At 31.6% G+C, this 72,089-nt stretch overlaps 5 protein-coding genes and 1 long non-coding RNA gene across 8 annotated transcripts; 2 read left to right on the forward strand and 4 right to left on the reverse strand.

The window, feature by feature from the left end:
• Nucleotides 1-10,941: 10,941 nt before the first annotated feature.
• Nucleotides 10,942-11,976, reverse strand: LOC126845863 (golgin subfamily A member 6-like protein 22). Its single transcript, XM_050584853.1, has 2 exons — nt 11,875-11,976; nt 10,942-11,793 (listed from the first exon to the last, which is right to left on the reverse strand). Exons 1-2 carry the CDS (start codon nt 11,941-11,943, stop codon nt 10,942-10,944), a joined length of 921 nt encoding a protein of 306 aa, XP_050440810.1. The 5' UTR covers nt 11,944-11,976.
• Nucleotides 11,977-17,290: 5,314 nt separating this feature from the next.
• Nucleotides 17,291-23,623, forward strand: LOC126845864 (uncharacterized). Its single transcript, XM_050584854.1, has 7 exons — nt 17,291-17,359; nt 19,225-19,314; nt 19,634-19,696; nt 21,208-21,278; nt 21,726-21,918; nt 22,874-22,920; nt 23,526-23,623. Exons 1-7 carry the CDS (start codon nt 17,291-17,293, stop codon nt 23,560-23,562), a joined length of 570 nt encoding a protein of 189 aa, XP_050440811.1. The 3' UTR covers nt 23,563-23,623.
• Nucleotides 23,624-25,531: 1,908 nt separating this feature from the next.
• Nucleotides 25,532-27,353, reverse strand: LOC126845770 (uncharacterized). Its single transcript, XR_007686823.1, has 3 exons — nt 26,610-27,353; nt 26,355-26,543; nt 25,532-26,288 (listed from the first exon to the last, which is right to left on the reverse strand). It is a non-coding gene; the product is annotated as an uncharacterized LOC126845770 (long non-coding RNA).
• A 4,209-nt stretch (nt 27,354-31,562) lies between these two features.
• LOC126845715 (thioredoxin-2) lies at nt 31,563-35,054 on the forward strand. Its single transcript, XM_050584559.1, has 4 exons — nt 31,563-31,771; nt 34,109-34,213; nt 34,612-34,737; nt 34,813-35,054. The coding sequence occupies exons 1-4, from the start codon at nt 31,748-31,750 to the stop codon at nt 34,873-34,875; spliced, it is 318 nt and encodes a 105-aa protein (XP_050440516.1). The 5' UTR covers nt 31,563-31,747; the 3' UTR covers nt 34,876-35,054.
• Nucleotides 35,055-35,620: 566 nt separating this feature from the next.
• On the reverse strand, nt 35,621-37,761 carry LOC126845714 (2-(3-amino-3-carboxypropyl)histidine synthase subunit 2). The gene is made up of 7 exons (XM_050584557.1): nt 37,457-37,761; nt 37,261-37,373; nt 36,953-37,173; nt 36,687-36,881; nt 36,333-36,592; nt 36,144-36,264; nt 35,621-36,086 (listed from the first exon to the last, which is right to left on the reverse strand). The coding sequence occupies exons 1-7, from the start codon at nt 37,517-37,519 to the stop codon at nt 35,836-35,838; spliced, it is 1,224 nt and encodes a 407-aa protein (XP_050440514.1). The 5' UTR covers nt 37,520-37,761; the 3' UTR covers nt 35,621-35,835.
• Nucleotides 37,762-38,482: 721 nt separating this feature from the next.
• LOC126845707 (DNA-directed RNA polymerase III subunit RPC5) lies at nt 38,483-41,660 on the reverse strand. 3 transcript variants are annotated; one of them, XM_050584548.1, is made up of 10 exons: nt 41,575-41,647; nt 41,449-41,507; nt 41,286-41,387; nt 41,067-41,206; nt 40,763-40,956; nt 40,526-40,692; nt 40,146-40,341; nt 39,846-40,063; nt 39,600-39,763; nt 38,483-38,974 (listed from the first exon to the last, which is right to left on the reverse strand). In XM_050584548.1, exons 2-10 carry the CDS (start codon nt 41,485-41,487, stop codon nt 38,872-38,874), a joined length of 1,323 nt encoding a protein of 440 aa, XP_050440505.1. In that variant the 5' UTR covers nt 41,488-41,507; nt 41,575-41,647; the 3' UTR covers nt 38,483-38,871. The 3 variants fall into 3 exon arrangements, with proteins under 3 accessions (XP_050440505.1, XP_050440504.1, XP_050440506.1); XM_050584547.1 differs by having other exon boundaries at nt 41,449-41,660; XM_050584549.1 differs by having other exon boundaries at nt 40,526-40,689; nt 41,449-41,657.
• Between the last annotated feature and the right edge of the window lie 30,429 nt (nt 41,661-72,089).

Here is a 72,089-nt window from a genome sequence, read left to right on the forward strand (position 1 = left end):
ACCGCAAAACGTCGCCCGACAAAACGTCGCCGGACAAAAAATCGACAAAACGTCGCCGGATAAAAAATCGACAAAACGCCGCCGGACTAAACGCTGCCCGTAAAAAGACCGCCTCCCAGTAATGCCAACACTAACAATATGTGTATATAATATACGATTATTAATGGTGCTAGTTGTGCTGCCAGCATGACATATTATTAAGGAGTAAATAGTAATCATCCATCTCATTTGACCATATTAATTTTTAAATATTTATTATTATGGTTAAATGACATTTTATAATTGAATTTTGAAAGAAAGAGCTTTTTGAAAATTAATGTGTAGCAAAAAAAAAAAAAAAATAGAAAACACTGATCAAATACTTGTACCTCTTTTAATGTTTATTACAAATCAATGGTTATACAAATTTATAGTGACTTGGAAAATGAAACCAAAACTAATGCAATAAAATTAAACTTTTTTTCTTTTTTGAAGCCACACCACTTTTACAACGAACGAACCAATTTAGGTATACCTAATATAAAAACAATCTAATGTATTTTTCATAGACAATTTTTAATTAAAATAAACTGAAGAACTAAATTAATCCGTGCTCGCGACTTCCATCAGACTTTGTTTATTAAGAAAAAAAATACTTAAAAGTATACAAAAAACGGCAGGTCTTATGTGAATAATAACAACTATTAAAGTCTTATAAATAAAGTCTTCATCTGTTGTCTTTGCAGAACCACAAAGAATATGGACCGAAAGGTTAATAACAATTAAACGACGGCTATTATATTCCAATTCTCCATTGAAAAAAGAATATACGTTGAGATGCAGTGGCGCTAAAATCGTTTTAAGACGAAAACATCACATCTAAGTCACGTGTGTTGTCCGAAACGTTAAAGGATGATCGAATTAACCCCTTAGATAATTCCCTTTAGGGATACTATAGTCCCCTAAAAAACAAAATATTTATAAAATTGAAAATTTATAATAAGAGCTAAAACAAATTACGATTATATTCCAAATGTTTACTTATTAATACTTATTTTGACTTAATCTACCACAAACCAGGCAAATTTTACTACACTCGATAAAAAAATGCAATCATTTAAATAAAAATCGCGTTTGATTTAATACAATCATCATTTGGTATTGGCCCTATACATTTTTTCATTACTATCAACAAGTTTTAATAAACTGACACATTATTTATACACTTGATAAAACATTTAACATGTTAATTAATATTACATACCTACACTTTATAGTAATATACCTACTACTAATTTGTTTGCAAATCACTAATGCAATCATGTGAGATATTCCATATACCGATTACCGAGTACAATTAAATAGTACCTAACCAGTTGTACTGTAAGTATAAATGGCACTACTATACAACATATAAATAAGCATAATACAGGGTGATCCAACTAACGTAAGACACTCATTTTCCCTGAAAATATAAATATTTTGAAAACAATTTTTTTCCTAAACCCTTAGGTACATATTTTACTACATTTTTTAATATTTTAAAACATTTTATCGCCAATCCTTATAAGCCAAAAAAGGGGATTTTTGGTTTTTTTAAATGGCAACATATGTTTTTAATTACATAAGTTTGTAGACAAAAAATTTAAAAATGTGTTAGCGTTAATTTTTTTTATTTTTATTAAACTGTTCATTAGTTATGACTATGTTAAGATACTACATTTCCTCTTAATAATAATCATATTTCTTCGGTTTGTCCAAAACCGGTAGCACATCAAATTCATATTTATGTTCGCATTGTCCAATTGGCGATAACATTCTAACAACTAGGAATTCACTATAAAATATTTTGAAATAGACAAAGGTTCTTATCTACAGATTACTTAGATTATAGGTTATTTATTATATCTGATTATGGTACAGAGTACGGTAACATGTCAAATTATTTGTACGCAATGTAATAAAACTACTCGTCTTTGTAGTAACGATTGAAAATAATATGAAATACAGTCAAAAACTCAAATCTTTATAAAGTCATAACAAATGAACAAATAAATGAAAATTCAAAACTCAAACGCTAACATAATTTTTAATTTTTTGTCTACTAACTTATGTAATTAAAAACATATGTTGCCATTAAAAAAAACAAAAATCCCCCATTTTGGCTTATAAGGATTCGTGATAAAAATTTTCAAAATATTGAAAAATGTAGTAAAATATGTACCTAAAAGTTTAGGAAAAAAATTGTTTTCAAAATATTTATATTTTCAGAGAAAATGAGTGTCTTACGTTAGTTGGATCACCCTGTATAAAAACTTCTATGAAACTTTTGTGTGTATATTTTTTTTAAATTGCTCAATTTTACTGCCTTACCTTATAAAACAAAAATACTACACTTTACTATTATTGTCTTTGTTGTTTATTTACACGAATAAATAGGTAGCAAAGATGAGTATCAGTGATCCCTGGATTCAGAGTGACGGACAATCTCAATAAAGACTTTAGCCTAGTTACACTTAGCCTAAGTAATAGCATCATATTTTGATTTACAAATCGATCAAGTAGTGCAGGTATGTGTATAAATAAACACGGTTACTATATTTAACCCTTTTTTTTAATGACTTAAGTGGTACACTCTGAACTATGCAAAATATAACACCTAAATTATTCCATTTGAACGGCGCAATTTGTAGTGTTAATTACATATTCGAGATCATCTCGTCGATGATCTTTTCAATGGCAAAAACATATTGATAAATGAACCCCTTTCAGACAAGTTGGTTAATAGATGTAGTATTATACCTTGCCTGTCAAAGTGATTTTAAAACGCCTACAATAGAAAAGATAAAGGACAATATTACTTGTGAACAACTAGGCGTTGTTGTTATATTTCGGTGAGTATTGTGCAAACGATGAATCACCAACATTGTCCGATAGATTTTTTTTTCGCAAGCAATCCAAATGTGTGTTTAAAATATTGTCATAGCACGTCAAGTTTTTGAGAAAATAAATTTTTAAATCGACAAAAACCCCTAAAAACCCGCTATTTCAAAAATGAAAATTGTTCTCATCAAATTAAACCGCTATAAAAAAAAAAAAACATGAGATAATAAACACCCCATAAAACTTATAGCATGGATCCTTGACGGCTTACAACCCTGAAGTTACTAAAAAAATAAATATAAAATAAAATACATTGACAAAAGTAAATATTTTTTGGTTTTTTGAGTTGAGCCTTCTGTCTATTAGCGTTATCCAGGAGACAACACATGGAGTTTGACTGATTAGTCTCCCAAAACATGTGTGTGCTTGTGTACACTGTTTATAAATGGTCAAAAAAATGTTTTTCAATTTTAATAATTTTTAAAAATAATTAAAATAGTGTCAAAATTTAATAGTTGCTGGTAAAAATTAAAATTAAACCGATTTCACATAGTCAAATCTGCTAATTTTTTTTGTTGATGTTTGATAATCTGCTCCCGTAAAAAATGGTTCTTTTTCCAATGTTTTTTTTACATGGTTTTGTTGCATTGCTTCGTATTTTTATGTAGGTATCTGACTGTATGCCCAGAAGAGTGCCAACAAGAATAAAAATATTCGGATGTCCTGGGTGAAACAATGCATTTAATTTTGCATGAAAACTTTCACAACTGTTAGTTGTCCGATTAGTGTTTGCTGACAAATCACACCAAATTTTTAAGGGGAAACTGTCCAACTTCATTGTCAATGTAATTATCTAAAATGTAATCTGTGAAACTGTCAATTCAAATCACATCACATGGTTCACCATCAAATCTTCCGTGAAACATTCAACTATGTCATTTTCGTTTGAAAATGGAAACCCGAAAAAGTACTTGAGATATCTACTTTTCTCCGAATTAGACTTATGTTCTTTAGACAGACCCAACTTCTGAATTTTTCGCCACCAGCTTTATTTTACCAACACCATTTTTCGGGACTCAATTCAATATAGTCCGTCCAAATTCCCTACTAATAATAGCAAAGGACACTATGCTTACGATCTTATCTACGTAATAAAATCAAACATATTAAGATAATAAACAGGACTCAATTCAAATAACTAAAAGTAGGATGGACTCAATTTGATGTTATCCGTTTAGACGATCGTTTTTTCTCAAAAAAAAAATTGTTTTCCAAAAATTAAAATAAGTATTTTTTTAAGGTAAATAACGGCTATCACAGTGTGTCCGTTCTACAAATAATTTTCAATAATATACGGTAATTTTGCGTTCCCATAGGCGGCGGCACGTGACGGGACGCCCGGCTGGGACAACGGAACGGGGCAGGCGGTCGGCGCGACCAGGCCGCGGCGCGCGCGGAAAGCTCACCAGCCCGTCGCGGCGGCAATATACTATTATCAAAAGATTTCATCGATTATTTAAAAAAAAAATGATCTATACTTATTCTCCTAAGATATCTAATAACGACCGAAAAATAACTTTCATTTTCAAATCACATAATTTATTTTTTTACACAGCATGACAATATTAGATAGGTTATAACAATACAAATTCATTTAATACATATTAATAAATTTTACATTTTAACAAAGTTTGAAGTACAACATCACACAGTCACAAGTACAACATAATTAAATGATTGAAAATAATTATATACAAAACATAAAAACACAAAATTATTTATATCTTAAAATATTATACAAGGTTAACATGTGTACAAGAAAAAGGATTACACAATGAATTTATATTCAAAGTGTAATCCTTTTTACGATATTTACATATTAATGTATATAAATATCACTACAAAATAAATACATGGTTATCAAATATTTTACGTTTACCACCACGCCGTAAACAAATATAAAGTTGGTGGTAGCTACCCATATGGAATTTATTTCGCCTTGCCGCCGCACTTTCCACTCAGTTTGTGGTTGCTTTTGGTCAAAGCGTCAACTTCGTTTTGTAGTGTTTGGACTTTATTCGTTAACATTTCCGCTTTTCTGTTATGAACTTTTTTTTCGGAGTCCATCTTTTTGCGAAGCTCAGTTTCGGCGGCGAAACGTTTTGCTTTCAGAACGAAAATCTATCAAAGAAAAGAAAAATTCAGGATGGAATCTCCTTCGTTCGTTCGAGCCCTACCGGAGCCGGTGTAAATTTCTACTTACCAATTTATCTTTCATAAAAATTTGCGCATCTTTTTGCTTCGACGTTTGTTGCATCTTAGCTAATTGTTCTCTTAGTTCAGCAATGGTAGCCGTGCAAGAGGCATGTGGGTCGACGGGTTTGTGCATTTTAAACGGCGGTGGAAGCGAATAATCCGGTCCACCGTCGTCGGATCTGCAAACATGAGAAAAACCAAATAATTTTTATAATAATTTTCAGAGTTAATCATCAACCGACCTTCCACGTTTTCCAGACAACGCTGGCTTCGCTTCAGCGAGGTGTCCCTCGAAGGACTTGAAGTCACTCATTTTTATTATAGGTAAAAATGAAAAAACAAAGGATACACAATTTATATATTATGCGAATAAATTATGATATGTGAAAACACAACCAAGACTAACGGAGTTGCTTAATATGTAACAAACCGTGGTTCCTAAGACACCGGCGCCTTGACGATCCGAATAATGACAATAATTCGATTACAATAATTATCAATATATACAAAATATACATCTAATCGTAGGTCTTTGGATATTTCACACAAACTATTTAAATGTTGTACTGTTTTATTTAAATTAAAGCTGTTATCAATAGTTGAACGTGAAAATAAATCAATATGAAATGTATCGACTAATTCCATACCTCTAATCATAGGAGAATTTCGAATAGTACATATTAAAAAGTATTTTGTTGTCTAAATATTATACATGGCGTTGCATCTGGGCCAGGACACATCATGTTTTAAAATTTAAGCGGTTTAGATTTTCTAAAAAAAACTATTTTAACAGCATTGGACCAAAGCGATTATAAACTAAATATTATGGGAGATTATAATATCACCTAATAAAAACAAATTTTAAATTTACATGAGTGCACGAGATTGCCAATGACATAAAAATGATTATTATATACAGCAGAAACATTTTATTTAGTCCATAACCTCTCAGTTCAGCAACACTTTATTTAGTCCATAACCTCTCAGTTCAGCAACACTGCTCTTTTATTTGTATTATGACTTGACACTTGGCCAGTTTATTTATTACTTTATTCATTGAAATATCGATTAAAGAATAAAATTAGCAAAATTTAATTAAAAAACTTACCTCCATCAACACCTGAAAGGTGACAAGTAATTTTTTGAATATATAAAAACTTCTATGAAACTTTTGTGTGTATATTTTTTTTAAATTGCTCAATTTTATTGCCTTACCTTATAAAACAAAAATACTACACTTTACTGTTATTGTCTTTGTTGTTTATTTACACGAATAAATAGGTAGCAAAGATGAGTATCAGTGATCCCTGGATCCAGAGTGACGGACAATCTCAATAAAGACTTTAGCCTAGTTACACTTAGCCTAAGTAACAGCATCATATTTTGATTTACAAATCGATCAAGTAGTGCAGGTATGTGTATAAATAAACACGGTTACTATATTTAACCCTTTTTTTTAATGACTTAAGTGGTACACTCTGAACTGTGCAAAATATAACACCTAAATTATTCCATTTGAACAGCGCAATTTGTAGTGTTAATTACATATTCGAGATCATCGCGTCGATGATCTTTTCAATGGCAAAACCATATTGATAAATGAACCCCTTTCAGACAAGTTGGTTAATAGATGTAGTATTATACCTTGCCTGTCAAAGTGATTTTAAAACGCCTACAATAGAAAAGATAAAGGACAATATTACTTGTGAATAACTAAGCGTTGTTGTTATATTTGGGTGAGTTTTGTGCAAACGATGAAACACCAACATTGTCCGATAATTTTTTTTTTCGCAATCCAAATGTGTGTTTAAAATATTGCCATAGCACGTCAAGTTTTGAGAAAATAAATTTAAAAATCGACAAAAACCCTTAAAAACCCGCCATTTCAAAAATGAAAATTGTTCTCATCAAATTGAACCACTATAAAAAAAAACATGAGATAATAAACACCCCATAAGACTTATAGCATGGATCTTTGACGGCTTACAACCCTGAAGTTACTAAAAAAAAATATAAAATAAAATACATTGACCAAAAGTATATATTTTTTGGTTTTTTGAGTTGAGCCTTCAGTCTATTAGCGTTATCCAGGAGACAACACATGGAGTTTGACTGATTAGTCTCCCAAAACATGTGTGTGCTTGTGTACACTGTTTATAAATGGTCAAAAAAATTTTTTTCAATTTTAATAATTTTTAAAAATAATTAAAATAATGTCAAAATTAAAAATAGTTGCTGGTAAAAATTAAAATTAAACCGATTTCACATAGTCAAATCTGCTAATTTTTTTTGTTGATGTTTGATAATCTGCTCCCGTAAAAAATGGTTCTTTTTCCAATGTTTTTTTTACATGGTTTTGTTGCATTGCTTCGTATTTTTATGTAGGTATCTGACTGTATGCCCAGAAGAGTGCCAACAAGAATAAAAATATTCGGATGTCCTGGGTGAAACAATGCATTTAATTTTGCATGAAAACTTTCACAACTGTTAGTTGTCCGATTAGTGTTTGCTGACAAATCACACCAAATTTTTAAGGGGAAACTGTCCAACTTCATTGTCAATGTAATCATCTAAAATTTAATCTGTGAAACTGTCAATTCAAATCACATCACATGGTTCACCATCAAATCTCCCGTGAAACATTCAACTATGTCATTTTCGTTTGAAAATGGCAATCCAAAAAAGTACTTGAGTTATCTACTTTTCTCCGAATTAGACTTATATTCCTTAGACAGACCCAACTTCTGAATTTTTCGACACCAGCTTTACTTTACCAACACCATTTTTCAGGACTCAATTCAATATAGTCCGTCCAAATTCCCTACTATAATAGCAAAGGAGACTACGCTTACGATCTTATCTACGTAATAAAATCAAACATATTAAGATAATAAACTGGACTCAATTCAAATAACTAAAAGTAGGATGGATTCAATTCGATGTTATCCGTTTAGACGATCGTTTGCTCTCAAAAAAAAAATTGTTTTTCAAAAATAAAAATTTAGTTTTTTTTAAGGTAAATAACGGCTATCACAGTGTGTCCGTTTTACAAATAATTGTCAATAATATACGGTCATTTTGCGTTCCCATAGGCGGTGGCACGTGGCGGGACGCCCGGCTGGGACAACGCGACGGGGCAGGCGGTCGGCGCGCGCGGAAAGCTCGCCAGCCCGTCGCGGCGGCAATATACTATTATCAAAAGATTTCATCGATTATTTAAAAAAAAAATGATCTGCCGCCGTTACATACAGTTAAAGGATTATTTTTAATCAAATTAAATAATTTGTGCAAAAATCGTTGAGGGCTCGGTCGATTTTTTTTTTTTTTAGATACCAATCGAGTAATGATAATTGTATAGAAATTATAATTTAAAAAAAAATACCCTTTAAAGCGCTCTGTTTTTTTTTTTTTTGGTAGGTGGGCGCACTTTTGTTTAACACAACCGTCGAACCGTTTGATTTATTATCGTTGGACTGTTTGAATTTTGAATTTCAATACTTTTGGAAATTCAGCATAAAAAAATTTCCACGTGCTAAAAAAAAAAAATATATATATATTTCAATTAATCGCTTCTGTCTAAAAGCGGGTTTGATATATATTTTTAATGATTGATATACAAAAAAAAAAAAAAAAATACTGATAAAATGTTCCAAAGCTTATTGAAAAAACAATAATTGTATCAAAATGATATACAGGGTGATCGATTTAACGACAGACAAACGTTTTCTTGAAAACGACTTAAGCTGTTGGTGCTCTTGAGCCGGATAACTGCTGAAACTCAATTATTTAAAAATAATCTTCTACCTTTTGGAATACTAACAATATTCCTTACCCAAATTGTTGACTGGCCGATTATCAGTTTTACAAAGTACCTAATTATTGTCCAGCGCAATATATACATGTAGTTAGTTAGATGTGTTGCATTTTCTGTCATTTTCAACGAAACAAAAACGTTGGAAAAATCATTAAGTATTGCTTAATCATTGAGTAATTATTTTATTAAAAATGAATATATTTTTAGGATACCTGTTGATTTTAATTTGAATAATGTGCACAGTTTTACATTTTTATTTTGGTGTTTTTTCTTGGTTTTTTTAATGGGAAGGGGTAAAATTTTTAAAATGTTCACTTAATGTAATACCTTTCAGGTAGGATTTTTGAACCGTAGACTCGCAGACTTTCTAATTGCATTGGTCGGTAGACAAACGATGACTAGCCTGGATATTCCCTCGGGAACTGCTATATCGGTTTAATGAGGGTTCAAGAGACACTGGGCAAAGTTCCAACAAGGGATAAAATATTGAAAATTGCCATTCCACGGCCGTCGACATTAACCGGAAAGGCCGGGATTTTGACCCAAAGCCAAACATTTATTCTTCTCAAAGCAGAAAACGAACGTTTACAAGTTACAAAAATGGAAATTGATAAATAACATTGAATAATAAAATAATCGACTCTGCAAAAACCTTATGGTTTTTTTGTGTTAAACATTTTTATAAGCAGATGTGTTAATACATAAACAGTACGACCCTCTAAGCTTCCCCTCCTTAATTGCACCTATGTTTATATCTAATAATTAATACATTAATACAATATATAATATCTACCTACACATTAACTATGATATTAATTAATCTTATTATCTATCATGTTATGTAAACTGAAATCTTCAATAATAAATAGTCATATTCGACCGTCGAGCTAACATTTTACCTCCTATTAATTGCTATGCAGTAATAATTAGGCATATTTTTTTTTTTGTACAATAATACTCATAAATTATAATGTACGGTAGGCCCCGTGCAAGAACTTCTCAATAATAACAAGTATATACAGTTATACATGGTTTATTTAACACATTTTTACATTGGTATTTTTAGAATATTTTTACATTTTTATAAGCTGTACATTGAATAAATAAAAAACACAATCTTAACGAAATTCTTGTGGCCGTTTTTTTTCTTCAAATATGTCATCGTTGAAACGTCCGCCGCCGCTGGGGCGGATTTCCACGAGTCTGCCGCATAGATCCGGCTGAACGAGCGGTGGCACGGGCCGGGTTGACTGCGAGGTCATCGGTGATGTCTGGCAGCATACACCCGCAACTCCGGGAACTTCCGCCGTGGCGTCCGCCGAAACCACACGTAGTCTACGACCGTATGGCTGAAAAAAAAATCGTTTATCATCAGTTACGCACTCTATTGTCGAGACCATTGATAACCAGTTTTTTCTCATCAACCACGAGGACGCGGACGACGTTTGGTTCCAGCATGACGGCGCCACGACGGACGTTCCGCACGAACGGCTCGAGGGCACGTGTTTATCTCTCGCAGAGGTCACGTTAATCGGCCCAGCCAGACGTTTTCCGGAGATGCGCAGGTCTATGTCGCCGCAATCGCCGGATGCCCTCAAAGTCGACACGACCCAAGCCATCGTGCTCAAGCTCAGCCGGATCCGTGCGGGGGCAGAGTCGTTGAAAATCCACCTGTCGCATCCCCGTGCCACCGTGCGAAGCCGCGGCCGACGTTTGAACCATGTCATATTTCATAAGCAACTGGCCTTTCAAACAGATCAAGAATTTCGTTAAAATCGTCACAAACATATTAATACTATGGATAACTTAAAGCTTGACATCGTCGACGCCCAAAAGCAGTGTGCTCGTCCGAGTGCGAGCAACCGAGTGCGAACAACCGGTTGTCAATTGGTTGGTCTATGATTACATAACTCAACGCTCACTGAAATCATCAAGGGGTAGTAGTTAGATTAATTGCGAGGCGTGTGTTATAGTCCCTAAAAAAAAAAAAACTGCTATTATTTGTATTTTCACTTACCGCCTTTATTGGCCATCTGCACGTTCCTAGGGCGGCGGCGGGGACCATTTTCGAGCTGGTACAATGCCGTTTGGGTGCAATTTAAGCGATGCGTTTTTTTCCCTAATTTGAACTTTAAATCGTTTAGCTCGTCTGTCTTTATCTCCATCTCGCCCAAGTGTGCCGATTCTCTTTTTTTCATTTCTTTCTGCAGTACTTGGTATTTGTTTACTATGTCGTTGTACTTTGACTCAAGATTCTCTTTTTCTTCCTGCAGTTTTTCCAATTTGTTTAATATTTCGTCGTAGTTGGATTGTAGCTTTTCATTTGCTCCCTGCAGCTTTTGCCATATCGATTCTAACATTTTTTTTTCTCCCTGCAGCTTTTGAAATATCGATTCTAGCAATTCTTTTTCGCCCCGCAGCTTTTGAATTTGGTTTAGTATGTCTGCGTTATTTGATTCTAGCTTATCATTTTCTCCCTGCAGCTTTTGACACATCGATTCTAGCTTTTCTTTTTCCGCTTGTAGCTTTTGACACATCGATTCTAGCTTTTCTTTTTCCGCCAGTAGCATTTGAATTTGGTTTACTACGTCGTCATAACTTGATTCTAGATTTTCTTTTTTTGCCTGCAGGTTTTGACGTATCGATTCGAGCTTTTCGTTTTCATGCTGCAGCATTCGCATTTTGTTTACTACATCATTGTAACTTGACTGTAGCTTATCTTTTTCTTCATGCAGCTTTCTCATTGCGTCATTGCTATTTGAAAGCACTCGCGCCCATTCGTTGTTTAAGTTGTCGATTTCTCTTGCGTGCTCACGACGCAATCTCTCATACTCCGCGGCGTACTTTGCGGCGCATTTCCTCTGTTTATAGTTATAATTATTATTATTATTTAAGGAAGCACCGAGGCATTAGGGTAGGTTTACTGGACTGTCGATACTTACATTGTAATAGAGAAAACCAGCGCCGGTCACGACGCCGCCCGCTAATGCCGCCGCAATGTATTCATACATCCTTTAAAGACTTCGGTAAACTTGGAATGACTTGGAATGACTTGGAATGACTTGAAATGACTTGGATTGACTCGTAACAACAAAAAATACTTTCGCGTTGCGTGTCTGTTCGACGTCTGGTGAAACATTAGTTGTTTACTCGAGGTCGCTAACAAGTAATATTAATACTGAAATCGGCCAGCACAAAAGCCTAATAACTAAAAGCCTAACAACAGCTGTTATTACCTACACAGGTGCATATTGCTGTCGACCGAGTAATTAGTGCTGAACCGATGGATTTACGATTGGAAAAATAGACACATACCGTAGACACAAGCTGTAGCACATATTATATCAAACCCTTCGACTAGCATATACATGCATTTGTCGTCCCCTGAGATCTTTCCTTTGTCCGTGGCTCGACACCGTCGAGTGGGGCCAGTAAGACAACATTTTGTAGGCAACATTAAGCAACATCAGGCCGAGGCCCTGAGACCGGCGGAAGACGCGAAACTAGCAGGGTACGTCGTGGTTAAGCGCAGTAGTTTTAGTGGCAAATCGCGGCGCTAACAACCGCTGTTTCTTCGCGCGCCTGGCATCGTCGGACAGACCGTGATCTCGTGGATCTAACGAGGGATCGAGCGGCCTTCGATGCGCCCTAGCGGCTGAGAAATCCGGGAAAACTCCCATTTTCATTTGAAAATTAGTAATTTTCAGGCTTTGTTATTTTGCATAGCAACGGCCGCCGGCGGCCGGGTAAGTTTTTTGGTTTTGGCGGGTTTTCGGTCAAGGAGTGGATTTTTATGCCATTTTGACGTCGGCGACCTGTCTGAATCGCGCCAGAACCTTAATGTAAAGGGCTGGTGACCCTAAGACAAAGGGTAATGGCGAAAAATCGCGTTTATTGTTAGTGGGGCCGTAACATATGGGGTACAATCGACCATTACCGTACATGTTTTCTCAAAAAAAAAAAATGAAAAACCCTATCACCACTAAGTCTTACAACATAAAACCGTCGTAGTCTTTGCCCTTAAGTACTTGAAGGTTTTTTGGATTTTGAGCGACGATAGGTACGGGTTTTTTGTGACGTTTTTTTTTTAGGGCAAAGTCGTTTCGACGGCCAACTCATTTTTTTTTTTTTGACATCACCGAGAAACGCTGTCACGTCTTGTCACGGCTTTATATAATAGTACACAGTGCTTTGGTGTCGTTAAACGCCCTTTTACCGGTACGGGGTGCCGGTCGACGGGGAGTTTTTTTTGTTTTGTCGAGCTCACGAGTACTTAAAACCTATGTCCATATCTGTTATCTTTGCCGGTGTGTTAGGCTGATCGGATCACTGTAGTTATTCTTATAAAGAGAAAGAAAAAATTGTGTAATATAAATCCGCTGACGATAATAGATTTTTTTTTTGTCTAGAAGCCGATAGGTCAAGTTAAATTGATTTTTTTTGAGGCTTCAAATGTTTCTAACCGTTGAAATATAAATTAAAAAATTAAAAAAATACAAAATAGGTAGTTTTGTCTGACTCGATTCGAACCCGAAACCTCTTGATTATTAGTTCAAAGTGTTAACCGTTACGCCACTAAGACATACTTACTTTAATGGGTAATTGTTTGGGTATTTAACGTGGAACCGTTTAACTTCACTCAAAAAAAGTTGACATAAACAAATTTTAAAAAAATATTGAAGTCATTAATCGAGAGGAGTTTGCATACTTACACACGGACAGAAGAAATATATATATATATATATATATATATACTTAATGACGTCAGCACTGTGAACGACCCCTGCCATAAGACATGTCCATGTAAAAAAAAAAAAAATGCAGTCAGAACGATTGAACGTGGTAACTAATAAAACGAACCCCAATCAGAGGGTGGACAAGTAATATAACAAAAATAATTTGACAAAATTGAACTTTTTCTTATTTATTTTCAAGTAAATGCATAAATGTCGCGGGTACGCCGTCTTTAGGTCAGAGAATTCGGTCAAGGTGGCTTTAAACTAGAATATTATGAGATAGGACAAACTAACAAAATATAATATATTTAAAACACTGACAAGATAAGAGTGCACTCTATATTCGAGAGATTAAACAAACAATATAATGTATTCCGAATGCACGACTCGGTCATGATCTGCCCTTATCTAACTTTTGTAGACCTTTATTTTATGGTCTCGCCCCATTCCGGTTTAATATTTTCCGGATCGTTTCTTTTTTTTACGATGCTATCAATATACCTGTTTATCCCTCCTTCTCTCTCTCTCTCTCTCTCCAGCTCATTTGCTTCCACGTACAAAATGACAATATTTTAGGTATAATATTTTTAAAAAAAACTGAACTGAAAAATGTCCGTTATATGGGTTGGAATGCAGTATTGTCCAGTATTGATTCGTTGTCTAATTTGCTTTGGTCGTTCATACCAAACGATACCTATTCAAATAGATATATGAATTATGACTATATAATATGAAAACATTTTCGAATATTGATTTAGCAGGCACGTCGTCGACCCTAATTACTGTTGTAAAAAATTCCTAACCCGTGCTGCCCGACAAATCCCATTAGAGAACCCCAAAAGGATTTATTATCCGGTACACGGCTGGATGTAGACACTTTAGCTGCTTTTACTATTCCGAACACGACTCGAATAAATAGGATTTTTGTCTTTGGAAAAAGGCAAATTTGGATTTTCTTCAAATTGCGAATATAAATGTTATTTATTTTTATGTTTTACATCATTTATTATACTTCTCGTACAGATGATTGAATCACACATTTGTTTTGTATAATTGCACTATTTTAGAATTCAACCTGTAAAGTTGTAGGACTATTAATACACGTTAATGATTAATTACACTTATGACATATTACTGACATATTATGACTATTACATAGTAAAAAAAAATGTTGTTTTACTCGTTTACTAGTTTTTTAAATTCAAATGTTACAATTTTTATTTAAATCGCCAAAAGCCGCGAACAAAAAATAACCTATTTTGGTTGTGCTGGAATACACTTATTTGCTTATTTGCTCGGTTGGGTTTTAGTGAGTTCTGTGTATACAATCTGTCCAATTTCTCCAGCGCATGTGCGAGTGTGTGTTCCACTTCACTGAAAGTTTTCCCCTGCGCAGTTGTCGCTAAATCGTCGGCATTCAGGAAACGACGAGTAGTTCCCATAATGGTCTGGTCATTTGTATAGACATTAAAAAGTATTGGTTATGAAATGTATTAAAAAAAACATTTTTGGGTTTTTAAAAAGCTCGGAATTTTAACAGCTGATTAAAAGCTATCCGAATAGAATAAATAATAATAATGGCTTTTTAAATCATTGTTAGGTATTATTGGTTGTTATTTATTATTATATAACAGAATTCAGTTTTACGTTATTCTTATAACAGTATTCAGTTTTTCGTTATTCTTATAACAGTATTCAGTTTTTCGTTATTCGTCATCACGTCTCAGCAACATACTCGATTTTGTGAAACATGATGTCACTTAAATTGTATGCGGCCGGCGGATTTGTGGCGGGGTTCGGTTGTGCCTACCTGGTTGACTATTGCTGCTCTCGGTGGTTACAATCCGTACGTATGAATTTCAAAAATATTTCATTGTCATACTTAGGGAAACGGTCGCACACACAACTCCGCTTGTCCAGGGCCAGCTGACAATCTTTACGTGTTAAGGTAAGCGTCCATATGTCCGCATCGGACGGGTCGTATCAATCGGATGTGCAATTTTTCCAGTATTGGCTATAGCACACTAAAATCCGTCCGATGCGGACTTGTGGACGCGCACCTTTAAGGCCGGGTGCAAGAAAACGATTATCTATTGAGTTTTTGGGCATACGTAAACCGCGCCTCGTTTATAATTTGGTTTAAAAAACGTATGTGTAAACTGCGCCCGAGTTTTTATCAAGTGGAAAAAGGTTAGTACCTACATGTAAGCTGCGTCCAGCTTCTCGTCATCGGTATGAAATGCAAACAGCGTCCGAATCAATACAATCACGGGAATATTAACATTTTAGGGTTTCTACCACTTTTACCAAATTGCATAAATTGCCATGACGAGGTTTCTTGTCAGCATGTGGAATTAGCATTGATAATGAGGACGGCAGATATCCGAGTGTTTTAGCACTCGCTCGCTATTTGGCCTCGGATAAACATACATGGATGTCGCTTTCATTTAACACAATCGTACATTATTATTATAATGTATATATATATAAGTTTAATACAATATAATACAGGGTGGGCCACGGAAATAGGGACAAAAATAGATGGGTTTTTCTCAACATTGAATGGGAGTAGGCAGGTCTAGATAAGCTCATTCGATCCGTCAGATGTCATTTAGTTATCACTATAGCGCAGTGGAGTGTCGTTCACCGTGTGTTTGCGTACGACGCGTTTGTGAAAAACAATGAATCGATAGTTAAGGTGCAGCGTGCCCCCGCTGCCAACGAATAGGGTCAAAAATAGATAGACATAACTCAGTATATTTTAGATGTACAAACATTTTATTAATATTTTATGATATGTAAATGAGTGCCATTTCATTTTTTAAAAATTACATCAGACATATGACGGCCATCTTCTTTATAGCATGAAACAAGTCCGACGTTGAAATAAAGCCCGAATGCACGCCTTTTCACGCCTGTAAAAAACTAGATATTAGGCATTTAACAGGAGTCCCTTCTCACCCGACAACACACGAATCTCCCGCTCAACTCATGTTGGGTCATTCGACACAAACACTATTTGATTTATTAATACCAAACACCAACGAAGTAGTTATTAATAATCAAGTAACACAAATAAAAAACGGGGGTAAAAGAGACTTAAATTTAGATAAGGAGGATGGTGTGTTAGTTAAAGATTACAGAAAAACAGGTGAAAATTGGCAGAAGGGTACAATTACTGATAATATTAGTCATAATACTCATAAAGTAGTTTTAAATGATGGTTCTGACTAAGGCACAATGATAAGATATGACCACACGGCCAAAAAGAAAATGAGTTGTCTCCTGCTTTTAATTATTCAGACACGCCTAGTGTTGACCAAACAAACTCCATGCAACATATGGTGCAATTGTCTACCATACGCCAGTGCTACACCGGCACAACTTGTCATTCGTGTAATTTGGGTTTCATAACAAACATCAGCGAATATTATTATTTATATTAATCTAACTGTGTATAACAATGTCCATAATAAAAATAAGGAATAGGAGAGGAGAAATGTGACCGCCTTGGGGAACTCCAGAGGTAGTAGGAAAACGTGAGGATAGATGGTCGTTTACTTTAACTTGTTGACATCTGTTTGACAGGTAAGAGCTAAACCAGGATCGAAGAGGATCAGAGATGCCTATGGATTTAAGTTTAGAAATAAGGATTGAATGGTTAACAGAGTCGAACACCTTACTAAAATCAGTATATATATATATAACGTCTACTTGAAGGCCAATTTCCGTAGATTTTATTAAGTTAGATAGAAAACAAATCTAATTAGTGTCAGTCGACCTGCCAGATAAAAAACCATGTCGATTGGAGTCTAAGGTATTTTTAAATGTCTGTGCGAAAGTGGACATTATGAGTTTTTCTAAAAGCTTAGGAATTGGAACGATTTTTGCTTTTGGTCTGTAATTAGATACTATAGATTTGCCCCGGTTTTAAAATAATAGACACATTCTTTTAGGCCGACCGCGTCTACGCATGATACCTGTTGCTCCAATTGCGAAATATTAATATAACTTATATACTACTCTAATTAATACTAAATATTTCAGGGGTTCATAACAGTGTATCTGAGTATTTTATAAATTTTTTAATGATATCTAAGCCCGACGACGAAAGAGTGACACGTTTGCGAATTATTTAGTAGATTATTATAGTGTGAAGAAGTCAGTATCCACCTGAAATATGGCTCAAGCATCAGAAGAGCCATTTTTAACCATCAATGCATGCGAGTCATTCCATACCCATTTTAGTTCTAGTTTTTAAACAACTCATCCAAATATTTTTATGTTTTTAGAAAAATTAAAAGCAATTTTAATAGAAACATACCTACATTAAATTAAATAGTATAAATGAACCTTAACTTCACTCGATAAGAACTCGGGCGCAGTTAACATGTAACCTTTTTACACTTGATAAAAACTCGGTCGCAGTTTACATATTGTATGATTTTGTGTTTACCTGTGCCTTGGGCGCAGTTTACAATCGCCGATAAGAGATAAGTGAGATAATTATAGATAAGACCATATTATTAAAGATTTATTTTTCGGATCTAATTACAAAAAATGTATCTACTATTTGGTATAATAAAACAATAGTACAAATATTATGTTTAATTTTAAATAGGAATTCCAAAAAGTAAATATGAAGAGTTTATTACATTTTATTTTATTAGCAGAAGTAACAAAAAACTCTAAACGTATTTTATTATAGGTACTACCTATACTTACGACTTCAATATTTCTAATTAAATAACACATTATACTGATAGGAGTCGATTACTTGTATATTTTCCTCATAAACTTATGTATGCGAACAGGGATGTTCTTAGAATATAAGAACATTAATATTGATAGTTAATTTTCTTCTTTATACTTAGTCAGCCAAGGTAAACGGCCGTAAACCACGTCCAGAAAGTAATCATAATAATTACAACATACAATTTTACTTAAATTATTTCTATATATATTTTTTTTACATCCTAAACTTTTCTGGTACACTGATCAATATAATTACCGTGAAGTAATATAGGACTAGAAGTGGAATAACGGTACAATAGGAGCTACTTTGTTTTGTTATTTGATAGTTAGCAAACTAGGTATAGGTATAGGATTTGTATATTTTACCTTCTATGTACTTGTCTATTTTGCATGATTTTTCGAACCATAATTCATAAGGAGATTTGCTTACTTGACCCGAATCACCTGTGCGTTTTAACACAAACATTGCTAAGTTAACTGCCTCTGCCCACAATGATTTTGGAAAATTCTTGGAATAGATTTGTAATAGAAGAAAAACAAGGGGGAAGTGGCGGTGAATGGCTATTTTAAATATTTATAAATTATTCTCTTAATCGGGGCGTGTATGTGTGTATATTTACTACAAGAACTCACTTCCTGCCTCTAGACTTACTATTACACAGTGTTATAATATTGTATATAGTACATATCTTGTCGTGTTTTCTAAAAGGTTTGTTCGGTCGCTTCGCGACTTATTGAGCTTACAATTTTATTATATTTTTTCAACTAATTATACATGTGTTATTATTTATGTTAACCTAGGATGATAACCAAAACGCTAAGGCAACCTTACCAAACACACATTACGCTGAAGCTTCTGTAGAAAGTTTGGAACAGTCTTCTGAATATAAGGTAAGTCTCTTCTTCTTCTTGTTAGTAACATTGTTATTTTATGAATTAGCTGAAAATAATGTTATCATCTTTTAATAAACAAATGCAATGATACAGTGCCTATTTACATTTCCCCCTTTTTTTACAATCCATAAATGCTTATAAGCTAACTTCCTAACCTAACCTAACCTAACGATTGTACGCCCCAAAAGCTGTAGTAGTCTATTACAGTTGTAATAAAAAAAAAAAATATGCCAAAACTGGAGTAGAGAAATATTAAACCTCGAGTTGTTATTTACATATATTTAAATATTGTATTAATTAGCTTTTTTGCGTTTAGGGAGAAGAGAGACAATTAGACGAGGAGGTGAAAGAGTTCCCCCGTGCTCCAAGGCCGGATTTGGTAAGTCTAAAATACTAAAAAATTGACTATGGCCAAATTTTTTTTCCCCTTTTTTTACAATCCATAAATGCTTATAAGCTAATTTCCTAACGTAACCTAACCTTTTTTTTTTTTTCTTACATTATATCAAAGACTGGAGGGTAGCACAGATGTTAGTCATTTCACCCCCCCCCCCCCAGCCATCATCGTTAGGTGGAAGTTTATTTCACCGTGCTTTCTGTCGTGCCATGATTTAATACCGGTGATCAATCGGTGGGTCCACCGTCCATTGGGGGACGCGTTCCATCTTGTCTGCCAAGAGGAAAAAAGGGCCTCGCGAGCTCTTGATTTGACTACGCTCTGATCCAGTAGATTTTTTTGTTTAAACACCAGCTGGCGCTCCGTAGCTAAGAGGTTGCTAATAATTTCAATTTAATTTCCGTGAATTGCTGTTTTAGCACTTGTATAATAAACAATTTTATTGTTACATTATAATCAGAATGAGAGGCTCTATAAGCAAAACGCTGATAGCATAAAAATCTGATAATTTTTTTTGATATTTGTTTAAATCTTGAATTTGTTTTATTGAATTGAAATTATTGAATATTTTGCAATTTTTCTCGTTTTTGTTTGGTCTTAGAGCACTGATATTAAAATTTTTAAATTAAGCTATTTAATTTAATGTAAGTTTCTAACTGTATTTATTTTATTTTTTCTATAAACATAAAAAGTTCTGGGTGTATAGTATAAAAACTTGAATTACAGAATATTCAGATAAACTTTCTGGGCTTAGAAATGGTATACCATAGCATTGAACTATTCACCTTCTAATATCACTGTTCTTATCTTTGTAGTCAATTTTCAAGCCGTTTTGCTGGATATTTTTATTCCACGATAGTGTTAGATGAAAGCGACATCCGTGTAACTTTATCTAAAGGCGAAACAGTTTTACATGAAAATTGAATAGTTTTCTCGAAATCTATTACAACATCGGGCGGTGATATCGTAATATTGTTTTGAAAACCATATTCACAAATTGATTTTAGGCAAAAAGTGCAAGATATTGTACTTTTATTGGATAGTAAACATATAACGAGTGTTATATAATAGCCGTTGATAAAACCATGTATTGTAAACATTTGTGTGAAGTAATTAGGGTAGTATGAAAATGTACCGCCCATGTAAAACCATTTTGTTATTGCAAGAGTATTTAAATTAGAAACGCAACTGAAAACTACACATTTGAACTCCTTGTTGTTTATTAATACAAATAACTCTTATCTATTTGTTTGAACACCGCGTTCGTCAAGAACTAATTGAACTTATTCAATAGATTAAGGGAGTGGAGGTCATTATAGGTTGGCTTACTTGTCAATCTGTTTTTACATATTACGTACCATGATCCTATAAACTTCCAGTAAAATATTTAAAAAAAAAACAATTTGGTTTGTACAATTATAATAGAGTAATTAAAATAGTATACTATTTCACATTAAGTTTACACTAATTATTTAATTTTTTATATATTTCAGACTGCAAGGGACGCTTTGCCGTTAAATGACCGGTTGGCCACGGCCACTGAAGCGTCCGAGGAATTAGAGCAGTAAGTCTTTTTAGACATTTTGTCAGTGGTTTCATAATTTCAGGTTCTTTAAAAATAACTATTTATATAAAATTAAAAAAAATTCTTTAATGATAAACAATAATCAAAATCCACAAAAGCTTAAAAAATTTTCGTTTTTAAAAAATTATCAAATTTATTTTTATAAAAAATGTACATTTAAATACAATATATTAAGTATAAAAAACCAATGAGGGGGAACTGTTAGCCACATGACTACTTTCCCTCAATTTGAATTTATTTGGAAAATATACTTTTCAAAATAAGAAAATAAAATATGTTAGAACATAAGTACTTACTAACCTTATATAGCTTGAATATAGTTCTAAATGAAATTAGTATTAACTATTTGGTTTTGCATGCTTATCTATTTCCTAATAACCTGTGTTTGTACATCTTTTTAATGTTTTGAAATTTGTAAATTTAAAGGATTAAAAACATACTAATAGAAGAAAAGCAACATGTGATAGCCAAATGTCAACAATATTACGAAGAAATAAGGCTTTTAGCAGTAACTGAAAATAGCCCACTAACAAGGGCCAGAAATAAAAAATTAAGATTGTGTTTGTCCAAATGTCAAGATTTAAAAATTTTTATAGAAGATCTGGAAAGTGGTCCTGAGGTAAGTACGGCCCTGTATGCCGGCTACATTTACGCTCGGTTCGCTTGGCACGGGCCGTTTTGTCGGCTATTCGATGCACCTGTTTTTTTGCGCGAGAGGCGTCCAGCCGACACATAATCGACTTGCGGTCATTTTTTTTTCTATAAAAACTATAAAGTTATCTAGATAAGATAACGGACAATTGAGTAATATATCATCTAGATAAGATATTGAATTATTCATTTAACATTTATCTAGCTAAAAGATAAAAGATAAATACAATTTTATCTAGATGAAAAATAGATAAATTATATTTTAACCTTCATAAAATATGTTATACGAAAATGTATGAGTAAACATTTTATATAAATACTTATATACTTTTGTGATATACACTTAGCAGAGAATTAAATATTAAAATTTGATAACTGCTACAAATGAATTACTTTTAAAACCGCAAACAAATATTACACTTAACATATTTTTCCAAAGTTTATATAATAGTATATCTATCTAACACAAATAATAAAAATAATTTGACAGTTAACAGTAATTTTTGATCCGTCAACCGACAGTATTTTGTAATATTTGCCATCCAGTAGATAATTTTGATTTTTATCGATCGCATTTGTAGACTCTGCTGGTTGTGACCCCGCAGGATTGTTAATTTGGTATTGATCACCCTCGTGACATCTTGTGATTTTTTTTGGTTTATTTAAAATGTTTGAAAGCGTACGAAAAGCTTTAGTTACTGACAATTTTATACCCAACTTGTCTGCGATATTTTCTACTATTTCAATACTCTATTCAGAATAAGAGCGGTCCGGGTTGCACATTTTATGTACCATGATCCTATACACTTGCAGTAAAATATTTAAAAAAACAATTTGATTTGTACAATTATAATAGAGTAATTAAAATAGTATATTATTACACATTAAGTTTACACTATTATTTAATTTTTTATATATTTCAGACTGCAGAGGACGCTTTGCCGTCTACGGCAGAAATGGAATTAGAGCGGTAAGTTTTTTTAGACATTTTGTCAGCGGTTTCATAATTTATAATAAATTCATTATTGACAAACAATGTTCAAAACCTATGAAAGATTTTTCATTGAATTTCATTTGGTGGGTTACTGGATATAAATATAGTTGGGCAACTAAATTTGATATACAGGGTGATCCAACTAACGTAAGACACTCATTTTCTCGGAAAATATGAATATTTTGAAAAAACATTTTTTCCTATTCTTTTAGGTATAAGTTTTACTACATTTTTCAATGCTTCGAAAATTTTTATTTTCATCCCTTATACGATAAAAAGGGTCTAAGTTCACGTTTTCAAATGGCAACATATGTTTTTAATTCCATAAATTTGTAGGCAAAAAATTTAAAAATATGTTATCGTTTGAATTATTAATTTTTATCCATCTAGTCGTTAGCTATGACTTTGTAAAGATATTACATTTTCTCTTAAATATTGTTATATTTCTTTGGTTTTCCAAAGACCGGGAGCCAATAAAATACTTATTTATGATCGCATTGTCCGATAGATGAGTACACAGATAACCAAACACAATAAAATGTTTTGTGATATTTTGTTTGACCAGCGTTTCATATTTATAGATTACCGACTTTTCTAACACACCGTCATGACAGGTAGGTTGACAGACCTATATTGACAGCAGCTAACGAATGGCTATTTAACCATAACAATCAAAAACCGTGGTACAAGTAGGTTGATAACTGCTGCTATGATGATAATACAAAATATTATTATCATTAGTTATCATATTTTTCTACTATCTATGTTCTACATTCAACAAGTAACAGCACAGTACAACAGATCATTATTATGCTATTTGAAAATTATAATTTTTAGTTTTTATAGGTAGTAAACAATAGCTTTAAAATTTGGCTTACAATCTCATAAGTGCATACATTGAATAGACACGCGTCGAGAAGCGTTACTATTATTTGTTTAGTTATGTTCAATTTATTCAAAATATGTTCTGTGCTCAAATAATTGTTTTAAACAATTTACACTAAATAAGGAATTTTGGATTTAATTTGCTTACTATTTTAATTCTACAGTAAATATTTAAAATGTTGCTTATTTTACATTTATAACTAACTTTTTTTTATTATATAAACAACTTTATTAATAAAAAATAATGCAATAAAGTGGACTGTGTTTAAATGATTAAGTTGTCTAAAGACTAGATGTTTGTAAACAGTGTTTTAGGAACCTACAACAAAATCACAGTTAAGTTTGAAATTGTATTAATTATCAACTTAATTTAAGCCGGTAGTTCCAAACTGTGATTTAAAGTACTTTTACTTTTTTTTCTGTTTTCCCCATCCTGTTGGCAAAAAAGATTTGATTTTTCTGTAACGGTAAATTTTTCAACATAATTGATATTTCATTTTTTTTTAAGTCAAGTTATTTCTTATTAAGATCCCGTTAATAAAAATATGGATCAATAGTTTGTGACTCAATTACACAAAATCACACAGTGATACTTAAACTTCAGAAATAAAGTTAGGGTTTGTGTCACGCAAACATTAAATTATCAGAACTTGTCTTTTTTATTTTATTAATAACTATTAAATTAAATAGTTTATATGTTCTTATATTTTTATTAGTACTTACTAATTATTATTATAACTTATAAGGTGTATAATGTTATAATAATAGTGATTCTAAAGCCTTTATAATAAAATATGTCTGTTTCAAAAATTTCAAATTGAAAAGTTAATTCTTTTACAGTTGAATCTGCTATTTTGATTTTATGTATAGTCAGTATTTTCTTATTTTTATTATTTTCTTCACTATTTAATATCTAGAAAATTAAAAGCTTAATAGATTTTAGTTGTTTAAAAAGAAAACCATTATTTGATATTTCCTTGTTTACTATACAAATTAAAGTATTGACATTATTAATCTATTATAACGGGTACGTTTTACTAAGATTATGTAAAAGTGGCAATATTAAATCAAAAATAGCCTTAGCTAAATTGTAGTATCTAAATTTAACAATTATTCTGTAATAAAACACATTATTAAGGATTTAAATTTTATGGAATTTGTACGCGACAAGTTTGTCCGATTTTATACACATACATACATGTATACTATATTTATGTATGAACACAAATAATTATAAAATCAATTATACTAACTTATAATGCATAGTTGTTAAAAATAAAATTTGTTTACCTTTAATGATGCAAATAATGGTTAAAAGAATATTTGCTGTAATGCGTATGCGACAATTTTCCTACTTTAAAAAGTTAAAAACAATTTTTATTAATTTTTACTGTGTATTTTACAAAATTTGAACATTGATAACACATAGTCAAACAATTGTGTTGATAAATTTCAACGACAAATATATAGTATAGTATAACATTTAAAGAACAATAATAATCTTTTGTCTGATAACATAAGTATTTAACTAATAAAATATTCATAAACTAATTATTAATACAACAATAAATTTAAAAATTACAAATGTTACTATTTTGAAAATATTCAATCAAAAATATTAAACAAAAACAATATCTATACATTTGAAATTGTTCAACTTCTATAATACTGATTTAAATTTTTTTCTTTTAACAATCGTTGGTAATTAAACAAATCTAACAAAATCAAAATTCAATAAATAAAATTAACTATAAGAATTATCTTAGGCAAGTTCAAAAAAATAATTTACTTGATTTACTGAATTCATTAAATACAAATTAATAGAATTACTACTTTTTAAAAGAGAGAATTATTGTATATTAATAAGTTTAATATAAAATTTAACTTTGATAGCCAAATACCTGTGTCAGTTATAGCTAAAACTTTATGATAAAATATCCGTAATGTATGTCAGACACACAATATATGGGTTATATCATTGTAAGAAATAACTAAACTGAAAGCAGACATTTGAACTACCTTAGATAAGTTTAATCAAATAAAAATAATATACTTACATATTATTATAAATATTGGTATAATCAAGAAGCGATTCCTTGTATGTAGTAGTATGAAATTCATACATTAATTACTGATATTTTTAAAAATAAATGAAACGGGTATATGAGTATTATCAACCCACATACACAAATACATGCATTAATAATTATTTTAAGTTAACACAACACACTTTTCATTCAAATTGCTTAGTGTTGATATTATACATTCACATGAAAAAATGTCACATTAGAAATAAATGTTTTATACTTATAATTTACACCTTGATATATAATTGTAAGGTCTTAGGTCCGATTGGAAAGACATTTCCATAGCAATTGATATGTCATACTCAAAACCAATTTTACATGATAACATTGGTTTTTAAAAGATGAAATATTTTCAGTAAAAAAGCATTCAACCTAAATTAAAAAAGCTAATTGAAATCGTATTGTATTAAATTACCCATTAAACTCTAATAAACTTACCTATTAAATTAATGCTTTATATTTATAATTTACACCTTGATATAAAATTGTTAGGTCTTCAGTCTTGGGTCCAATTGAAAAGACATTTCCATAGTAATTGGTATAGCCTATTCTCAACGCCATAGATATTTCTGACATGATAACATTGATTTTTAAATGATAAAAGATTTTCGGAAAAAAGCATTCAACCTAAAATAAAAAAGCTAATTGAATTCGTATTGTATTAAATTATCTATTAAACTTTAATAAACTTACCTATTAAATTAATGGTGTGTCCAAGAATGTAACGTCAAAATAAAGTCGAGAGCAAATATTATCAATTGATATATTTAAAAAATTATAAAATAACGAGTTATGACATAACTACAATACGCATGCTATCATATTTACTATAAAGTAAAATGTAAATTTACTAACATTTTTTAATTAAGTTTGCAATTTCTCATTTCACTAATGGAAAACGTGTGAACTTCGAAGTCGAAATTTGTTAGCGATGAGGTTATGTACAAATAATAAATATAATGTGATTTTGTACAAATAATAAAATATATTATTGGTACTGGTCACTCGATTATTCCGTGGTAACTGATGCATAGTTTAGATACTAGATTGTTATCCGAGATAACCAGCTAATGACTAGCTCCAGCTAGATTAGGTTAAAGTGTAAAGTCCGTTATCCGTAACAGTCTACCTTTCGTCTAATAATGTATGGTTATTTATTATATCTGATTATGATACGGAATGCGTTAACATCAAATTATTATTATATTTGATGTGATGACCGTCGTAATAAAACTACTTGTCTTTGTCGAATCGAATGAAATTATTAAGAAATATAGACAAAAATTCAAATCTTTACAAAGTCATAAACAGCGAACAAATGGATGAAAATTAAAAATTCAAACGCTAACATTTTTTTAGATTTTTTGTCTTTATATTTATGGAATTTAAAACATATGTTCCCATTTGAAAAAACGAGGTTCGTACTTATTTAACGTATAAGGGTTGAAGATAAAATTTTTCTAAATATTGAAAAATGTAGCTAAATATGTACCTAAAATTTTAGGGAAAAAAAAATTCGCAAAATATTCATACTTTCAGAGAAAATGAGTGTCTTACGTTAGTTGGATCACCCTGTATAGTATATATTTCCACCGAAAATAAATGTTTTTTATATCTATATTTAAAACTAACAATAGTTAATCTAAGTAATTTAAGTATATTTAGATTTGATTACATAAATAATATGATGTGCATCTGTTAGATTTAAATCTCCTATTATTTTTGGAACGAAGTTCCTTATCGCGGGTTGGCGAGGGGACCTAGCCAAGAAAAAATGTAACGCATTATAAAAACTATATGTGGTGCGGTCGAGCGTGATCGGTTCCCAGGAGTGAGTGATACCGGGTTCATCAATTGGGCTCCCTCTCAACACTTTTTGCATTTATTTACAACTTTTATAGTAATTTATATCGCAAGAAGTCTAAAAACTTATAAAATATATATATTTTATACAACAGAATACATTTTTACCCCTAAAAGTACTAGGTCACCTACATTGCATTCGGTTTTCGTCATTTATTATACTTCTCGTACTGATGATTAAATACAATTTTTTTTTATATAATTGCAATATTTTAGAATTCAACCTGTAAAGTTGTAGGACTAAATAATACTGAAATATAATGTAAATTAATTTTTCATGATACATATTATAATTTGGTTTGAGAAAATTATGAAAATTAATAATTATCATTGATATACGTCTAAAATATGTTACCTCATTACATTTCATTAAGTTAATAACCGTTAGTACCAAAGTAACATGAGTAATATTGTACGATCTCCGGCGTTGACTCGACGGTCAACTGAATCAAAAATAGGTGATCAACTAATTTTGAGTCTTCCGTCTTGTTCGAATCAATGAATCGTTTTTAACCCTTAACTGGGCAATGTATATTTTTGGATACTTATAAGGTAGCGCAACAACAAGATGATCAACTATATTTAAATATCGATATTTTTATTAAGAATCGATATCATCTCATGCAGGCTGCACTAGGAATGGGCGTACGTACAGTTCGAGTTTATTGATTATTTAATATCGATACAATCATCCAGTTGCAATATAATGTTAATAACATTATATTTTATACTTATCGATATTTAGATACATCGTTATAGTTTTATCAATATCAATAAAAATATATCAATCTATCTGGGCAGTGGCGTCAATTTTTATGGGCTGGTCAAATTTTCGATACATAAGGCCGTAAATTATCTGTTTTTTATGCAACTACCTACATTAACTTACCCTATAATAAACCGTCTGAACTGACTACCAAGTATAATAGGTATGAAGATTTATAATACTTGTATTATTACTGTTTTGAATCTAAGTGTTTTGGAAAAAATATTTATATTTGTAAAAATGTTGCCCCACCCTAAGAAAAACTGAAATGTCGCCCCTGTATCTGGGTCATTATTATCATGTAGGTCATGCTTAATAAAAATGGAATAAATAAAAATATGAATTTCAATAATAATAGTGTTTATATAATGAAGCTATATCATATGTCCTAAACTGAGATATTATATCCCTACCTACAATTATTAGACAGCTTTAGTTGTAGATGAAATAACACATTGGATATAATGTATTCCAAATTTGTGAGTTGATATATCACAGTGACACACCGAAAACGGCCAATTTTGCTGTGTAAAATCCTCCATTAGAGCAGAGGTTCTAGAAGTGGGTCCAGAAGCAAGAGCGTCAACTTCCCAAAATAATCTTTGATAATCTTGTACACTATGTTTTTAAAAAAAATGTAATTCTTTGAATTACTTGTTTTTCTTTTGATATTATGGAATTTTAACAAATTAAAAATCATTTTTGAAATATATTTTGGCGGTAATACGAGTAATAAATTGTTTTTGTCTGTAAATTCTTATATACATAATATTTTACGTGTTGTGCTAACGTATACATATTGTACATTAACTTATAATAATAATTTAAAAAAACATAAAGGATTACTAAAAAATAGTAGCCACACATTTTCATAGGCCCTAGGCACAGTGCCTATGCGCCAATACGGCCTGTACATAAGGGCCCCAGACCTCTCTGATACCTTCGCTTGTGGGGGCACTGGTATTTGGTGTCATATTGTCATGATATGGATATATAGTAGTAAACCACAAATAAAATACGTAGGCATAGAATGGGATGTACTTTGGACAACCATTGGTTACGGACATTATTATGTCCAAATAACTGAAATTCGGATTTTTTCTTGGACAACCTATACCCGCCGGAGACATCCTCAGAATAATCAAAGAATGACAGACATATTGCTTACAAGATTTTATGTAAAAAGACGGAATTCCGTCGCTTTAAATGTTAATAATAGAGTTTTTTTTAAAGAAAATTATCGGTGTACATTGAAATACTTAAACGAAAATTATTTTCAATAATATTATAAATCGTCAATATCCCATTATTTCTGTATGTATTAAATTCGCAACGGTTACAGACTATTTTTGGAGATTTATTAGGTTTCTAGTCAAAACAAACACCTTCCTTCGCCACCCCATAACCCTTCTGTTGTCCATTCGATTGGACGCCTCAGTCAGCGGTGGCTTTAAATTTTTGTTTTGTTTATAAGAAGATAAGTTATACAGAATGTACCTAACACCCAGTGACAACTGAATATTAAAAACTCATCACTACAAACAAATATTTTCGAGGGCTTAATTTCTAAACTCTACATATTATTATTTCAAAAATAATTTGTTGATTTATCTATTAAATAAAATAAAAATGCTGCGCTACCTAATAACAATATTAAACTTTTATTCAAACAAACACCAATCATTTTTGGGTACTTCTTTGCACGTTCTGTATACTATGTACAACATACATACCTACTTAAATTTTTGTGTATATAGTAGCTCAAAAGGGATGAATGGGGTTGCCTAGTAATACCAAAGAGTTACTGTAGTGTCAAATGTGTAATGTATGTATAATGTTGATAATTTGAAAACTTAAATAATTTAAAAAAGTTCCTTTTTCGGTTATCATTAGTACTAAAACTAGAATTGCCTCACCGGTGCAACAAACAGTTAACTAAACAAAATACAAAATAAAATTCACACACAACAAATTAACTTAATTTCTGGCCAAGGGTGTAGCGAAGTCATTGTTCCCAAGTCCATTCGGCCGACTGACTTAACAAAAACAAAATGTACACGCACAAGAACTAATTAGTCATTTTTTTTCCCCTTACTTTTTAATTTTCTCAATGTTCTTATGTTAAAATTTTAAAACTAATATATACGCAAAAATGGGAATACTTTTAAATGAATATATTTATAAAAAAAAATGCAATGGATACAAAAAGTGGTTAAATGTTATTTCATATTTTTTTTTAGAACCGCCATTGTTAAGACCATTTTTTAATAAATAATAATATAATTTTACTTAATACTAATAAAGAATAACAAATATACGAAGTAAAACAGGGCTGTGTATACTTTCGTACCTAAGAAGGTATATTTGGCAGGTAATTCATCCGGCGCGGCAACTTTAAAACATTAACTTCCATTTTGTACCTATACACTTAGCAATACGTACTAAAAAATATATAGATTATAGGTGATACCTACACGCATTTATAAAATAAACAAAGATAACAGTTCAATAATAGGTAAACAGTTTTCTAGAGATAATAAAATATCGTTTTTTTGGTGGTGAAAAATATACGTTCGGACTTTTTGTCTCTTTCAAAATGCCATCTGGAAATATTTTTTAAAAACAGCCTCGTTTGAGTCGTTAGCTAATAATTACTCCTTAATAATATGTCATGCTGGCAGCACAACTAACACCATTAATAATCGTATATTGTATACAAGTATTGTTAGTGTTGGCACTACTGAGAGGCGGTTTTTTTAGGGGTGGCGTTTTGTCCGGCGGCGTTTTGTCGATTTTTTATCCGGCGACGTTTTGTCGATTTTTTGTCCGGCGACGTTTTGTCGGGCGACCTTTTGTCGTGTTTCCAGTGGCTCCGTGTCGAGTGGCTCTTTGAGGTGTAACCACGAAAAACTGTTGTTGGTCACACTGCCGACCGCCATTGTTTGACACGGAGTTGCACGCGGCTGCCGCGCCACTAACCACGTCTATCACGCCGCATCGTATCATTGACCACACTGTCACAAGCGGCATAATTCAACCGTTCAACCGATCGAAGCGTTCGCCGTTCACTAATCATTGTCAGACCAGTCACCAGGTGTGTCGTTTGTCAGTCCCGAGTTGCACGCTTTTTCGAACGTTCCGTTCGTTATCTCGTCGCCCGTTCATCGAGTAATTTGGATTTCCTTCACCGTCCAACACTAAAATGGTTTACCTCGTCACCGACGCCGTAAGTATTGTTATGTTGGTGTTTGTGCAGTAGGCACATGTCAAAGCTCGATCGCAATTAGTTAGACAAGTATAATTAGGTACGTATAATCGCGTTGGCCGTCGGACGGACTTCCGCGACACGGGTTTGCGCTGTTGTACGCAGTCGGTGCAAGGTCGTTATGTAACCACCGCTTGCTTCTCTACAGGCGAATTCGTGGAGGATCCCGGTGGGTCAGTGCGGAGAGTGGAGGGTTCATTTTAATTTGGCCTCCGAACTGTGAGCGGGAGGGGAGTAATTGGCGTTTTTAATTTGGATATCTATCGAGCACACACGCACTACAATAATATTATAACATGACGACGATTTCTCCCCATGTGATCCGCCGCCACAGCTCGCAAAGTGGTTGGGCTTTCTGACTTGCCTATGGTTTCAACGGCAGCGACACGAACAGCTATTGTAATAATTGCTAGATATCCGTCGGTGCGAGCTCATCGATTAGTTACGAAACTACGTATGGATTTAGAAAATTAATTTTGGAAATACCCAATTATATTTTACACGCTTGTTAATAGTCATTACTGCTATGCAGTTAAATTGTTTAGTTTAATAATTATTATGCCTCTGAAAAACATATTAAACTGTCCTACGGGTAGCTAAGTGTTAAATTATATTAACGGCTCATCTAGTTGAAAATTTCCCTCTAGATGACGACCGTCTATTTTTAGTAATAATTATACAAATGCAGTAATTGGCTTACTTTCCATTGTATGTCTATTTATAAGTAATTATAACTATTTTACCTTTCTACATAATCTCTTAATAAATGTAATTATATATTATACCATTATAAGTTGATCAATTTGATCATTTACCTAAGTTGTTTTTATATATTGCCATTACAATAATAATCTGTTAATTGATTATTATTTTTTATTTCATATGGTATATATAGTAATAATGTTTTTCTGCATAATATTAGTTAATTATTAAAAAATTCACTTTACCAGGCACTCTTTTTTTGCCATACTAGTGTTTTTTTACACTGATTACGAACCTGAAGTCAGAATTAGGCAAACTCCTTTAGTTCAAAAGTTATAGCTACTTGAAATTTGCATATTTCCGTGTATATAACAATAGGCAGAGGTCTAAATAAATACCATTATTGGTATTTTTCTTCCGCTTTTAATAAAACCCAATCATGGAAATAGTGGCGCCAAAAATTAGTGTCTGATGTGGTAAATGTGCTGATCTGTACTTAGTGGTATATGGTCATACTATAGAATTAAATATTAATAATATTTGCATGTTATGAGTGAATTTTTTTTTGGTGGGTGGATGTAAAATATGTTTTTTCTCAGATGATAGTAGATGGTTCAGCACCACTGGTGTATGATATATAATAAATACTGTTTTCATGATAAGATATTACCTAACCGACTGAAATAACAGTATTACTCATACATGCAAAAACCAATGAGTTTATAATAATAAAAACAACTAATTAAATCATTATTTATCAGTGACTACATATTTTTCAACAAGATATCGATTGCATAGTTTTAAACCGGAAATAGTAATAATATATTATACTTTTTTTTTGACCTCTTGACATATGTTCCGGCTGTTGTGGATATTATTCATTGTTTGTTTTTCTAAATATGTAAATAAAAAATATTATTATTGAAATAAAACTGACTTGTACACAAGTAATGTTTTGTACAAGAACAAAGTATGAGTTGTCATAAAAATATTAAAACTAACATAAGATGATTTCATGTTTGTTTGCAAAATACAGGGTGATTCTTTTATCATGAACCACTCAATATATCATAGGGTTTAATGAGAAATTAAAAAATTTTTTTTTTTCATATTGTTATACAATGTGATCTCAATTTTTCACTATTTTTTTTGTTTTTAACCCTCTCCCAACTCTCCCAGTTTTTTTGATAGCAACTTTTGAAACTTAAATGGTAACGTATATATTTTATCAACTTTTTAAATTGAGAAAAATGTACTAAACATTTTGACTGGTCGATAACCAGTTTTGGATTATTTTTAAAGTTATAAGAGTTTTACAGTTAGGATGGGAGGGAGTTAGGATGCGCGCAGATAAAAATAATACCACATCAAATTTTCAACATTTATACTATATTGATGCATACCCGCGGTCGTTTAATTTTGATGGCATTGTTTTTAGAAACGCTTGTTTGTTCCCCCTGAACGATTTCTATTATTATATGTCCTTTTAAAAAAAAAAACTATCTATGTATATATTTTATTTTACACAGCCTAAGTTAGTTGTGTTTTACAAAATCTAAATACTTTACTAATTAATACATTTATATTTTGTTATAGGCCGACTTAGCTGCCAAGCTGACCGACGCCAAGGGAAAGTTAGTAATCATCGACTTCTTTGCCAAATGGTGTGGTCCGTGCAAACTGATTGCTCCATATATTGAAGTAATTCTCATTCTTCAGTAATTTAATTTATGAAATATTATAAAAAAAGCTTTTTTTATTCTCTTTTATTATATATTATACAGGGTGCGAAAAAAAGATCTGACGGTTTTCCGTTTGTTTTTAATGGAAAACCGTCAGATCATTTTGCCACACCCTGTATTATGTATTTCTTTAAAAATAAAATTGTCTTAATGCTTAGATTATAATATAAGTAACTAATAGTTTGGGCTAAAAACCATCTTCAGATTACTTATATAAATAATAAAAAATTCTACCATGAATTTTGACAACAAAAGAAAATGACTTTTAGTCAAAACTATTAGTTTTATTTATGATTTATTCTAATACATACATTCCAACTCTAATACATAATTAATAAAAATACATTTTTTTTTTAGGAGTTGGCAAACGAATTCCCAGATGTTGTTATGTTAAAAGTTGACGTTGACGAATGCGAAGAAGCTTCATTGGAATACAACATTCAATCAATGCCTACCTTTGTCTTTGTAAAATCTAAAGCTGAGGCAAGTTATCAACTCAATAACGTTACATCTATGATTTAAATGAATAGATTTATAATTCTTTTTATATATATTTAGGTTGATCGATTTTCCGGGGCAAACAGAGACAAGTTAAAGGAAACCTTAGTAAAGAACAAATAATACCAACGCTGGCGTCAACCAAAAACACCAGAACATGGGCCTACTTAAAACAATATTATAAATTAAAAACATTTTTTTTTTTTACACTGAAATAGAATAATAGATTTTATGTTATTTGCAAATTATATTTGGAAAAAATTATTACAAAAATACAATAAATTTATATATTATAATATTTAGGATGTTGTTACGATATCGAGCCCATGTATTGCTGCAATGCTAGTACTCACCAATAACAGAGAAAAAATTATAATCGTACGACGTAACACACTATATTAAACACTTTTAATTAAAAATAATTTTTGAGTGTCCGCAAACTACAAATTAATTACCTATTTGTGATGTTAAATAGATTATTAAATCACACAACTTGTTGTTTGCTTTAAAACTGTATTTTTTTTTTTACTTGTACGTCTATCTGTTTGCTAATAAATCAAGAAACATTAAAACAGTTGTAATTATATTAACAATGATAAAATGTTAATCTGTTAAAAATTATGTTATTCCAATAAAAAATCTATAAAAAAAACTAGTATTCGAACGTACTGACGGCTCAGTATGCATGCGTGAAAGTGGGCAAACTTAAACTGAATAAAGTATAGTAATAACCAGTTCAATCTTATTTAAGTCAATTTTTTTGTAATATTGCTAACAAAATAATAAATCCCCAGTATGCCTCAAGTAAACTGGAGAAAAACAAAACATTATCTAGTAAAATGGTGAAAATTTCAATTTTTCAAAAATGTCTATGGAAAATACTTTATTATCATAACATAATATAATGGCAGTAAAGTTTTTTTATACAAAATTGTTAACAATAATAAACTTTTGTACTTTATTTTAACAAAAGTGCAGTTATATTTCAAAGTAGTTTACAAGAACAGAGAATGAACCAAAATAAACTAATACTATTTATATACTCTACACCTAAATAATGTGTACACAATCATAACAATACGATTAACTACGATTGTTTAAATCGTCGTTGGTGGTGTACCCAGTGCTTGGCGTACCCTTTCTCCCTTCGGCGGCTAAAGTAACTGGCGGCCTTGTATCGTGAGGATTAAGGCCAGTCCATGTTCGATTTTGCGTAACTACTGACAGAGACATGTCAGTTCTAATGTTGAGCGCTAACGAAGCTTGTGTTTCGTTATCGTTTAGCATTGAGATATTCCTTAATTTATTGGTAACCAAAGATACATCGGGTATATCTGAAATAAAAGTGTACCGTAGTAAAAAATAATTAATCATACGTGTTGTTTACTTACTATTAAACTCTTGGGTTCCTAGTGCAAGTTCAAAATCGTCGATGTTCACAATCGGTTGCAAAAATTCTTTTTGATTTTCAATTACTCCTTCAATACAAGTAATATTCACAAAAACTTCGACCTAAATACATTTCATAATTACTATCAACACTTAATTACAACTACTAAGACGTTTTAAAAAAACTTAACCTCCGGAAAATTGGCCAACTTGGCGACGTTAGGTCGTCCGACTGAAAATATATAACTTTTTTTGTTGCGAGCCTTGCACAGACTCTTTACTAGGTTGATGCGATCAATCAAATCTTTTATACTCAAACTACATACAAGTATTCCAAAATGAGTACAATCTTTTAATTTTTCGTGAATATAATATTTCTTCCTAATCGTTTGGGCTAATGTTTCTTGTACTAAGCTTTCACAATCGCTTTTGTAGAGGTATACCTCACAATCTAACAAAAAAATTGACAATTGTAATTATTTAGATGGACTGATATAGATTAGGTAGTACACTTTTTTTAATTTTAACAGAGTATTATACATTACCTCGTTTGTTCAATATAAAGCGATTCACATTATTCATGTAATCATCATGCGTAATATAAACTATATATTTATACTGTACATTTTGAAATTGTCTACCAAACAATTTAACAATATTTGGGTCATTTTCGTTTTCAGGTAGATCGAGATTAGACATTATAATTGAATTAATAGAAGATAGAGATTCTGCTAAACTGTCTGGAAAAAAAAAGTATAATAAAGTAAATGAAATGTTTAAAATTAAAAAAAAAGTATGTAATTTATTTTACCTCTAATGTGATGGTACACGACATCGTATAAAACTAAAATTGGTTCTTTAACTGTTCCAAATTTTTCGTGTATCATACTTGAACATTTTGTGAGATCTAATGATTTTTTTGGTAAAATGAAATATACTGGAAGCCGACCAGTCGGAGTTAGACACGCACGTCCAAAATGTATCACACAGTCAGCAGCCACATGTTGAGCGGCTGTTTCATCAACGCAACAGCTATAATCATTCACCAGACATAAAAAATAAACAAAACAGGATATGATCACAACAGTATCTAGTACAAAAAAAAACTGTGTCTTTTACCTGCCGTAAGACGTATCGCCAAGTATGTAAACACGGTGGCCCAACAACTTTTCAAATTCATTTGAAATATCTACACTCAATTTTAACATATCGTCTGGCAATTGAACGCATACCTTTGGTAAGAATTAAATAATATATATTATTATATGTATTGTTAAAACTAGAAATTAAGATTTGTCTTCCGAAATATTTTTACTTTTTCAAAATTGCCGTTTTTGATCCACTCGACACAGCTTTCTATTTGGCTGGTATAATCCATACTCGTAAAAGTCCAAAAAACTTCAAAAAACAGCAAAATACGAACAACTGTGATACATTTTTCAATTTTTAAACAAAACAATTATTAACTGTATCATTTTGAAATTAAAATTGAAAAAAATAGTGTTGGGTAATTATGTTCAATAATATTACAAGAACTATTAAATAAGATCTAAGACTAAACTGAATCTGTAGTCTGTACTTAGAAAGTAAAAATAATAATTTTTACAATTTCGATTCCATTTGAAAAAAGGGTTTTAGGTTAAAGACTAATGTGCAAATTGTGATAACACGACTTCCGTTTATCAGATAAACTAATAAGTGATAACAGTTAATAATTTTATAAAAATTTCAAATTTTTTTGGAACGACAGTCAAATGTCAACAAACGTTTTTTGAATTATTTTCCCGTATTCCTAATCTGGCCTCAGAATTTCTCTAGGATTTCTATAAAATACCTGTCTTTTTTAAATCGCCTACGAATTTGTTTAGTATACTGCTTTGTAGTATTTTCGGCTTGTTTTCTACGTTTATAAACATTCTCTAAAACGTATTTCACATGAAGTTTTTTTATTTTATTTTCATTAGTTAAGCTTAGAACTTAAATCTCAAAATGAATGTTTAATTTTTGGTTGTTTTTTTTATAAACGAAAGAATTGTAGGAGACTATTTGAAAAGCAAAGTAATGTGAACTGTTTTCCAACAAATGTATTATAATATTTAATGAGATTTGTTCCAAAAAATTATATTAAATAATGTTGCTAACCTATTCTAACACTATTTTATAGTTTGAACATAAATGATTTTACTGTACAACAAAGTTTCGTCTGTTATTCTAAACATTTTATTGGAAAGTTTATTAAAAAATGAATAGTTAACATACAAAAAATGTATCACTACCTGATTACTACCTTCTTGTCTGCATATAGATGTTAAAATTATATATTTAAAAAAAAATTCCAACGTAATAAAAAATTATTTATTTTGTGTGACTGTGTAACAAAAGATTAAAATAATATAGCTACAATAATTACTATTATACTTATATTTCATTACATTACACAACAAAACTTATGTTTGCACTTGAAAAAAGTAGTAAGTGTTCTGATATTTGATAATTTGATATAATCTTTGTTTACTTACAATTGAAGAGTAACTGAGTGACAGGCTTCGTCGAGAATAAATAACTATTCCGTAGGTTAGGTTATTGTTTAACTTGTTAAGAAAACATTTATTTAATATTTTAAGAACAAATAAAAATAACATTTGTAGCATATGATTTTAGAAAAATTTCTGTAACAAAACTTATTCATATAGAATTAGGTAATAAATATAAAAAATATTGTAAAGAAATTCAACTCTTCTTCGATTTGTGGTCGAGCCAAGTGTTGATTTGTTTTATTCGTGTTGTCCACCAATCTTTTTGTTCTTTGACGATTTCGGAATAATTTTCCACACTATCGGTGAGAAAAAAAAATACATTTACCAAAACTCATTATACAATAATAAAGCAAGAAATTATATTTAATTTTGGTAGACGTGCAACTAATGGCACAAAATCGGGGTTTAAAAATGGAAATAAATAAGGTTAAACGTAATTATGTTTATAAGTTAATTTTTTTTTAATCAACATATATTATTCACGAAAAATGCAAGAGTAAAAAATATTTTTGGAAATTTTGGTTCACTTAATTTGTTTTGTTATGCTTTCGGTAGTTTGTCTTTTGAAATGACAAAACATCTTATAATACAATACAAAACATTACGTTAACTGATATGTGTAAATTATTGCTAATATTTTTTGTTTTCTGTTTATTGATTATGTTTTGTGAAATTTTCCATTTTAAGTATTACTATTTCTGGGATCACTTTATTACGACTCGTTGCACAACCATGTTATCTATAGCCGCGATGATGAATAACTTTATTGAAACCCTGCTCAAAAGTAATTCTTGGTCTTTGTTTTAGCGGGTCAAAAGGATTTAACAGATTATATTTTGTATTAATATTTATATATTATAATATGTGAATTTGTTGTTATTTCCTTGTGACCTACGCTATATCGTAAAAACGTATAATTACCATTCTAAAACTCCGTCGCTGTCAGTAGCTATTAGTTTCCATTTTTTAGTTTCGTCCAAGACCGCCACAGATGTCATCGCGTCGTAAACTTCCTCAGATGGTGCGTTGAACATTTTCGCAAGACAATTCCGATTAACTGCCTGATTTGTGTCTAACATAAATATCTAAAAGAATAAAATATCAAGACCTAACTTAATATTATTCATTTCTAGAAAATAAAAAAAAGAAACAACAAAGCCTCTTTACAATATAGTCTCTTAAGAAGCGCATAACTTCAAATGATAACCCGTAGTGAACAGAAATTGTATTCTCCGGATAAAGAATTTCGCTCTTGATTGTCCAATTGCTGCGAACTAACATAGCGACTTTTTGCAATGGAACCAAAAGAGTAGAAATACTTTCGTCAGCGGCAACACCGCAAACTTTTAAGAGATCCATAAGTTTTTGTGTTGATATCATTTTAGCTAGAAATCAAACATTGTAATGTATAAAAATATTTAACTATAGTGAATATACCAAACAGTTTAATCTTATTGGCATACTCACTGTTAAACAAAAGTATTTTTATTTTATTTTCCAAAGAATACTGTTTTATTTTTTCATGAGACAATTGTCTTGCTTTAATTGGATTGACGACTTCGTTTAATATACTTTTTTCTTTGGTAGTAATTTCAAGAACGGTATCTTTATCTTTATTAGGAACAACGGATGATTTAGGTTGCATGAACTTGTCTAATTCGATCTGAAATAACAAACTTATATTAACCCTTAAATTGAAATTGTATCTTTAAAGTTACAAACGTTTTATAAATAACTTTCCATGACCAACCTAAAAATTACTATTATTTTAATTACTTTTGATATTTAAAAACTAGCCCTTGCCAAGTAAGAATAAGGATTTCATTTTTTTAAATTATAATATTTACCCTAGAATAATATTGGCCGTTAGGCACAAAATTCAAATTTAACCAAGGTTCCATCGCTCTTTGTTTAACCATTTCTTGCATTTTTTTCTTTTCACTTTTTTTTCCAGGTCTATCTTTAAACTTGGCCATGATCTGTTCACTTTCTTCATCTTCTTCTTCCGATGCTTCTTAATAATTGATATGGTAAGAAAATAATTCATTACTATAACAGTTTTTCATAAACAAATCGTGTATTACCATTTTGCTCTTGAGATACTCTTTTACTATCATTTTTTGGATCAATTTTGTCAATGTGACTTAATTTAGGTAACATGTTGACATTTTTTTTTAACGGACACAAATGCATACTTTTCCCAGAAGCATACATAATCATGTCGACTGTATTCGATGTAATAGCGTGTGACTCAAAACTTAAATGATCAACCATTCCACTAAAACATATAAACATATGCAAAAATGAAAAACATTAATTAATGTTATCATTTAAAGCTACACACTTACAAATAGTAGAAAAATCTAAACCGTGTTTAGAATTACTTACCTCGCATATATGCTTTTATCCTTGGGATTTGAGCCACTCGCTTCAACTGCTAGTTCCTGGCCATGAGCTTTATCGTAATTCAAATCTGTATCTAGCGCATAACCTAATTCCAATTCTTGACATTCCGCTTTATATTTACACTAAAAACAATGACAATTTCATTACTACCTGAACTTATGAATTGTACCTTTAGATTTTATGACATATTTCAATATTCACTTGAGTAACAGTTGACGATAACAATTGATCATTTTTCGTTAGTCTTGTGGGATAGTGCAATAAGATTAAATGTCTCAAATCATCACTTAAATACACTGGTATCTGAAATGAAATGAAAGGAATTATTTAAAATCATCAATTAATGTTTCTTATTTGTACTCACTTCTTTTATAATTTTGTCATTAGATATCTCCACATCCATTTTGACAAAAACCCGAGGAGCTTTAACAAAACAACAAATTTTTTAATGTTTTATCTACAGCCTATAGGTAACTATTTATTTATTTACATAATAATTTATTTAACACATAACTGATGTTTTAAACAAAATCGAATGACATGTTCCACACATTTAACCGGATTGATATCAGTCATCAGCACGCGACTATAAAGTAAACAAAAACGTAGATTATTGATAACTCTTATCAATAGAAACAAAAATCATGATGGCAGATAATATGATATGATAATATTATAATAATTTAAAATTTAGAATTTAGGTCGGCACATAGACCACAGTCGCGAAAGAGCATAGTAGAGAGGTCACAGGTCTAAATGAATTATTATAATTGAAAGTGATAAAATCACTTATGAACGCTTCGATGCGTGTTTAAACCTAGCTCAGTTTTAATCAGTACAGTCCAAACCTAGCACAGTAAAAAAAAGTAGCTATTAAAGTAAGGTCCAGTGTCGAAGGGTTTATTTTTTTATCACTTTCAGTTATAATAATTCTTGAACACCTATGACCTTCCCGTCCGCTTTGTACAGGCTTTTTTTGTTATATAGTGCTCAAGTTGCTAGAATGTCAGGAGCTAGTTTTATCCAATAGGGTGACCACTGACCACTTCTTTCTCCAGACGTTTGCCCGCCCAGCGAGAGAAACATTCAAAATTAAATTTAATAGAAAAGTCGAAAAAACGAACTATATAGTTGAAACAATTATGTGTAAACTGTAAAAATATGATAATTTTCCGTTTTTTTCGACTTTTATATGAAATTTTGCCTCTTATTTTTGTTTTTTTTATTGGGCGTTTTTATGGAGACCCAATTTGAAATTTACTTTATGTAAAATTATCTCAGCTTTCTGAAAAAGATATACGAAAAATTCTCAAATTTTGGGCAGCATGAAAAAAACTACATTTTAGAGTATAAATTAAATTTTAATAACTTTCTGTTACGTAAAAATCAATATTTTTTCAGAAAGCTGAGATTATTTTACATAAAAAAAAATATTTTTAATAATTGTTTTGATGGCCGAAGATACTATAAAAAATTCATAAAAAGAGGTGTCAAGAAGAAAAACTCAAAATATATTTTACAACCATGGCCAAAATAATAAAAAAAAAAAATCCAAAATAATTGGAGAACACTTTTTTTATTGTAACAGACATGTATTGTAATTATCAAAAAAATCGAGGGGAGGGATGTCGGACTAAACTTTGTTCATAATTGGCGTACCTTCTAAGAATTGTTTGAAATGCTTATCTTAAAAAAATGGGCAAAGATTTAAAATTTTATGAAATAAGGCCTAAGTATAGCTATTATAATTTATATTTGAAAATATACCCGAAAACTTCAATAGCCACACTTTTTTTTATTGAGGAAATTCCAAAAAACTAATACGATTATAATTACATTGTTGTTTTTTAGTGATTTTTTTTAATTCAATTTTTTTTTCATCATTACATTACATTCAATTTACATAAGGTTTATGTTATTAATGTTCTTGGTTCTTTTTTTTTCATTGTTTTGCTCGTATTATATATACCTATATATATTTTATATCTCTATCTTGAGTACTTGTTCCTAATTTGTTATACCTAGTTTATTCATGTGAAAAGTCCGTTTTAATTTTATCCCTCCATCTTTTCCTAGGTTTTTAATTGTCTTCTTTTTTTTTTTTCTCTTTGTATGACCGTACCATTTAATTGTTTTGCTTTTTATATTTTAATTTGTAATCCGCCGCACCCCTGTTTCTTCTCGAAGCCCTTTAATTATATCTTATTCTCCATTCCGCATTCGTTCCTTTCCGTATCAAAAATATAACCACGATATACCTTATTATTAAATAGAGAATAAAATCAGTAACATACGTTAAATAGTACCTATTCTACTTTTTGAGCGTATAAAAATTGTGGTTTTGAGCGTTACAGTAATTATTTTGAATTTTATTATACACCGCTATTACCCTCAATTTATTATCGCGTTACTTAAATTAGTTTATGACCGTTTTACGTTTGGTTAGTGCTATGAAAATAATCAACTATATGTTCACTATATTATGTATATATCCATAAATCACCATACGTCGTGTACCACGACTCGTCGAGGATACTATAAACTCGAGAAAGTCTAATGGTCAACAGCAGATACACAACGAGTTACTCTTTGAATTAAATTACTCGCACAATTATTATTTAATAGTTTTTACGTCTAGTGACCTAAGCACAAACCACATGGCATCTGAATCACCCACTTAATTGCGTAGATGGCATTCGCCATGAGATTCGAAAAAGCGACGTGTCTTAATTTATAAAACGTACTATAAATTCAAAAAAAATGTGTAATAACTATTAATTGTGTTTACTCTATTTTTAGTTACAAGCAATATGAATATCGAATGCATTTAAATATACTTTTTACATAGGTACATTTATATTCAACCAGCTCTCGAGGGGCAACATTTTTAGAGATGTCTGATTTTTTGGCACTTGCCTCGTTTAAAAACTCGCGTTATAAAAGGCCTTATACAAAGGGAAAAGTAGAATATTCTATCCTTATCTTATCTTCTATTCTAAGGCGCCAAGCTCCTAAACAGACTTTTCGTTCTAAACTTCTACAAAGTATATAAAATGTCAAAAAATAAAAAATATATGCATACAGGTACCTGCATTGGCCGTTAAATGTTTATTTATTAGTATTAAAGAACTTGTTGTGTACGGTTGACTATAGGACTACTACAGCTTCTGTAAGAAAAAACACACAAATGTATTTACATATTTTATTGAAATCCTCGAGGAAAAACATAAAAATGACAAGAAAGTTAATACTTGAAGTAAACAAAATATCACATTCAGTGTCATAATAATTCAAACCGCGCAGCAGGCTGCTGTACAGGTACATTATTAATAACGTACAAATAATTAAATTTAAATTTAAAAAAAAAAAATACACAAACGGGTATCGATGACTTTTCTTGTCAAGTTGGTTAATTTATACCGATTACAAAACTAAGCCTGTTGTACAGAAAACTTGTTAAAGATAATATGTTACTCGTCGCCGTCTACCGCCACTATCAATTTTTTGAAAGAACAATAATGAAAAAGGACACATTTAAAAGTACCAAAAATGTTAAAAGTATTGATACGCGTATATTTCTATTATATATCAGTTAAATAAAATGACTGTTGTTGTGAATTAAATATTAAACTTAATTTAGTTACCTCACTAATTGTAATATTAGTAAATATAGCACACAGTTATTATTATTCAATTACCAATTAGTAAGGGTATAAATATCAACAAAGTAATCATAGTATAGTATAGTGACAATAATAATTTATAATTGAATCGTAATTAGATTACAAATTATTTTTTTTTTAAATAAGTAACAGCTCGTAGTAATAGGCACAATAAATAACTCGTACTATTGTTGTTTAAAAGTAATAGGATGAGTTAGGTATCGCTAGTTAAAAATTAAGTAATTTTTTAATCCGAATACAAATTATTATTGTAATTATAACATATATTACATTGCTGATTAATGTTTTTTTAACCACCCCCAGGCTTCTATCTCATCAACAAAATATGTAATATGTATTATGTAAGAATACGGCGATTAGAATTATTGTATGTAATATAAAGCCTTATTAGGATGGTTATAAAAAAAAAAAAAACATTTCACCAATAATCGTATCACGATTGTGATTCGATGGCTCAATAGTTATTGAATAATTAAGTCAAGAAAACTTGTTTGTAATCGATTATGGAATTTAATAATCAATGTAATCAATGACGCCGGTCGTTGATCAAATTATTAGCAAATCGTTGATGTTTGATTAATGTATCAATATATATATATATATACCTATCAGCAAAACTTGATATTGTTATTTGCCATTTGGCATAATACATCCATCTCAGAAGCGTTTTCGATGATAATTTTCATCGAGGTCAATGCATGTATGATGACGTTGTTATCTATTATTATAGATATGTGTATAATATATTGTATTATGAATAGGTAGTCCATCTAGTAGGTGAGTCTATCTGGCTGCCTGTTTCTGTATTTTCTTCAGCAGTTCAGAACCGTTGTCCGTTTTCAACGTTACTCGAATGCGATTCTCGATCGTACAAACACACGTCTTGTATGTGTTATGTATAAAAAGTGTTCGTCTATTCTCGGTACAATAAAGTATTAAACGAATACACTTACACGTGTGTTGTACATCATACACAATTCTAGTGAAACCCGTGCGGTTATATAGGTAGCCGCGCTACACCGAATTCCTCAATCCTCTTTAACTGCGATTCGCCACCGCGATAGGACTTAATGCTTGTAAACAATAATAACATAATGTATTCGAACGCGCAATCATTTTACAGGATGTCTCTGGCGACCACGTACACCCGACCCATTTGCCATTTGTCAGGGCAACGGCAAACGGATAAGTAGGTACACACATCTATATTATCGGTATAGGACGTGCAACGGGTGTACCCACACGCTGGTCAAGCAGCGATTTTCGCACTTTCCTACTTTCCCGACACCCAATACGCTTAAATACTTTTACTTGTAACCGATTGCGGTGTCTGTGAAACCAAGTAATAGATGGTAAATTCATCATCGGCGATAATGCTCGCGTCAATTTTTCTAAAAACAATGCGTACGGGCCCAATATAGATATATCTAAAATACATTATACGTGCACACACACACACACACACACACAACAAGCGTGCGGGCAATGAGAAACTATTAAAAAAAATGATATTATACGGTATATACTTGTACGGCGCCCGTACTTACCTACCTACTCGTGTACAGTATCTGTTCGGGGATGCTGTTTTGCGGCCGCACCGAAGACTTGCGCAAATTGCACACAAGCGAATATGTTTAGAGGTTAAGCGTGTAATCGATTCGTGTGTGTCGTTGTTGGTTTATCGATAAACCGAGTGTATTTACAATAATAATAATAATATAGTTTCACTACGTAAATGCGTATAATACGGCCGCGCGTGTGCGGTTCGTCCATTAACATTCCTCGGGTTTGAGCAAACAGATAACCTTTTTTTTTTTTTTTTTAATTTTATAGATATTTAATATCCTTTCATTAATCCTAGAACGCCAAACGGACGCTGACCTATTTTATTATCTGAGGTCAGGAAACAATGGACGGGGCCGCCTATAGCATAATATAATTCACCGTATCGGACGTCAACGCGCAGACACACAGTGGCGCTACTATAAGAATGTTACAAACTGTACACCTCGGCAATACTGTTTTGTTGCAATAATATTCTACCGCGATTGCATCCCTTCAAACATGAATACTTTTGATATCGTCGGATTAATATTATTTCCTCGGCAACCGCTGTACATTAGATAGAAACACAACAGCGTTGATAACAAATATGACGTGGTGATGTCCAAAAGGATACATATGGTGACGTCATATTGTAATTTTAAAGAAAAATAGAAAAATGGATTTTTAACTATCGTACATAAAGTTAAATAATGCGCAGTAAATAATATAATATAATTAAATCAGTATTTTTTTTTATTTTTAATATCGTTATTTTGGAAAAATACATAAAACAAGAAAACAATATAATTTGAACATTTTTAAAAAGCAATAAATATTAATTGAAATCAAATCGACAAACATTTTAAACGAAAAGGTTACAAATCGGATTAAAAATGCACTTGTACTCATAAAAATACATATAAAATGGCAAAATAATGTGCTCACTGCTTAGTTATTTCGACCTGATGCTTATATTGTCAACGAGCAGTTGTAATGAGAAAAATAGTACATAATTAGCCGAAGTACAGTGGGTCGCATCTCTGGTTCTTTACAGTAAGCAGTCAGCAGTAAATTGTGGTTACGTCTTAATTTCATTTCATCAATAGCATAATATTTATTAATTACCCACTTGTTTGCTGTACCATATAACTGTACAGAGAGGTAATACGATATAAGATATAACGTCGATTCATTTTGCTTGTACATAGCTAGTAAAAGTAGTAAGTAATAAGTTTGAGTCGTTTATTTGTCAAATGTCATGTCACATGTGTAAGTGGAAGTACTGTACAGTGTGTAACGACGTTTTTAAAATGTTCACACTAGACTCGAGTCTAATTATGGCACAAGCAATATAAAATGTGATTTTTTTAAATAGGCCAATACTTAAGATATCATGTTCACGTTTCCAACATAAACAATAAAAAAAAGTAACTAATACTGTCTAACGCTAAGTGCCTTGGCGTAGGCCACACTTAACATGCCCGCATCGATTGAGCAACTTAAGTTTTTTTTTTAATATTATTATTACTTGTATGTATATAAGACCACTTAATATTATGTAAAAATATCGTACCGTCTATTTTCTGTAAAGTTCATTGTGATTGTATACGAGTTAAAATTTCTATGCAAGATCGAAGTAGATAAATTTTCTATAGAGCGTTTGGCGAAAAAAAATAATAAAGCGTAATAATAATATAATACCGTTTGATGATCACTTTAGACAGCGTAATGGATTAAAAAGAAAAAACACAAGAATCGCTGTTACTGTTAATACAGCTCTTTTTTTTTTTTTAATGTTAATAACCCTGTACACACGTGTCGGCGACTTTTAATTAATTATCCAGCTGTGTCGTCTTGTTATCTGTGTAGAAGATTCTGCACAGTGTACGCATACGCCATAAGACATTGTATTTTGTATACTTACAATTTAAAATAATGTACTGTCATATAATATGTATATAAATTATGTATATTCTACGCAAGTCTAAAAAAAAAAATGAAAATAATTTTGATAAAATTAATTTTTGAACACTACCATACATATGAGTATGTATATGCAAATCGAAAAATATAAAAACAGGTTACCATAAATCACGGTTATTATATGATGACTGGTTTTGGTATAATTAATGGGGTGGCTGCAAATCGGAAGATGACACATTGTGCAACATAATATTATTTAGTATTTTTTTTTTTTTTTTTTTTTTTTTAGCTTAATTTACAATTCTCGTATACCGAACTCATCTCAATAGTATTGAGCTCGAGAGAAAAAAATTATTTTGTTTTCACCGACCGCAAACCTACTCAACACCCATGTCAATTGTTTAAACGCTTATTCATTCAAATAGCTGAATCGTTATGCAAGATTATTATTTATTTATTTTTGGTGCCCATACCCGTCACAATATTAATGCTGTCATTTCAATTGCTTATGAAAGTACGTATAAGCCCCACCAGCTTGGTGGCTATAGTGGCTATAAACAGTAATTCTATCGTTTAAACAGTTATTGCGCCAATACAGCCACTTTACCGTACTTAACAGGTCGAACAAATTGCACAGTGGTCGGTAGAATGGCAAGAAAGAATGATTAATTTTGAATAGTTAAAGTAAATAAATAAAAAAACTGTAAAATAATTAACTTATAAATGTCTCGCGATATTCTGGACAAAACATGTTCCACAGATTTTCATGATCACGGTATAATTTTACAAATTTAATCGTTTTTTTCGTCACCCCAACGGTAAGCGGAAGACATTTTTTTATCAAAGATCGTACTGATTACAGTGACTGGCATACCATTACTGGCGACCTCTACTGGCACGCTGACTGGCACCGTGTAAATCAGCCTTTAGTCAAGTGCGTCTGTATATTTGCTTAATAGTTAAACGATAATAATAATTATAAAATCATTTCCTATGTAGATTATATTATAAAGCAGTAGAGGTGCCTTTTCCTATATTATCTTCTACGTTCCACATTGACCCGACAAGTGACACAATATTTAAATTTGACAAAAGGCATACGAAAAATTATACCAGTAAAAATAATGTCCAGACAACTTGTATTATTTATTGGTTTTAAAGTACAAGTCTTTTTGGTGTTTACTTCAATTATTTTAGTCCACGTGTAAATATTAAGGTTGTAAATCGTTACTTTGACGGTGATAATAAACAAATAATAAATAATTGTAGTGCAAATCAAACTTTATTTATTAATTAAAAAATACATATTTTTTAACAGCTTTTTATTTGTGCATAGGTAAGTGTTTTTCGTAATTACTTAATTAATTTTAGTCTACACATGTACATAATAAGGTTGTAAATTAAAATGTCACGTTAAAACATAAAACATTGTAATTGATATCAAGTTTTTAATATATAATTGTTTTAAACAGAAATAGACAATATTATGTTAATTAATCTACACTTTAAATCGGTACTCCGGTGATAATTATATTTTAATTATCCCGGATGAAGATATTTCCTGTTCCGTCGTATGCGAAACCTAAAGCGCTAAACCAATTTTTTGACACATCATCGCCTAAACGATCGATTTCGTTCTCTACATATCTCAACTTAGTCATTGTCCCCCGCTTGTCGATTTTTTCTTTAAGTTCTTTTTCGAAAGTCGGTGCAGGGAATGGTCTGTTAGACGGAGTGATGCAACGTCTATTTAAAAACACATTTATGTTCTTGCTGTGTACTTCAGAGATAGTACTGTGTATGATTGTTAATTCTTCATCAATCATGTCGTTGTTGAAATCGATTCTCCCCCATTTATCCCACATATTCTGTCGTACATTTTTGGTGTAATCGGTCAACTCCCGCGTGGCTTCCATCACACATAGTATATCGTAATTAGTTTGTGATTTGATTTTACCTATCGAGTAAAGAAGTTCCAACGCATCTCTCATGGATTCGAACTTCGGCGACACACTTTTGAGTTTGACCAGCGCCAATTCAAAAAAATCGCCATATTTTTTAAGCCCAGTGGCGGTTTTTTTGCCTTTGTAAGCCTCTGTTAACTGTCCTATGAGAACCTTGTAGTTATGAATAATCTCGGCGTACTTACACAAGAGCCCGAGCCATATCTGCCCGGATTTTTCCTCGACATTGGAATTGTCGATCTGGTTCCGGTTCGACGACCCGACTTCGAGTATTTGGGACATGGGACGTGTGACTGCTCGTTGATTATGGTCAGTAAACTTGATATCAACGTCCATGGACCGCCATCCAGAATGGTGCACCAACATGTTTAATTTGTTAGCTAGTTCGGTTTTTTGCGAATCGCTCAAATCTTCGGACACAACGCGTGTGAAACCGAAAACAGCAACCCAAACTAGTAATGAAATGAACGTTTGTGCACGCATTGTGGTAGAGTCTAAAAAAACAACACACAACAGCGCTAATCGATGAACAATTTTAACTAAACAATACCAAATATGAACTTTGGTCTTCCCCATTTTGTTTGTTCAATCTAAGGTGGTGAATTGTAGATTTGCATGCAAGCATGCAACACAGGTGTACTGTATAAACATCAAATACAAAACCAATCCTTCGAGTTTTAAACGGCGTTTATGCCTAACACACTAATAAAAAAACTGTAGTCTCGAATATTTTCCTATTTATTATGTTATAGATATATACGAATCCAATCTTGTGATCCATTTTCTACAAAAGAAACCTATAAGTGCAGCTAAAAAATATAAAGATAAAAAAAGTCCAACTCCCCGAAAAGGGCTAAATAAGTTTAAGGATATTGCCGTTTGGATAGAAATGATTTGGTTCATTCAAAAAAGGTCCTTATCACTTTAATTTAATTCCGTGATTTAGAATCGATTCAGCGGTTTACAAGATATCGTGGGACCAGCAATAATGTACTTAAAATGTAATATTTAGTCTTGTGCAAGGTGGATACGATAAGAGTTGATCATCTGTCTATAAAAATGTACTGTCATAGTTACCCATATATCGTGATTAACAAAATAATGAAAATATTTTCATTACCTGTTGACTGTTGATTCACTCACGTCACATAGCAACCTAGTAACTGACTACGGCCAAAGTGTAAATTTACCCTATTTTTGATGTTTTTCCTTAATAAATAAAAAAATTTGACTACAGATTTTTGAGAAAATTGTATATGTTATAGATCCATTTAAATCTACTTTCGGTCTAATTTTCAGATCTCAATCTCTAAAACTTTGCTTGAAAAAGTGAAAAAAATAAAAAAATTCTATCCCTTCTAGGGGAAAGGGTTTATGATATTTTTTTGGTTTCTTAATGTTTATCGATAGTACTATGTTTTATGAACAATTCATATAAATTTAAAACTTTTTCTACTATTTTTAAAAAAGTATTAGAGCGTCGTAAATTTAAGTTGAACAATTTGTAAACTTTTTTAGTGTTTTTCTTGATTTTGATGGGGAAGGAGTGACTTTTTAACATTTTTGGCCCGATAAAGTACCTTCCAGGTATGATTTCTGATCTATAGAGTTGCTACACAAAGAAATCGGTTCAGCGGTTTACGAAATATCGTGGGTCCAGACACAAAAAAAAAAAAAACACATCATTGTAAAAACAATACCTTCTCAGCTCCGCATCGATGCTAAAAATATGTAATACGAAATTAACATCGCAATGTCAATACACAAAAACAAACACAGTATTTCTAAAAAACTAGGTAGTTCTAATAATGTAATATGTTTTACATCAAAGGTATGGTGGAGTGTAGTGTTATTTCTAACTGCATATATCACTCAACCGTACTTCCTCTCCTGCCCTTACTTTTAACCTTTAATAATTCTAAAAGTAATTATTCGAAACCATAAATCCACCTATAGTTATAGTAACTATATAATCCTCTTATTATAAGCAATATTATCAGTCAAAAGTATTATCTAAAGAAAAGTAAAGTTGTTTTTGATTAGAAAAGATGAAATAAATAAGTTACCAATTAAATTTTAAAATAATTTTTAGAAATCGTAAAAAAAAATTGTAAAAAAACATTAACCAAAATGTCTTGAAAAAAAAAACCAAATTGAAATTATTTTCCAAAAAACTAAATGGATAACTATAAATTAATCACACTGGAATTTATTTTTATAACGTTTTTATGAACTCACAATCTTGTTTTTACATGTTTTTTTAGGAAGGTACTTAATTAAAGATTTAAAAACTAGAAATTACTCGCTAAATAGCCGCAGGTTCAATTTAGTTTTAAGCTTACTATTGTTTACATTCAGAATAGTAAATATATAAACTAGTAAACATATACATAAGTAATATGTACATATATATATATATATGTGAGGCGGAAAGATAAAAGGGACCTTTTACGGGGAGACTCCAAATCGCCAAAAAAATATATTTAAGAAAAAAAAATATGTTATCTACATCATAATTTTGACATGAATATGTTTATGGCTTGGGGTCATTTTGAAAATGTCGACATGTCAAGTGTCACAGTGCTGACGTCATTATCATTACATCATGGAGGGATTATGGAGGGTCATTCTGAAAATAAAGTTAAGAGTATCCACTCTTCGTACAGATACATCAAGTTGCAGGATATATAAGGATATAATATTAGGGTATATAACTTATAAGGATATAATGATATGTATAAGGATAGTCAAATTAATTTTTTAGATAGGCACTTACTGGCGAACTACGGAAATTGATTTATGAGAATTGTTAAGTATTGATAAATGTTGCCAGTAAATCGATTAAGGCCAGATATTATAAAACTACTAAAAAACGTTTGGCCAGAACATATAATTAAGACATACTATCATCATACATCGCAAGGAGATTATAGATAGAAAATAATCATATAATTAATGATAATTATAAAATAATTATCAGGACATATCCATGTATTGATGTATCTGCATGAAGTGTGGATACACTTTAACTTTTTCATTATAAACTCTTTGATATGAATCTGTAGGAATTTTGAATACCGGTTTAACACAATATAGCAAAAATACAACACATAAAAAAATCGGTTAAGCAGTATAAAATATTTTGTGATTTCAGTTCTAAACTCCACATCGAAGTTTTAAAAAAAAGTAGTGTTATTCAATAAATTACTATCTTATCCGCTATTCAAACTTATAACTAATATTTTAGCGGAATTACTTGATGAAATTAGTTCAGACGAGTGTAATGTGTTTTACACCAACAATAAAAGCCAGTTAGAAACAGTTTCTAAGTGTAGACAACAAAAGATTAACCTAAGAAATGGACACTTATGAAGTTTTTAAAAACAACACTTTTAGAATCAAAATGTAAGATACAAAATGTTATTTACACTTTTCCAATTGTTACACCACTTATCACATCAGTGATATTAATTTGTTTTAACTTAAAATGTAATTCGGTTAAGATGTGTTTATATGATCAATAGTACCTATCTGAAAATAGCTCTAAGTATGTTATACATGTATGATAGTATAATGTATATTATTAACGCGTTTAAGTAATAAGAATAAAAAACTGACTCTCATTTGCAATTATTTTGAATTTCAATGATGAGATTTATACGTTAGTATGACATTCTGTGGGAAAGGAAGAAGGTTTTTTGTTACTCTTGTTATTTTTTAGGTCCCATTTTAATTACCAATTACCGAAATTGATAACATATTTAACGATATTACATTTAATGCAAGTTGTTTTTCGATTCTTCTTTAACGATTCTGTTTTTCAAGGCCTTCTGGTTGTGGAACGTTTTTTTGTTAAAACAAATACCTTAGCTTTACAATCGCAACGAGAAAAACCGCAAAAAACAAATAATGTACTCGAATTTGTAATAATACAATAACTTAAGTAATCAAACCATACTAGCAAACGTTGGTATTTTTTTGTTTACTATGCGATATATGTTTGATGTCATGATCATTAACGCATACACTACACCGCCGTTTTGAAAAAGTACAATTTTATACACACAATTTTTTTACATGACTATATACTAACTTTTCGATTATTATATTTTTTCATAGTACTGCCGAAGTAAAATAATACTCGCCAACAGCAACACAGACCTACTTGAAAAACACTAATACTTATAAGATTTAATAATAACCGTTGGGGGATCATATCTGTAACAACTGTGAATAAGTGTGCAAGTCGATTTCAGTGATTTTACAGGAGAGCGGTTTTAAACTTTGAGCTGTCATAAATCAATAGCCATAAGCCAATAACACACATCCCTCTCTAGGTTTTCTTGTTGGTCCAACATTTATTCATCAACACCAGACATTTATTCAAGGTGTGCTAGATGCCTCGGACCACATCCTAGCGTACTTAGTCAATTTTGACCAAAATTCGACTTACACGCTTATTCACAGTTGTTACCAAATTTTAGAAAAATAAATTATTTCAACTGTTTGGATCCGGAAGGGCAGGGGGGAGGGGATCTAGTATAAAACCGTAAAAACTAAGCATTTCGTTTTTGGGAACGTTTAACTTAGTTCTCGACGCCCCCTAAAGATTATTTCGAGTTGTTTAAATTGTAGTCAGTGAATTTATATTTTAAATTTTTTCTGACTAATTTTATTAATTTCCTAATCACTCTACGTTAGTTGAAGAGAGGGGGGCTATATTATAATAATTATAACTTTTTCCCCGGGCTGTTTTGCACAGTAATTAGTTTATACTGGGATGGATTTTACTTTAGGAACTCAATTTCTTGTCTTGATTTAATTTATTTTCTTTTAATTCTTATGTAAATAAAATACATTTTTAAGGGAAAATTAAATTTTCTTGGTAAGTATTTGTCAAATAACTAAAGAAACATTGATTATATATAGATTAAAAAACAAATAGTTACAAACTACAAAAACGATGAAATTTTCTGTGTGGATGTGTGTGTGTGTGTACTCAGTATTATAATTAAGAAATAATAAAACAAAGTGATTGTTGAAAAAAAAATCTTTTTGATAAAATAGTATCATATAAAAAGCTAAAAAAAAATATTAACCATATAAGAAATATCCATAACCCCTAATGATCGCTCATATAATTGTCACATAATTTGTATTTTATTTTTATAATAGCTATTTACAGTAAAAGTAAATACCACAAAAAATAACCAAATAGTTATAAATAATTTAACATATACATATAATAAACGCTATAAAATGTACTAAATAATAAGTAATGTAATAATAATAAAAATAATAATATTATAATAATAATATAATAACGCTAAACTCGTCTTATAAAAAATGTGAAATCTTCATTTTAATAAATAATACATTATGACCGCTTTTAAAAATAAAAAAAAGTCTGCGACTATTTACATTTATGTTAAAACATTTAAATTATTGTGGAATATAGAATGGCTGCGTTTTAACCCTACCAGTGTATTCGCTGACACCATCGCATCGTTTCAAAATCAATTAAGCTTGACAGAAGTATAGACATAACAATAAAATGTTTTACATCATAAACAATTTAATGAAAATATATTTAAAATTTTTAAGATTTTAAACTAATCTATTTTAATTCAAAACACATAATATATTAAAGGTAAAAAACCACTTGATTTTTAATCGTTTGATTAAATTATTCGGTTATAAAGGTATGTGGCCTTAGCCCTTAGGCCTGTATAGTTCAAGGTAACGGCGATTGCCGAAGTCTGTGAAGTTTGGAGAAGATTTGGTGGTAAATATTATTATATTTATGGCCGTAGAATAGTGGAGACTAATCATTAATTTGATTTTTTTAAATGTATTATGCATAAGGTTTTACGAATTATCGATTCGGTTTACTTAACGAGCTAGGCGAGAGTACTATACAATAAAATGCTATAAAGAAAAAAAAGTCGTAAAAAGTGCATCTGTTCTCCTACAAATTTTTGATAGGTATTTAGTTGCTCATCGTAAATAATTATACATAGCGTTTCCAAATTAAACTGGCAAGACTTTATAAAATAACTTAAACAAAGACCAAACAAGAAAAATTGTCCTATGAATGTTTTTTCTTCGTTTATGAGCTACCACAAATCAAATCAAAAAATTATTGATGATACAAAAAAATTAATCTCTACTCTGTTCCAAAAAAAGAACATGTCGGACGGTGATCGGTAGATATTATTATTTAAGGAGTTCGGAAAGAGCTATTTATTTAAAAGAAAAAAGACGGGTGATATTTGACAAAAATAATTGATTTAAACGACTTTCTAAACATTCCAACAAATTTTAGGATAATTCAATATTAAGTTTTTAGCTACAAAACATTAAAAATTATTTTGCTCTGGGTTATGATGAAAGTTTGAGTAAAAATGACTTTTGTAGATGTCACATGTGCAGATTATTATGCGTAGTTATTAGAAAATTAGTTTGTTTTATTAAGAAAACTAAAAAATCGGCCTTTTATTTATTTCGATGGCATCTTATATGTTTTTATACGTTTAAAGTAAGTGCGCTACTTTCGTGATGCTATTCGTGTCGCTATTTTGTGTCGTTTTCGATCTGGAAGGCCAAGGCTAAAGCGTTCCATGCCAAAAAATTAAAACCACTTCAATACACACCTTGAAAATTGACTTTATGTTTTGGCTTTCATTTATATACATTTTAGCTCTTTCCGTTTCTCTTAGAGAATATTAAATTTGAAAATGTGTACTCACAGATTTAGTAGAAATATTTTTACTCATGAACAAAAGTTAAGACTATAAGTTTATCTAAATATTTACATAAGAGACCATCGCTATAAAACATTTCCCAATTAAGATATTATAAGCCCATTTAATAGCTAAACGTATTTGCACGCAACAGCTTGCATAAATGATTATTTTGATTTTTTACATTTTACTCTATTTTAAACCCGTTGTATGTAGTCTGTAGACAATGTACACATCTGAGTAGAGTGTCTATATTTTATCGATCGGTATGGAACGAAAAAATATTTTGGCCGAATTTCTATTTACATTTTGAAAACATACGATTTTCATAAGCATTAAAGCCGTCGTTGAACTAATAAAATAGACTTGAATTTAAACTACTAATTTAGTTTAAAAAAAGGTTCAACAATATTTTCAACGATTTTTTAAAAAGTAAAAATGTTGTCAAAATAGTTTCCTACATTTATAACGATATTTTAGATATACAACAATATTATAATAGTAATTTTTGGCCAAAGACTAAAAGTTTCCAAAACGTATTTACAAAATATTGTTAAAATACACATGCTATGAATACACACAGCATGGACATGCTACTGAACTATAATAGTTATTTACTGTATCCAAAGATAAGCGAACGCTTAACTTTTGGTATTAATTGAACAAATAAATTCAAAATAATATGATACACGTACTTGAAAAAAATAAAATGCACGTACAGTATTGTTTATTACTTAAAAAAAAAAAATAACAAACACAATTTTTAAATAATATTCTTTTTGAAATCTACCATCAGATAAACGCAGTATAATATGCGCGTGGGTCTTCTGCGGGATAAAGGCCACTGGGCGCGATGACCGGTAGCGATTAACAAATGATGTCTACAGAGGTATACAATGTCTTCTCTGCGGGTATCGCTGGTGCAATTATTATTGGCAAACAATAGGTATATACACAACGTGTATTCTTACACGGTAGTCTGGTCTCTTACGTCCTGTAGCCGGTGCGGACGTGCGGTGACGCCAAGTACACGGGGTAGAACAAAAAATAGAAAAAGGCAGGAAATTCCTTTACCCCGTGCCAATTCATAATAGTAATAGTAATTGATCCTTTTCCGTTCCTGGTAAAACGCCAAACGTGTCGCCCCGCGCGTTTTTCGGGGTGCAAACAAGTAAACCGAATGACTTATAACAAGTAAAACAAATAGGCGCCAACCAAGCCGAGACACGAATCCCGTCCAACCGACGGTCGTGATATGTTTTCCACAGGCGACAAATTATTTTATTGAGTATACCTATTATGTTAGTATTTAAGCGCCGAATTTTTTTGCTCCTAAATTAAACGATGGTTTTTTTTTTATTTGCTAATTAACATCATAATATTATTATACTAACGTAACAGATATATTTTCTTTTGGCCTACAACACCCGAGTTGCCGCAGGAAAGATGGAGGTCACGACTTACGATTCATCAGGAGCCATTATAACGTTAAGTGATAAAATTTAAAAAAAAATACGTTTCAACGCAAATTTATAGGTCGTAAAAAAAAGGAAAGTACAAATCGAATGCACTACACAAGCATTATAAGTTTTTTTTATAATAGTGTTGATCGTTTTTATTTTTTAGATTTTCCTCAATAAAAAATAGTTTGACCACAGATTTGACGAAAATGTTCATATTAAAAGTCTATAAAAACCACTCATTTAAACATTAAAATAAAATAAAAAAATTTAATTGGTACTATTTCGAATCATTTTCAACAAGAAATTGAGCACCGTATTTCAAAATAAAAAAATTTATAACTTTATCAAATGTTGGTTTTTTGTGTACGCGTTCCAATAGGAACATTGTTACATAAATTATCAGTCTATTGGTTAAAAAGTTATAGTTAATTAGTTTACCAATTTTATGTGATAAGTATGTGTAAGTAAGACATGTTTATAAGTAAATACAATCATTATTGTCCCCTCTATTATTTAACCTAAATGCTAACATTTAAATATTCAAATAGCATTACCTCAATAACAATATATGATATTGAATGTCAGGATACTACTAGTACTACTACTACTATATCTATAAGACACGTGTAGCTAATTTATAGGCAAAACATTCATATTTTCTTACAGACAAGTGTGTTTATTGCAATATGCGACAAGCTGATTTGTACATCATTAAGAGGGGAAGGGAGGAAATCAATGAAATATATCCATAGTTAGATATCATAGTTTTATTATAAAATAAGTCGAGTGTTTAATTATTTTCCCCGTTACAGCAAATAACAATAGGATAGGTCCATACGATGACATTTTTTTTCTTATTGCAAAATTTCTTTATTTCTTCACGCTTTCGGTACATGATTCCACGTATCTCGCATACAAACACTCACCGCACACTTCCTGCACGTTTGTGTACTCGACAATAGAGAAAAGTCTATTATTTTGTACATAATATTTTATGGATTGTTTCTCAGAAACATAATATTATAGTATTGTCTGTACGCTAATATTTTGTGTAAACGCGCAAAGAATTCACAGAAATCCTCAAGTAAACATTACAGCTTATAGCGGAAAGATACAGAATTTATGACAGATAGTGTGTGTGTGTGTAATACTTTAAGGAAATGAATACATTGTGTCTATTGATAATTGTATAAAGACCAGGCGCGCACCGAAACTGAATATCATACCGGCAAACAGAGTTTACCGATAAACTACATATAGGTATAACATAGAGCTTTTTTTTTCGGAGAGTAGTAGGTCGTAGCACATGGGTTTTAGTGCAACTTAAAAGAATTACTGACTTACAAAATGATCGGACTTCTAATGAATAACACACTTTTAACAATTTGGTCCAATATTCAGCTAATGGTTTTAAACACTATAATATAAAGTACACTAATTTAGGTTGCAGCCATGTTTTAGGCAATAATCATTGGCCAAGTTTGGTCCAAAGAATTACTGACTTACAAAATGATCGGACTTCTAATGAATAACACACTTTTAACAATTTGGTCCAATACTCAGCTAGTGGTTTTCAACACTATAATATAAAGTACACTAATTTAGGTTGCAGCCATGTTTTAGGCAATAATCATTGGCCAAGTTTTTGGGTTCTACAAATAATTGGAAATTCGAATCGTTGTCTTGTCTATGATCCCGACGAATCTATTTCCAACTGCGAGTCTTGTTCGTGGCTTTTGATTCATTATATTTTCATAAAAAAAAAAAATTAGTTAAAGAACGACATGAATTTATGTTCTAGCGAAATTGCAAATATGTTGAATAACGTAAATATGGTTAAATGCGTATAATACCTGCGCGTTTAACCCCAATACGCATATATTAACTTTCGCCATTGTTTTTATTATGTTATTTGCATAAAGCTCGAAACGATTTATTGTAAATTGTAATTTGTAATGATTAGAATAATTTATATATACATATAAAACAGTAGGCACTGTTAAATGCTACAACATGGTACTAAAGGTTCACACGGGAGCCGACTAATATACCTAATAATATATGTAGCGGTTTATATAAGTCGATCGTGACTAGATGACAGATCGCTTTCTGGTCTTCTGACGTTACATCTAACAATAAATAATTGCTTTTTAATAAGAACCATTGGATAACGTTATTTTCGGCCTCCGGACTTGCTGTATTGCCAATTAGGACCCATCAGCACGCCCATAAACGACAAATAATAATTAAACAATAATAATAATAATAGATGTAACTATTAGAACGAAAAAAAAATTACTAAAAACAATAATATTTTATATACTCTCTCAATGAATTATGGTTTTTAATTTTTTATCAAACCGTCAAAAAGTAATAAATTATCAAACGCCCGGTACCTAAACGGATAATAATAATGAATTGTGACATCTCCAAAAATATGTTTTTTAAGCAACATTATACTAATTATTGATCATTAAACATGGCGGTAGATGTCTTATCAGTGATATAATGTAGCTGACGGGAGGATATCGAGATTTATGGCTTTCCTAAAAAAACGACGTAGGTATCCAATTTCTGATGGCCTATCGTTGTAACGATTATTTACAATAGCTCTATGCGGCTGTAATAGTTTTAGCTTCAGCAGTGAAGGTACCTATTGGTTTTATAACGTGTTTTTGTTTGTGTCTAGACACGATAACTCTTTTTCCCGTGGACCGAATTACTCGTGTAGCACCTCTTTAGATCCCAAATCGTATACAGATGGTACCTCGGCGAGTCAAAAGTAGAAAAAGTCAACTCCTTCATCATCAAAACCGGGAAAACCCGAAAAAATTGATTTGCTATATCACTGCGAAAAACAGTCGGATCGACCCTAAATTTTAATGAAATTAGGCATGCCTCTATCCGCACATTGCCTCAAACCAAATTTTTTTTTTTTAATTTAAGAAGTTCTTGATAAAACAATATTTACCTCATAAACTTAATTGAAGGCACAGTTGTATCTAAAGATTTACATGTGGCATACTTTTTCTGATGAATAAAAGAAATTCAACACAATCGTTTTTTTTTTTTTTAATATAGCTTCATTTTGAGATGTATTTTATGCTTTAGAAAAAATTGTTTGTTAGCAACAACAATTTATTTCATTCATTTAAGATGGATACATTTTTTTTATTAGTCGAAGCTGATGATTGGCAACATTTTTGTTATAATAGCACTCGTTATAAGCTTGTACCAAAATGCTAAATGGCTTTAATAAATTTGTTTCCAGCGCAATAAAAATATGTAGGAGCTAAATACCTAATACATATTGTTATTTGCTTGGTAAAAAGTATTTTTTTTATACGTTTTACAACTTTCCATTTACACCTGTAAGTGGTATAAAAGTTTATTTGTCCAACAATTATTTTTATTTCATTGATTATATCACAACACATCTGTTCACAATATACGTTTAGTTTCATTCATCATTATTAGTATGGGCTTACCTTGAAACGCGTGCAGTAAAAGAAGTACACGCAAATGTGTAATATTTTTGTACATTGTATTGTGCGTAGGATGTGAATATTATATAGTATGTAATTATACTATAAAACCTAACGTATAAGTTGTTTCGAAAAAAAAATTTTAAATGCTAATATTAATCGTACCTACATATTTTACGTACAAGCCAACTGTTATCCGAACCCGTTAAATAGAAAACCTATATTTTGGCCAGAAATTACCTATTTTATAAAATATCATCTAGTCCAGCGATTCCCAACCTGGGGGTAATTACCCCCTTTTTTGGGAGGGAGGGGTATTTGTTAATATCTAACCTAATTTATGGGTAAAAGTCTCAAAAAGGTTGGGAACCGCTGATCTATTGAGATAAATGGAATATTGTCGTATCTTAAGCCTAACATAATATTTCAAAACAAGTGGAGAAGCTGAAAGGCCCCCCTCCAAAAAAATATACATTATTTAAAAAGTTTGATATAATAAAACAGTTGTGGAGTGAGAATCAGTTTTGATTGTAGGTACACCAAAAACCCACCCAATCATGTTGATAAATAACAAGAAGCAAAAGTTACCTTTTCCAAAAAAAAAATAGACTCTTTATAATATTCTCCTCATTTCTTTTAGGGCCTTTTTTAAGCGATTATATGGAACTTGTTTAAGTATAAAAATATAATTTTGTATTTCTAACATATCAAATGCTTTTAATCTACATAGAGATTATCGCAACTCTTACAACAATTACTAATTATCTATAGTCATTAATAAAACACTAAAACCGCAAATATTTAGTATTGTCTTTATATTTGTTATCGATATTTTGTCAAAATAATAATTCCAATCTCTTTCACTGTAATCTTTTCGTCTATTTCAAACTTATTCACGTTATTTTTATACATATCTAAATGTTAATTTAATACACAGTTTATTCAAGAAAGGGAGTAAGTCAACATTTTTACGAAAATGATTTTTGGAGGTTGAACAGTTTATATTATAGGTGTAGGACGGCCAATTTTGTTTTGTCCTTCCTCAACATTTTGGACGTCGTTCGTATTAAGTTTGTTATATTTGTTTTTTTCCTACTGCTGCTATTCTCGATTGACGATTCGGCCATTAAGGGACCTCAGAGAAGTTGCATACAAATATGTATACATATTTGTTAGTCGGCAGTCCGGACACCGCGATATTGCTCCATTGGGCAATTTGATAATTGATATTTGTGCGGTGCACAGCCAGTCGTGGCGGCGATGTCAGACCCGAAAGAATTTGATCGATTTTGGTCTGTCGTCGACGGTTCCAACGTGAATCCTTCAAAACGGCAAACGGGCACACATTATGTACAATACTCTGTTGTATAAACACCACACGCGTCTGGCACATATCGTGATCCGCGGCGGTTTTAACCGTCGAATAATATATTGTTAATACGCATTATACAGGTATACGAGCTGGTAACGCACGAACAGAGGAGGTGCATTGGAACGGTCCAAACCGAAAGGGGAAGGAAGGATCGATCGTCGGCCGTGGTCGTCCACATACGTCGTATACATACATTGTACGACTTACAAATATTATTGTTGTTGGTTATTAATGACGTCGTGCTAAGGAAAGTGAGGAGGGGGGGGAGGGGGGGGGGGGTGCTGATCTACTATACGTACGAGATAACGGCGACACTGTGTTAGGTATAGTATGATATTTTCTTATGTGTTTTTTCAACGTGCTCGAACGGCGGGGGAGGCGACACGAGGGACGGCAACGGGCCCGGGCGACTTAGCTCGCCCGGGACTGTATTGATATTGTAAAAGTTGTAGAGCGGGTATCGTTTTTTTTTTTCTTCTTCTTCCTCTTCGTCTCTATTCATTCATCAGAGTCTGTCCGTTCATTGTTACACGTCGCCCACGCCGCGTAGACTACACGCGGCATCGTGCGCGTACCGAGCGTTCCTTAAACAATTTTTTTTTTTCCTCATTTCTTTTTCCACGTTATCGTTTCCGTTCATTAGTCAACCACCCGCGGCGGTTGTGTTTTGCCCGGACGGAACAATCCGTCTGCAGCACTGCCATCGCCGCCGCCGGGGACCGACCGCAAACCCCGATCGACCGCGGGGGGTTCCTCGGCGGCCAGATTTGTGCCTCTGTACACAATAATAACATAACAGAGGGTCTGCGACGGAGACGACTACGTGTGATGCTGCCGTTAGATTACGGTTTTTCTTTTTTCTAATTAATAATCATCATCGTTGTCGCGCGGCGTTGCTGTTGTTTACGGGATGTACCACCTTTGAGATTGTAATAATAGTAATAGTGTAAAATTATAATTGTGTTTCCCCCCCCCCCACCCCTCGTGTACACTAACATTTGCGTTATTGTTGTGAAACCGCGTGGCCGCGCGAACCGGTCGTATTATACATTTTTCTTTCTTTTCTTTTTTTTTTTTTTTCCGTCGTATTATTATTGTTGTTACTTACTATGCGATTTTTGGTGGCTTATTGATATTCGAGGTTTTTCTGACGGCGCGTGCTAGACAACCCGCGTGCGGTCTCCCGTCCGTTGCTCGTGCTCTGTGTCTATAATATGTTAATAATAATATTGTTGTTATTAATATTATTATACAGGTACTTTTCACGTTGTACAATACACAATGATCGGTATGACGGCGAAACGGCGGCTCCGAGGATTCGGTGAAAAACCAGCGGGGAAATAGTTCACCATCGCGAGATACGGTGGCATCCGCGCGACGATGTCGACCACCCCCGGTGCTGTTTTTGGTAACTTATGGTTTTAATAGATTAAAAAAAAAAAAGAAGAGTTAAAACACTCGGCTTTCGTCCATTTATCACGAGCTCGACAAAATCATGGGTATCTGGTACGGGTTGAACACGTCTTATCGCTAGATCGTTCCTGTTGATTTTTGTACTTTTATTTCGTTTGCTGTCCACATGGCCACGGGGGTTGTCATTATAGAAAATACCAGCTTTTCGGACGACAAGAAGATTCAGTATAAATAGGTACGCTGGAAAAATGATATACATAGATTTATGCCAAAAAAATATATTACTATTAGCTGTACGTTTCACGAGTTGCGTATACACGAATGGCTCTCGACGTTTTTTTCTTCTACCCTCAATAAGAGCATTGAAAGCGGGCGGACTTTAAGAAGTTTTATATAGGCGATATTTAAGAAAAAAGGGGTTTTAATTAATTTCTACAATGTATTAACAGATATGCAGGGAATGTGGAGAAGAGGAGGAAACGACACCATATCATGTGTGATAGCTACTCTAAGGAAAATTGTCTTTAGAAAACGTTTTCTTGGAAAGGATAAAATCAATGACATTAGAACAAAAGATATATTGAGATTTGCAAACGACTCTGGACTGTTCAACGCATAGAGTTATTAAACTGAGCAAGACATAGGCGTAATAGGCTTAGTAAAATAGGAACTTCGGCGAGAGGGTGCGCACAATGGACCTACAGGTCTGAGTGCATTAACACTTCTTAGGCCCACCCACTAATCAATTAAAACTAAAACTAGACCTAAAAGCCTGGCAAAATTACGCCTAATTTTTGATGGTCGGATTCTGTAAAACGATTCGAGTTCTTTGACTATTTTACTAGGTTGTCTAGAAAACCATTTTTCATTAAAAAAATTCAGTTATTTGTAATTAAATTTGAAAAATGTTCAAAACAATTTTTTTAAATAAAAATTCCGTTTATACCCATTGCCTTCCCTTTTTTCTATCTCGCCCGAATCATTTTAATCTGTTCTATACAATTTTTCTTGCTGTTAACGCAGCAATAGACAAATTAAAATGTGGAACATAGATATTCTAAAAAAAAGACTAGTATTCATGCCCCATGATCCTAATTTGACATATTATTCTTACTTTTAGTTCAAATTTACCTATGGACAATGGGAATTTTTTCAAAATAGCTCATATTTTATTGAAAAAAATTATGGTTTAGGCATGTTGATGCCATTTAATAGCTATAGTGGAAAAACATTTCAATATTGATGTAGATGTTAGTTTAAGATATGCGTTCTCGTTATCCTTCCATTACATTGAATGAAAAATAAATCGACGGAAATTTGCCTTTTCTTGATTTTATGATTGAAGGAATGGTCAATAATTGGAGATTTATCGAAAGAAAACGCACACGTTCATGTACATCCCCATAAATTCAAAACATTGATGGCAACATAAAATGGCTACATTCAGTAGTATGGCTTTCATATTATTAGTCAATATTCCTATATTAAAAAATGATTTTGGTTAAGAACTTAATTTAATAAAAGCTAAATAAAATGGATTTTTTGAAAATATGAATTTTAGGTTAGTTCATAAACATAAATGGTCAGGGGAATTTAGGACAGCCAGCACGCTTAGTAGAAGAAAACATTATAGATTATGTACGGTTTGTTTTCCATGTGTCTCGAGGGGCTAAACAAACATTTTAAAAAATTGCAGTAGAACTCTAGTTTTGTTAAAGAGTAATAATTCAAAATCTTTATTAGGTAAAATCAAAGATGTCTGTCAGTATGTCAGACAAAACGAAGTATTGGGATTAGGTTCAAAGAACATAAAAAAATCAAAAAGCGCACACGCCTGTTGCGGAATATTTATTGGATCCCAAACATATATTATAAAATTATAGCATAAAATCAGTGAAATTACATAAAACTATGACTAATTCTAAGAACTTGGATTATTAGAGATGCAATAGAAATGTTATAAGAAAATAAGAACAGTTTGTTAAACTGGGACTTAGTTCCGTTACAAAATATTTTACTAAAATGTATAAAAATGCTTTTGTTGATTAGTTCCAGCATAAAAGCAGGTTGTTTGTTCGCAATCGATCTCAGTCCGCTGTTGGCGCTGATGTGTGTACTATTTTTTTATGTTAAGGTTTTTTTTTTTAGTATTTCATTATTTTATTCCTTCTTGTGTTCGTTGAAATCAATTGATCGTTTTACTTTTCATTTTAAGGACAAGCTTTAAATTGTGCTTGGTAAATTTTCCGATATTTTACAAATGTAGTAGCTGGTGTTAATTTAGCAGCAGTTGAAGCTGTTGAAAATAATCGATTCGATGATTTCCGTCGCATCTAGAGCAGCGGCTAGTGTATTATAGTTTGTATAGATTGTTCAGCTGAATGAAAAAAAAAAAAACACTTGTTGTAATGAGTTCAACGTTGAAAATTTGACCCACCGCGGCTGTTGATCTGTAGATAGGATAGGAAAACAATAATATTGTATCGAAGAGGATCTGCGCGGTGCAATGAATGAAGAACGCTACGATTGTTTTGTTAAACGTCGCCGCTGTATCTATATTGTATCGAAGAAATGATTAGAATTAGTCTTGTAAAACGTCGTCAACGGATCGTTTAGATAACACGAGCGCATTTTCGGATTTGCTGCTAAGTTCAATCGAATGATGTTGTACTTAAAGATCGACCCGTGGCGATAATTGCCTGCGGGGTAGTATGGTGGTGGTGGTGGTGGTGGTGGACGTCATGTCATCGGCCGGACAATCAAGATTGGATGACTGTTGCCGTGTCAATTATACATCCGTATAATATAATGAATGACACGCTGTATAATATCGACTTGAACTGCCGGAGAACGTGTAAACCGTCGACAGGATGACGGGCCAAATGGGTTTTCTTCAAAGCCACGTGCACTCGGAAAACATATGTACACCCAATGGTGTTAATGGGCGATGCGACCGCGAGCCGTTAACCGATAATAATTTATATACATTATATTCGTGTTGAATACTAATAGGCGCTAATATTATAATGTACCAATAATAATGATAACCGAACCGGTGTAACATTTTTTTATTTTATTTTTTTCGCCGTGTTATTGACGGCTACGTTTACACACAGTCATCGATATCAGCGAAAGAAACCGATCCGGTCAATGGTTATTATTGCGCTTGGCTTCGCATAACGCACCAGTTCCCTTTGTCCAGAATCAAGATCATCTATCAATCGACATTAAGCCCAACGCGCAATGAATGAATAATATAATATACAAGTCAGCGGCATAAGCGCGTACCACAACACACTGTCCGAATGCAATAGCTGTAATATATTACACACTCTTTCTCACTATTTCGCTCTTTTTTGCTGTTTAATAAATATAATGGATCGCGAATAAGGTTTTAAAATATGCGAAAGATTAATTTCAAACATAAATTAATTGGCAAGCACCGCAGTCGACCCGCCTTCCCAGTTCGGTTACAGTCGACGGGTCAGTTTATTAATCATAAGAGTAAAAATAATTATCATTATCAAGTTAAAAATATACCAATACATTACAACGCTATTGGACGACATGTCGAACAACTTTTTTCCATGCATAATGTATACGAGGTACACCACAATGGTACACGTGGGTATATACCGCGCTTTCAGCGCAATACCCAACAGGTGTGATGCGTTGAGTGATAGATTTAGAGTTAAAAATAACATTGTTAACGAACCGTGAAATTTAACATAATATTCATTGCGGCGTGTATTTTTATATACACATCTTAACTAATCAGAATTCAAAACCTATCGCAGTGTGGGTGAGGTACTTGATTATTAAATGGAAACTCAATCATTTATCCGTTTGAAAACTACTCTTATAAATAAAAAATATATCATCACGCCATTTGGTAGATAATAAGCTCGATCCAATACATAAGAATCGGAATTTATTAAGAGGTAATAGGAACGCTTCGTAACATAAATATTGTAAAATATACACTTGATCAGATCACATGAAGTAATTACACTTAAAAAAAAAAACATTTCTACTTGATCACCTTTTAAAACGGTTTTTAGCAGAATATCTATGAAGTAAATTTATTATTTATTATTTCAAGCTACAGATTTATTATATATATTTTTTTCATATACGTACCTAATAATAAAAATATGAAAAGCAATTCATCTTAGTTGTTTATGAAACTGTAGGTCTGTGCGCAATTTTGCACGTAAACATGATATTATTATGCATCTTTAAAGGTGTTTTTGCACTTTGATATCATCATTCATCTTATTTAATACATTTTTCTTAGGTAAGTGCATGCGGTTCATTTGAATGAGTAATGCACATCTGTTATTATATTTGCGACGAAACAACAGCTGCATTTATATTCATAATTGTTTCCGCATTTTTCAAACGTTTATGAATCAGTGACGTATTTATTAAGGAGTGAGGAGGTGAGGAGCATTTAGGTTTTGCATGGTCAGTATTTAATTTTAATTTTCTACAAACTTCTATAGTGCATTACTGTATTTCAATTGTATAAAAGTTATATTCAACTAATAAATTTATACTACAAAAAAACGCATAAAAATTAATGCTATTTCTGTGTTTAATCAATAACGCAAATATATTGTAATGTACACGATTAGTATGCATCGTGTAATAGGTTTATTATGTAGCCAGAAATGAAATACCAACATATTGCTAAAATAACGCCAATTGGATAAATTATAATTTATCCAATTGGCGTTATTTTGGTTTTTTAATTCGTTTTAAAAGTGTGTACATAAATTTGCATAAAACACACAAGTCGTTTGAAATTATTAACAATTTATGTTGTCAAAAATTACTTATTATATTTACCGAGTCTAACTCTAAAAGAGTCTGCAATAGTTAATTTATAATGTATACTACGTTGTACAATTTTAAACCCCTAAACAATCTTTTAAAGAACCATTAATTAATAATTCCGGATAACATAACTATGTGAAGAACAATCAAAGTGGTAAGACTAAAAGAGTAAGTATACGTGATATATGTATAACGTTTTACAAGAGAGCAAATCAAAAAATATACCCGTAAAACAAAAGACTTAAAGGTCAAATTTAATTGCGGATTACTTAATTTATTTAGTAATAAATACCTGGTCATTCATTTGGTGTCGGATACCTAAATCTTGATTCCCAAGACAGTTATTACCAATTGTAATGAGTAGCATTAATCTAAAAGATAGATAACGGAACGTGGTGTATAACGACTTTAACGCACGAGCTTAACGTTTGGACAACTATTTTTTGTAACTTAACCTAACACGTCTCACAAACAGTTAAAGTGAGGTTTTAAAAATAAAACACGATTTAGGTTATAGGCAGATAAATGTTTCCAAGACCAGTCTATTTCCCATTTTGCAATTTCAAATGTTTTTATCAAACATTTGTTGAATTTTTATATTATTATACATGTAATAACAATCCATTTAAATTAATTGAAAAAGTTTTTTTTTAGAGACAAAGTTGGGTTGGGCACGAAATGGAAACTAAATAAAGCGCGACCAAGCTACAAGGCCTAGACGTCGATGGGAGGACCGAGTCAAGGAACATCTGAGGAGTACTAAGTGAGAATAACTAGTACACGGAGAGACAAAAAACAAAAAATTGTACAGCTAGAATTCGTACCTAATTATTGAATTTCGACTTACGTACGTTTTTTTACCGACCTTAACTAACTTAGCTGCCTCTTGAATGACATATGCTATGTACACTTATAGACCCACGCACGTCTCCATCCGTTGGTCGTATACACACATACGGATTAAAAACGGTTATTTACATAGCGATTAAATGTAGATCAACCGATAGACTAGATGTGCATATTATAACACATCCAATCCGGGATTTCGATCAGATATAATATTATGTTTTTTTTTTTTTTTTTACAATGTACACAATGTAGTATAGGGAACAAATCGAATAAATGAAAACATTGCATATTCCCCGTTCACCGCGCACACCGCGCACCTATACTTACTGCAAGCCTGACAGGACAAGAAGAATATTATGTTCCACCGTAGGTTTGTAAAATAAAAATAAAAACCTAACGTTTTAATCTCGGCGGATCTTGACGGATCATGACGTAATACGTGTCGGACGTTGGGTCTGTAATTTATATTACAATATTATTAATATCAAAACGCACACGAGACTTTGCAGACAGATAACGTGACTGTGTGTGCACTGTGTAAATGTGTAGTAGGTTTATAATATATTAACGTGCTTAACGTATGTTACGGCGAATATGTTTTTACACCGAAGCATTTTTCATCTCGATATTGGAAAATATTAGTGATCGACACCGCGCCATTGACCGAACGGGCGTATTTGAATGTACCAAAACCGAAGAATTTATGGTTTCCGCAAAAAAGGCACAACACGAACGATGCGCCACGTTGTCGTTTTATATGGTCATGAAAAAAAAAAATCAAGATGGATAATTTTTTTTTATCCAATTATGGATGTACCTATGCATTTTTCGGTGGCGCTTTAACGACGATGCATAATTGATACCGCGGATCTGTATCTAATATACGCATGCCCCGATGTATCGCCATCATACACATATATAGGTAGGTGTATTATATAACATTGGTAAAACACAAATAACATGAACAAAACGTACATGCACATGAATGATTGTCCGAAAACAGTTTCCAGTATATTTTCCGGTACGACCGACCTCAGTCTAGCTTTATATATATATATATATAATATTATGTACTAGTTTCACTTAGGCGTGTTTATAAGGCCTACATCGACATTGAAAACCGCCTCCGCGTTTAAATTCTACACACGACGAACCATGACCTTACTCGAATGAAATATTATAGAACAACAACAAAAAATATATTCGGATGGATTTTCGCCAACGACCAGGTGATCCGCCGTCGGGCTACTATAGGCGCGTACGCCTAACCATATTATTATCATACATGTTTGTGTTGTACTTGTTATGATTGATTTAGTTCGTTTTACAAGACCTATCGATCACAGAACAGAGCGAAAAATCTCAGGAATTCCGTCGAAATCCAGCAACGTCTGGTCATCTAAAAAAACTGATTATGTGCGAATAACAATCCATGAAAAATTACTAAATACGTGTACATTAATTGTTATTAACTATCCAAGAACGGTTAAACAAAAACTGTAATCGGTAATAATATCATGGTTACAAAGGTAACCATGGTAACTGGTTACTTAGAAACAAAAAAATAAGAAATTATTATTGATTAATTTAATTAAGACACATTGTTTGTAATCGATAGTGTAATTTAATCATAAAGCACAATACAAAATACTCGTATGACAACTAGATGTTTTAGTTGACTTTACTGAATAAATATGTCAAACAAATTGTTGATTGACCGTTTATA

The sequence above is a fragment of the Adelges cooleyi genome, unplaced genomic scaffold (assembly GCF_023614345.1).
Source record: "Adelges cooleyi isolate 19-005CV unplaced genomic scaffold, UGA_ACOO_1.1 ACOO_flye_CR_arks_rails_tigmint_CR_PRNA_8, whole genome shotgun sequence".
Lineage (NCBI taxonomy): Eukaryota > Metazoa > Arthropoda > Insecta > Hemiptera > Adelgidae > Adelges > Adelges cooleyi.

Bases quoted from the DNA above. Each gene is read 5' to 3' on its own strand.
- LOC126845863 (XM_050584853.1), bottom strand. From the start codon at position 11,943: ATGTATGAATACATTGCGGCGGCATTAGCGGGCGGCGTCGTGACCGGC. The intron at 11,794-11,874 runs GTAAGTATCGAC...AACTATAAACAG, and splicing joins CTGGTTTTCTCTATTACAAT to AGGAAATGCGCCGCAAAGTA.
- LOC126845864 (XM_050584854.1), top strand. From the start codon at position 17,291: ATGCCTATGGATTTAAGTTTAGAAATAAGGATTGAATGGTTAACAGAG. The intron at 19,315-19,633 runs GTAAGTCTCTTC...TTTTGCGTTTAG, and splicing joins AACAGTCTTCTGAATATAAG to GGAGAAGAGAGACAATTAGA. The intron at 22,921-23,525 runs GTAAGTTTTTTT...TCATATTTATAG, and splicing joins GCAGAAATGGAATTAGAGCG to ATTACCGACTTTTCTAACAC.
- LOC126845715 (XM_050584559.1), top strand. From the start codon at position 31,748: ATGGTTTACCTCGTCACCGACGCC. The intron at 31,772-34,108 runs GTAAGTATTGTT...ATTTTGTTATAG, and splicing joins TTTACCTCGTCACCGACGCC to GCCGACTTAGCTGCCAAGCT. The intron at 34,738-34,812 runs GCAAGTTATCAA...ATATATATTTAG, and splicing joins TTGTAAAATCTAAAGCTGAG to GTTGATCGATTTTCCGGGGC.
- LOC126845714 (XM_050584557.1), bottom strand. From the start codon at position 37,519: ATGGATTATACCAGCCAAATAGAAAGCTGTGTCGAGTGGATCAAAAAC. The intron at 37,174-37,260 runs GTAAAAGACACA...GAATGATTATAG, and splicing joins GGCGATACGTCTTACGGCAG to CTGTTGCGTTGATGAAACAG. The intron at 36,882-36,952 runs GTAAAATAAATT...TTTTTTTTCCAG, and splicing joins CGTGTACCATCACATTAGAG to ACAGTTTAGCAGAATCTCTA.
- LOC126845707 (XM_050584547.1), bottom strand. From the start codon at position 41,487: ATGGATGTGGAGATATCTAATGACAAAATTATAAAAGAA. The intron at 40,693-40,762 runs GTAATACACGAT...TCAATTATTAAG, and splicing joins AGTATCTCAAGAGCAAAATG to AAGCATCGGAAGAAGAAGAT. The intron at 39,764-39,845 runs GTAAAGAGGCTT...TTATTCTTTTAG, and splicing joins GCTTCTTAAGAGACTATATT to ATATTTATGTTAGACACAAA.